The 72,089-nt window shown below is 36.8% G+C and overlaps 4 protein-coding genes and 1 pseudogene across 8 annotated transcripts; 2 read left to right on the top strand and 3 right to left on the bottom strand.

Annotated features, from left to right (window-relative positions):
- Positions 1–8,542: 8,542 nt before the first annotated feature.
- On the bottom strand, positions 8,543–12,934 carry LOC109004007 (annotated as a pseudogene).
- Positions 12,935–26,382: 13,448 nt separating this feature from the next.
- On the bottom strand, positions 26,383–30,694 carry LOC109004009 (probable polygalacturonase At1g80170). The gene is made up of 9 exons (XM_018982380.2): positions 30,319–30,694; positions 29,880–30,008; positions 29,588–29,758; positions 29,456–29,476; positions 29,137–29,344; positions 28,465–28,546; positions 28,176–28,284; positions 27,244–27,360; positions 26,383–26,914 (listed from the first exon to the last, which is right to left on the bottom strand). Exons 1-9 carry the CDS (start codon positions 30,565–30,567, stop codon positions 26,594–26,596), a joined length of 1,407 nt encoding a protein of 468 aa, XP_018837925.1. The 5' UTR covers positions 30,568–30,694; the 3' UTR covers positions 26,383–26,593.
- A 13,411-nt stretch (positions 30,695–44,105) lies between these two features.
- On the top strand, positions 44,106–58,979 carry LOC108979073 (cytochrome b-c1 complex subunit 8-like). Of its 2 annotated transcripts, XM_035684418.1 has the most exons (3): positions 44,151–44,466; positions 58,496–58,568; positions 58,796–58,979. In XM_035684418.1, the coding sequence occupies exons 1-2, from the start codon at positions 44,297–44,299 to the stop codon at positions 58,542–58,544; spliced, it is 219 nt and encodes a 72-aa protein (XP_035540311.1). In that variant the 5' UTR covers positions 44,151–44,296; the 3' UTR covers positions 58,545–58,568; positions 58,796–58,979. The 2 variants fall into 2 exon arrangements, with proteins under 2 accessions (XP_035540310.1, XP_035540311.1); XM_035684417.1 differs by having other exon boundaries at positions 44,106–44,466; positions 58,496–58,979.
- Positions 58,980–61,444: 2,465 nt separating this feature from the next.
- LOC108979102 (RNA-binding protein 48) lies at positions 61,445–64,495 on the top strand. 2 transcript variants are annotated; one of them, XM_018949697.2, is made up of 9 exons: positions 61,445–61,935; positions 62,110–62,193; positions 62,258–62,338; positions 62,512–62,651; positions 62,783–62,900; positions 63,017–63,074; positions 63,527–63,589; positions 63,703–63,912; positions 64,049–64,495. In XM_018949697.2, exons 1-8 carry the CDS (start codon positions 61,874–61,876, stop codon positions 63,772–63,774), a joined length of 678 nt encoding a protein of 225 aa, XP_018805242.1. In that variant the 5' UTR covers positions 61,445–61,873; the 3' UTR covers positions 63,775–63,912; positions 64,049–64,495. The 2 variants fall into 2 exon arrangements, with proteins under 2 accessions (XP_018805242.1, XP_018805241.1); XM_018949696.2 differs by having other exon boundaries at positions 63,703–63,919; positions 64,049–64,493.
- Positions 64,496–65,811: 1,316 nt separating this feature from the next.
- Positions 65,812–71,461, bottom strand: LOC108979096 (E3 ubiquitin-protein ligase BOI). Of its 3 annotated transcripts, none has more exons than XM_018949686.2 (5): positions 71,194–71,461; positions 71,008–71,067; positions 68,870–69,054; positions 67,013–67,374; positions 65,812–66,466 (listed from the first exon to the last, which is right to left on the bottom strand). In XM_018949686.2, exons 3-5 carry the CDS (start codon positions 68,973–68,975, stop codon positions 65,915–65,917), a joined length of 1,020 nt encoding a protein of 339 aa, XP_018805231.1. In that variant the 5' UTR covers positions 68,976–69,054; positions 71,008–71,067; positions 71,194–71,461; the 3' UTR covers positions 65,812–65,914. The 3 variants fall into 3 exon arrangements, with proteins under 3 accessions (XP_018805231.1, XP_018805232.1, XP_018805233.1); XM_018949687.2 differs by having other exon boundaries at positions 68,870–69,050; positions 71,194–71,432; XM_018949688.2 differs by lacking the exons at positions 71,008–71,067; positions 71,194–71,461 and adding an exon at positions 68,579–68,699 and having other exon boundaries at positions 68,870–68,969.
- Positions 71,462–72,089: the final 628 nt, after the last annotated feature.

Raw genomic sequence — 72,089 nt, 5'->3', positions numbered from 1 at the left:
GCCAGAAAAGTATATATTAGATCAATGAAGGAAAGACATTAAAAGGACATACAATTTTATACGAAGTACTTATGACTCAGTTGATACGAGGCCAAAAGTGAGCAGGTATTCACATATATTGAAGGTATGTTATTTTTTTATTTTCATGTATTGTGACATTCACGTATATTTTGTTGGTCGTGGTTTGTTACGTGGTGGGATTTTGACATTCTTTTTTTCTTCTGAACTTATCAAAAAAAAATATTGAAGGTATGCTATGACGTTGCCACAAATGCAGCATCATGTGATGAGCATGCTGATGATATGATAGATAAGTTACATACAATAAACATCGTCTACCGCACGAAGAAGTCGCCCCAACGACCCTTGGAACATGTTGCAGATACAACTGTCGATGCACCTACAGCTGGGAATTCAAAGAAAGTCCTGAGTCCCCTTGTAGTCAGAGGCAAAGGGAGACCGCCATGCCTCAAGAAAAAATCAATGATTGAGAGAGTCAAACCCACGACCAAGAAGGCTACTCAAAAGGGAAAACGTAAACAGGTCAACTCAGTGTTTCATTATGAATATTTGATATTTTTATCTCTTCAATATTTGTTTGTTAGACTTCATCTGGTTTTTTATTAATCTGTAGCCACATGGAAGAGATATTGACAGGGTTGACACGTGCAGAAATTTATTTGGACAAACAATTGTTGGGACTCAAGAGAGTGTTGTCTTTGAGGTAGTTCATTATTCTTACTTTTTTTCAATGTTCTCAAGTTCACAATATGATTCTAACTTTTTTACTTTTTTTATCTATTTTTACCCTCCTCAAAACACTACCGAAGTGTTGGACTTTGGTGAAACCCAACTTGGGGATGGCACATATGAAGCTCTAGATGGGACTGAAGATCATAGACACGTGCAAGAATGAAGATGTTGAAATACTTTCATATGTTTCTAATTTTGTGTTGGGACTTGTTTATGTTATGACTCAGTTGGTGTAATTATGGGAGGTTGGGATTTTGAGTTGTAAGTGTTAATTAATACTTGTGAAGTAGGTGGTTGGAACTTGTTTATGTTATGACTCGGTTGGTGTAATTATGGGAGGTTGGGAATTTGAGTTGTAAGTGTTAAGTCATACTTGTGAAGTAGGGAGTATGCTACAGGTATATGCAATAGAATCTTGTATATAATAAAATTATATTTTGTTAAGTGAAATCAAGGACACCAATGAAGTTATATTTTGTTAAAATGAAATCAAAGACTTGAAGTTATGTTACTGAGTTGTAGAATTTTCCATGTAATTTGTGGATGGTTTCTTTTTGCCAACCAATTTTCCATGATCTGTTTACCTGTTTAAAGTATTTTCATGAGGACAAATAATGCCAAGTTTCATTATTATTGAGTTTCTATATTTGCCATGGTTTCTATATTCTCGAGTTTCATTATTTTCCATGTCAAAATAATCAATTATGACACCCATGACCAAGGTATAAATAATAAATTGTCTCATAAAGATCACATTTCCAGCTTCATACATTGAAATTATATACAAGACTATTGATGCGCATGCATCATTTACAACTCAATTTCTCAACTAGTTGCTTAAGATTATATACAACAAAAGCCACAAAAGTATATACAAATTTCCCTCAAGTAATATGGTATCATTGTTTACAGATGCAATACAATGAAATTAATATAAAAATAATCCAAGAGATTTTAAGAAGTGTGCGTTCACGCCGGATCTCTGCTTATTGCCTTTGAATATCAAGTTGGTCGTTGTGGATTCCCAACTTATACTTCACAATCTCTTCATCTCTTTTTTGAAGCTCTTCCTCATTCCTTAACAACTCAATTTCTATCTTCATAAGATTTTTTTCTCTTTCCTCACTGCGATTTGCCTATTTGAAATAGTTGCAGTGTGGTAATCCCTGATTATAAAGAAACAAACGTAAAATATTAAACTTTTGTAGAAACCAAAATGCACGTCAAAGTTCAAAAAAAAAATTACCTCTGTATTGTAGTTTGGACACCCAAAAAATGATCGGCCTGAATTTCTTGACGTATTTGATGTTCTAAGTTTTGCGGGTTTCCCTCAGGTGCACATTGGGTTGTTCGCTGAAGTTCATGAAGAAGCGAACGATGACATCCTAAGGAAGAAGCGGGCTTCCACAAACATGTTCCCAACAAACTTTGAATATTACTTCGCATATTACCAAAACGTTGAAAATAACAAAAACTTTACAAAACGTTAAATATTAGCTCAGTTCTATATTACAAAAACTTTGCAAATTATCAAAACTTTGCAACAAAGCAAAAATAGCTTAGTTCTATATACATCCAATGATGAGGTCTCCAAACAGCCTCTTAATGTGCGATGGGGATGGTTGTGAACCAGCTGACCCAATGATGAGGTCTCCAAACAGCCTCTTAATGAGTCTAATTAAAATGGTAAAAATCCCAGAATTCATCCACTCACCGTCCACAGTCTGGATGGTACTTCAACTGAAGAAAGTCAGCCTAATAGGAAGCGACCTGCTCTGGCTAGGTATTACTTGTCTCTTTCTCAAAACTTGAAAATATTCAATTTTACATCACACTTTGCTAAGTTGCCTCCCTTTCAACTGAAACACTGAGTTAGTTTGGAGTTATTAGTTTATTTTTATTTCTTTAGTTTAGCTTTTGAGTATTTATTGTTTCTCTGATTCTAATTGAACAAGATGTTCGAAGTTGTTCGTAGAAACTGAACTGAGAAAACTTTATCAAGTTCCTTTGGATTCTCTGAGGAGTTCTAGCAAAACTTAAGTTAGCTCAGTGTTTGTTTCATACTAAGTTACCAAAACTTAGTTGGTAGTGTGAACTAAGAAAATCCTTGTATGTTTCAAACTCATACAAGGATTTGTCTCAAACGCCCATAAATCTTGAGATCTAAACTATAATTGCTGGCACTTTAGACACAAAAGCCATTGTCTCAAAGTTATTGGGAATCTTAATAAATACACAATATTGCTTCGTATTTCTTTTCTTCCTTTCTTTTTTTTTTTTTTTTAGAAAAGGATTATTTATCCACAACCACCCTACGCTTGATGGGTTTTAAACTCATCCGCTCGTCTCCAAGTCACCTTTTTTTATGATAAATATGTCATGATTTCTCTAATTTCGCCACCAATCCAACATATAATCAGTTTAAATTCAATGACAATTGCAGTCATGACAAATTTACTTAATTTAATCTCATCTAAACCACATTGACAGACAGGACAGGACAAAATATTGGGATGTCACCACTCTACTCAAATACTGAAATCCCCGCTTGCTCAACTTGATAAACAAAATGAACCTATATACTTTAAATGATCTAGATATTCAGACAAAAATGCATTATTTATAGGATGCATAAGCATATAGGTATCCATCGGTACTGGACATATTCAATGGCCTCGAACAAGATCAAGTTTCTATTCTATATTTCCCGCTGACATAAATGTACATCTAACAACCTTCAATGTATAACACGCACCTTGGATGCAAATGGCCATGTTTCAAACCTAAATTCAAAACCTAAATTCAAAATCTAACTTCAAAACTTAACTTTCAAAAAACCACAAAATCAAAATATATACTCAACACAAAATTAATCAACTGCATTTATTTGTTACAGAGAGAGAGAGAGAACCGGTCGCCGTAGCTGTGTTCGCAAGGAAGAGGCACAACGAAGGCACACCGACAAGATTAGGGCTCATACCAAAATTTGGGGGTTAAACTAGAGAAGAGATTAGGCAAGAGAAATGGGAGCTTTCGACGGCTTGAAGAGAAGCAGACTACGTGTGATTCGGAGCAAGAGACATAGAAGAGAGAAGCGGGCTCCAACCAGAGGAGAGAAGCATCGCTGGGGCAAAACCAGAGAAGAAGAGGGGCTCGTCTCCTTCGGTTGTTTCAAAACTGTGCGTTTTGAACAATTGTTTTGATTTAACTTCAAATCCCGCCCAAATGAAGTCAGCCGTGAAACTTGTATGAGTCCCAAACGGTTCGTTTCATTAAAACTATTCCATGTCAGCACTTTGGTGCACATCAGTGCGCATAACTGCTTGCCTTCAGACTTTTCCTTCCTCTTTGGAGACTTTGTTTACGTCGGGTAGTCAAAAGACTAGGCCCACACTCTATTGGGGAGAGGTCGAAATGCCTCAAGTCAAACCCACCCCTTTGGTTCCCTAAGGAGGTAATTTCTTTGGACGATTGTGGGGCCGACCCGCTCTTTCACCACGATAGAAGTCAGGGTAAGCATTCAGGTAGCCTAGGGTTGACTCGCACTTTACCGCGGGAGGGACAAGGCAACCCTTTGGCTACCTTTCCCTTTGGTATCCTGCAGGGGAGGCAATTTAGTCGAACAGTGATGTGGCTGATCCGCTCTTCGTTGAGATGGGTGTCGGGGTAAGTTATTCGGGCTACTAGGGGGCAAGACATGCTCTCTATCATGGGAGGGACAAAGCGGCCTTTGGCCTAGCCCGTCCCTTTGACCCCGCTGGAGGTATATTATTCGGGAAATTTGGGATTAACCTCGCTCCTACCCATTGACATCGTAGGAAAGGTAATCATTATTCTGTTGACATCTTTGTTGTGCAGATTTCATTAATCATAGATTGTCTTGTCGGTTTTTGTTGTTAATACGAAAGTTCGAAGTAGGCATGTTGCGGTGTTCTGGAAAATCACATTTTTCATTAAATAACAAGAATTTACAAATTTGAAATGACATACTACAAAATAAGGGGAAACAGAGTTTTTAGCCGGGAGCTTTCATTCGTTCTGCCTTTTGGGGCCATGCACCCTTTCACTCCCCCTTGAGCTCAGTAGGGCGAGTCACAGCCAAAGGCCTGCCAGGGCTCTCCAAGCTGTACATAGCCTATTCTTTCCCAGAGGTGACGTCTAAGGTAAACCCACCATCCTTCTACTTCAGCTCTTGGACGTAGTATTCTCTTGCCAAGACCTGTTCACCCCAGATTTTGCCCACCACTTGAGAAGTTGGGAACTTTATCTTGAGTAGGTTGATGTGTCGGCCCGCAAGTTGTTAAGGGTGAGCATTCCAATGATGGCATTCTAAGACAACAGGGTCCTCACCACCAAGAAGTCGACTATGACAGGGATCGTGCAGGGGTTGCTACCTGCGATGACTGACGTTCCCACAGGCTGAACCATACTCTAGGAGAAGCATTTCAATGGCATGGGGGCTAGGTGCAGCCGAGCAGCATCTATTCCCATTCTAGTGAAGACCTCCCAAAATAGGATGTCCTCAGAACTCCCATTGTCAATGAGGATTCTGCGGGTGGTGAAGTTGGCGACCAGTATGGTCACTACTAGCGCATCGTCGTGGGGGTACAGGACCCCCTCCTCGTCAGCCTCCATGAAGGAGATGATAGGAGTTGGCTCACCCCTTGCTGGGAGAAGCAATCCTTAGTGTTATGCGAGGTGGACTTGTGGTGTGTGCAGTAGCGGTGTGCTATACCCCAATCATCCTCTCCTCGGGAGATGGAAGTGTCAGCCTCGTTGATGGTGAATGTAGGCCGGTCGAACTGAGGTCTCGGTCCCCTTGTTAGAACTTCCTCTCTCCTTTTGTCTAGGGAACTCTTTCTCCGGCTTTTCGTGGGCCTTAGCCTTAGCAGGGGCCTTCGCCTTCTTCTATGCTCACTCTAACTCCTTTCTTCTTGGCTCCGTCAGGGTTCGAAGAGTGTCATCTGCGTTGATGAAGTTGTCAACCAGATCCATGAACTCCCATAACATCACGGGAGTCCTCCTTGCCAATTCTGCCATAAATTGGGATCTCAGCCAGACCCCTCATAGGAGCGCCGCCAAGGTTATCTTCTCGCCTTGGTCGTCGGTGGTCATGTGCTCCTTGTTGAACTAGGCTAGATAAGACTTTAGGTTTTCGTCCTCCCCTTGTTTGATGGTGAGGAGGTATGTCGTTGGGTGCTGCCTCCTCCAACTTGACACGTACTGAGTCAGAAACAATCTGGCTAGCTCGGCAAAACTGTCCACAGATCTAGACGCCAGAGACTTGAACCAGACGCGTGCTGACCCCTAAGGGTCAGCAGGAATGCCCTGCATGCCATCTCACCCAGGAAGCCATGTAGCATCATATGAGCCTTGAAAGTTTCTAGGTGCTCTAGAGGGTCCCTTCCTCCGTCATACATATGTATGGCTGGAACCCTAAACTTTGGTGGTAAGGGCACAACCATCACCTCCTCCATGTAGGGTAGACCAATGCCTGTGAGCAGTTGGTCCACTAATGACGACGTACCCACCTTCCTTGCTATCTCCTCGTATTTTCCTTTAGAACTACGGAGCTTGTCTTCCATATTCTTCAGCTCCTCCTCCTTATTTGGTCCAGCCCATGTGTTTCGGAACCCCATATGCTCACTATCACTGGCTTCTACTTCCTCCTCCTGCACCACCTGTTGAAGTTTTTTTGAGTTCCTTGTTTTCTTTACGAAGTGTTTGCACCTCCTCGTTTAAATTCTGTGAAATACACGTAAGTTCTACAAGGATTCCACAGACGACGCCACTGTTAATGTCGCATTTCGCACGTCTTTGAGCCAGGTTTTGACAACTCAATTATTCAAAAATGGGCCTGCAAAAGATAGGGAATAAGGCAACTAAGAGAGGGCGGCCTTGGGGCCAGGGAGTGTCCGATGCCAAAGTTAATAAATATTTTTGGATGTTTGTAAATAAGTGAAAGAGTTTAGGGATTAGAGAGATTTTCTCATACCTAGGACTTGCCATTTATATGATAAGTCTATGGGGACAGATCGTGTCTATGATAGGTCCCAATTACAGAAGATACGGATACTAAAGAAAAATACTCTCTTCGGGTGAGAATGAACCACATATTTGAATAAACTTGCATAATATTCCATTAATAATTCTTGGATGCTTAAATAGCAGAGCCACGTACACTTCAAACCAAAATAAAAGGGAAACTCATTAACTAATAACCAGACTTCAACGCACGTAAAACAGAGCATAAAACAGAGCATGCAATTACGTAAAATAGAACAAAACTAACGGAAATAAAATAATGTAAAACTCGCAATTGCAAGCGACCCAGTCCATTCAGCGTTCTCTCTCGTTCTTCACGTGCTTAATGGCCCAATCCACGGGTTTTTCACGTCCACTCTTCCAACGTCGTCGACCGATATCAATCTATCCCCATGGAGTCCATGTCTTTCATACTGTTCCCTTTGTCACAATTTTTTAATGCGGCGTGACTCTACGACGGCATCATTAATGTGGAGTGTAGCTCAAATAGTGGTGTCATTAATGCGGCGTAATTTTCCGATTTCCCTCTCCAGCTAGTATGCTTGGTGGTCTGTTGATGCCCCTCCTGTCAGAGGATCGAGGGTTTCCCATACATCACGCCCACTACTCGGGCGAGCACTCGAGAGTTAGACACTACTCAAGAGGTTTTCAAATCAATGAGTCTCATCCCCTGCAGCACACTCCCTCATACGAGTTGAGGAGCCTATCTATGAGTTAGGTTGGAGACTTTGTTTGCTCTAGGCTAGGCCTTTGTTCCTAGTTCCCTTAGTTGTTATTGTCGGGTCTGCTGGGTCTTAATCGATCAATTAGAGAGAGAGTTCTGGGTGGGATTTCAATTTGTGTTTGGCATTGGAGGAAACCGTGGCGTGGCAATTAGACCCGATTTGCAACGTTAGGGGGTGTGCGGTGTGCTATTGGGAACCGTCTCCGTCGAGATTTATTTATAATAAATAAGAGAAATAAACCCATTCATTGTGGATGAAAAACGCTGATATGACAAAGACACGAATCGTTGCGCTTCCAGAAGTCCCAGGCAAAATGGGATTACTGGCACTGAGAAGCCGAGCTGAAGCATCGGTCGGGGAAGTGAAAACAGAGTAAAAATGTCACATAATCTTCTTCTCGATTCACATGTTCGATACTTCAAATCACTTGTTTAATTCATTTTAGTTACTTTAACCGGTAAACCACTGCTTTGATACTTTCTCTGAGGTTTAAATGGTTACTTAAACTAAACGTTGCTCCTAGTTTGTGTGCTTTGATTACCATTCTTGATTCCAGAGTCCCTGATAACTTGCTAGAGCTATAATGCCGGAGATTCCCATTTGTTTATGAGCTCTATGTTAGGTTCTGTTCATGTTTGATGTTGTTTGTTGATGCTATTCAGTCGGTAACCAAAATTTGCTTGCTTTGCGTTCTATGCATGATTCATGGAAGTTGCTTCGGCATTACATTTTCTCATTCATAATTCATTGTCCCACAGATCTGCGTATGCCCTCCTATGCTCTTTATTGGTTGTAATACATAGATTCTGGATATGTATAGAAGATATTCTTTTATATCGCATTTGTATGCCCTCTCATAATCGGGAAATCTGCTGACAATCAAGCTTGCCTTATACAATCCTAAGGCACTCTAAATAAAAGCAATGCATGTGTACTCTCTCAAAAACGGAATGGATATAATGCTGGTAGAGAATAATTGCTATAAAGTAGGACTATCATAATATGGATGCTTTACCTAATGGTGTGAAAGGGGTCCGACTGTCATGCCGACCACACAACTGTCTATACCATTGAATTACAATTGTCAGGATCAACAGATATCATGATCTGATTGAACCCCGTTGCTCGATGGCTTGCCAATTTGTAAACAATCTATTGGCGGTATAGTGGGAGGTCCTCAACTCTCCAAAAGTCTGCCAGCAGAAGGGATCATACATGTGATACTTCTCTTGCTGTGGCTTTAGCTGTATTGCAGTTAGTGTTACATCTATACATGGAAGACCGTCACTGCAAGCAAAGTGCACAGGCTTGACCGTGTATGTCCCCCTTATCCTCTCATAGTTGATTCCTGATAGAGCCACAGCTGATGTTTGGTTTTTGCATGTCCTTTTGTCACAATAGTATTGGTCAATCACAATTGGAATTTGAACTTCAGAAACTTGAATGTTTGAAAAGAGTACCCCCTGCACAGAGCCTGATCCTCCCTGCAGATTTAGTATTTGAATTCATTAGCAACAACATGCATTGTGATATAATTTGTCAGATTGGGTTCTTTAGGTTTCAAATTTTGATTTGATTTCTTTTAGTATTTTGGTTAACATCAAAACTTCTTTTCAAGGTTTCCAAATTCCTTAGAAACTTTTGAAATCCTAGAAACCATATTTTGAACTGGGTCAAATTCACAAAAATGTGAGTATTTTTTTAAAATTAGTTTCTAGACAATACAACTGGTTGACACTCTTTTGGAATTCAAAATAGACATGTTGAATTATATTGAAGGAAGAAAACCATTGGCTGGGCAAAGTTAGTAACAACCAAAGGATGAAGTGCTTAGATATCAATGTTTGCCTGACTCTATTGAAGTTTATCTGCCTTCCGGTCAAAGGATAATTTCATCCCCATAAATATGGGGGGATAGTGGATGAGATCAGGTTTAAGCATCCCAAGTGCTTGAATGCCTTGCAATTAGAAATAAAAACTTGATCTTCCTTCACAATATTCCAGATTTTGTTACTTTTAACTTGTTGATTTTTTCAATCATATAATCAGAAATGGTATCAATACCTGCCATGTCTTGATTCTGACACCATTCATAGTGTTCTGCATAGTGACGTCTCGGACGGTAATGTTAGAGACACAGGCTTTGGTGCTATCCTTTCCTAGACTTCCAATGCTGATTCCATGTCCTGGCCCACAGTTCACATTGTGTATGTATATGTTTGAACATCCAGTTTGTATAGAAACACAGTCATCTCCTGCACATGCCGTGAGAAATTCAAGTCTTTTTTTTTAATTGTAGCCAGCTTATCACATTTTATTTCAAGGTTAGTGCTCCCTGCTCGCTTTTCACGTTGTTTATGTATAAGATCTGAGCTTTTAGTTTTTATATAAATGCAGTCATTTCCTGTTCCAAGGATCTGGTATTTAGAACTAAATTTAGCTTATACTAAATGTATGGGACCTGTTTAAAGTTCATGCTATATTAGCTACATCAGCCTTATATAAGTACTAATAAACAAAGGGGAGAAGGATTGGGAAGAAGATGTTCTAGTTGCTGATGAAGACAAAGAAACTACAGGAAGAAAAAAAAAAAAACAAAGTGTTATTGTTATCTACGGGGTTATGACCTAATCCTCCAATGGATGTGCCACTAGTGATTCCAGAGATGACGCGCGTCATATAATTGCTAGAGCCTTGTGTCAGACTGTAAATGGCCAGAGATTGTTGCTCTGAGGAATAAGGCTTTGGCAGGATAAGATTGTGTCTGTGTTTTCATTACCCTAACTCAGTTATCTCAATTAAGGAATCTTTCCTCTCTGTTATTTCTATATTCATTCAAGTAATGTAATTTTGATCTATGACACTATAGGTTGTGTTCTTGATTCTTGCTCAGTTTGTGACCACTTAGTGTCTGATCAATTGTCAAATGAAAAATTGTAGAAGTAATTAATTACCACAGGCAAGATTGCTGCTGTGAATTAGAACGTCTTTGGAGTTCTGTAGATGGATTCCATCTGTATTGGGACTGTCACCAGGAGATGAAACACTTAAATCATGGACCAACACTCCCATGCAGTTGTCAAACTTCAGGTGGCACTGGGGACTACTTTGAATTGTTATGCCTGTGACTGTCACATTAAAACTCCCGTAAAACCTGAGTGCCTGTGCAAGGAGAATGCAGCAATTCTGTTAGAGGATGGCTTGGCCATGATGTATGCAGCCAATTTCAAGTCTTGAAGTGGTCCTTACAGTTGGCTTGATGCTTGGCATTATCCTCCCTAGCTGGCTTCTTATCTGCCACCCAGTTGTTGGAGAAGCAAGATTATGATCAGTTTCAGATAAATGAGAATGTAAATGCAGGGGAAAATACAAGTTGAGGTGAATTGTTACCGGTGCTGACAGGTTCTTTTCAACAGTGCTATTTAATGGGACAATGAGTTCTATTTCATCATCAACAACAGGATCATCGAAAGGGGCATCTTGCCACCAGACTGAGCCTCTTCCATCAATGACACCTTTTCCCTGGATGGTAATTCCTCTTAGCTTTGTGAACTCAAGCCATTGTAGCAGACCTTTGCCCCAAACTTTGGAGTTCGTTGGAGCAATGATTGTGCCATCCAACTGAGAAAAAGCATCATCACTTCAGTATTTAAGTTAAAATTACCAGTCTTTGTTATTTACTATTGGATAGTAAGAGAGGAGGAGAGCCATGATCAAAGGTGAAAGCATTGTTTAGAGTAGACATGGCTGGATTATACTCATTCATCTAAGCAAATTGGTTGTTTCCAGAACAACTTTGGATTGTAAAATTCCATTAACAGTTTCAATTCTAACTTTGTTATTTGTATATAAATGGTCACAACTTAATACCTGAAATACAATGTTTGGTTGACAGTATGGACCAGAGAACGAAATGGGTCCCACAAGGAATACATAATTTGATGGAATGATCATCACTGATGCCTCCACTTTACACGCAGCAGCCCATGCAGCTTGGAATGCCTGCGATTCACTGTAAAATTAATCTTATTGTAATAACACATTTACATTAATTAATTAATTACAGATTAAACTATAAAATAATAATTATAAGCGCATCGTTACCTGTGCAAGAGCAACTGTATTTCGTAATAAAAAAAAAAGGTTAGTGTTGGCTTGTGCTGAACTGTACACAATAATTGTTGGAATCGTGGCTCAACTGCCGTAACGGGAATCAATTTTTTTTTTTTTTTTTTGTTTAATTGGTGCGGATGTCACCAGCTGTTTTGGCTAGTTCTTTCTTTTTCTTTTGTCTTCTACCTTTTTTTGTATAGCTAATTATTTGATGTATTCCGTACTAAATGTGTCCCTTTTTTAAGGCATGGTCGGTCGGTCAGTCTCATTTGTTACTACAAACTAAACGTTTTAATTTGTGATTGTGTAACCCTATGATCCTTAAAATGTCCTGAAAAACTTGCATTGCTTTCTAGATGACACATCTATATTCATATATAGTACCCGAATGGACACAAATGTTGCTATATATGATCAGGTTCAAATTTCTAGTTGAAGAAATTCATGGGTTTAAATCATCTCATAAAACCGATTCATTAAAAGAGGATTACTCATTTTTTATAAACATACTTAAGACCTTATCAACAAGCAACGTGAGATTATTCCTTTGTTTTTTTTTTTTTTTTTTTTGGAAAAGAAAAACAGAATATTTATTATGAATTGACTCAACAACGCTGCTAAGAATTATCTACATTTTTTTTTTCCAGTTGTAATTCTTGCATTCGCCGAATTTTCGAGGGAAAAAAATGAACTTTCTGTAATTATCTGAATAATTTTGAATCTTTGCATGCAAACCATATAATGATGCCAAGCAACAAAAGACATTTTCCCTTGCACGTTTTTTTTTTCTTCAATTAGTCACAGAATTGGAGAATAACCTGTGTGTCATCGGTGCTTCCATCACCCTTGGCTTCAAAATCTAGCACGTTGAAGGTTGCGGAGTGCCCACCACCATTGTGGCCTTTCTCTGGTGGCGGTGGCCGCGGCAGTGGCGGGCTTGACGGTGTGCCCTTTTTTGGTGCAGGAGATGGAGGTGAGGGAGCTTTGTGAGATGGAGGTGAGAGAGCTTTGTGAGATGGAGGCTTCGGTTTTGATCCTCCACTACTATGGTGGTGGTTGCCATTGCTGTGACTCTTTCCTTTCTTCTTAAACAGAGAGCCTGAGGAAACTCTACTTTTCCTCCAATGCTTCCCTCTTCTCGCATTGCAAGTCTCGAATTTTGATGACCAAAGAAGTAGAGCAATGAGAAGCATAAATGTGAGGCTTCTGTAGCTCAACCCACTCATGCTTGCAATTGTTGTACCGGAGAGAGAGAGAGAGAGAGAGAGAGAGAGAGAGAGAGAGCTACTTAAAAGATGGCCAAAATGAGTGATGGTTGGGTTTATATAGGAAGAGAAGTACTACTCCAAGGCTGCAGAAGACTCTGCAGACATAAGCACAGATATATTATTTTGGTAGGCTTTTTGCGTTTCATTCATTCTTCCTTCATTTTCTGTGTTCCTTGTCATTTATTAATTATCTTGTTTTCTTTTATGTGAATTTTGGTTGGAATTTGCTTTACTTAGCAGATAGGTCCCATTGTGCATTCCTCGTTGCATGTGACTCACAGTCCAGTCTTGCTTGTCCAAAAACGTCCTTAATCAATTATCAAAATATGCCAAACTTTGCCATCCTTTGCTATCTGATTTTCTTTTTCCTTTCTATAAAATAACATATATAGATAAAACAATCTTTCTTTAAATTAAGGAATTTCATGGAGAATAAAATAAAGATGAAAATTGGTGTACTGGTTTACCATTTATGAAAAATAATCATGTAAGACTACATCTTACAAGTTTTGCTATTTTTTTTTTTTATATATATACATTTGGAGAGAGGGCGGTTTCGAACTCAAGACCTCCATTTTGGAGGCTGTGGATTTATGTCAATCGAGCTACAGGTTTTGGCAAGTTTTGCTACTTGTAAGTTGTAATATGCTCTCTTTCCTGATTTATTTGGCTTTCCAGCTCCGAGGTCTCATAGCTGCATAACATATTTAACTAGTGCTAATAGAATAATCCAAAATTTAGTGTAAAAGCCAAAAAAAGAGACACGTGAGTGGGTCTATAAGGTGTCAAGGGCCGGCACTGATTATAACAGCTCTATACGGTCACATGCATGCAAGCAAGCCTTCACGGGCTGGGACTTTTTGTGCTTTGTCTTCTTAACCCGCGCACCCATATGGCTTTCAACAAACTTGAGGCTGTCTCTTGTCATGCTTTGCTTCTCTTTCTCCTTTCCTTTTCTTCCACCAAAAATTCCTGTTTCCCAATGATGGAAGAGAGAGAAATATGAGTAAAAAGCAACTGAAACTAACTGTCTTCCAACAGAACAAATGGCCATGAGGGTTTTAAATTTTTTCTTCTTTCTTTTTCCTTTTCTTGCACTTGTACTTGAAGAAAACAATTTGAAAGAAACCTCCATGCGCCCATAGTTATACATCTGTAGAGTAGTAATAATTAATGAAAGACTCAAGTGTGCTTGTGTCCAGCTTAAATTGCCATTTAATTCACAAAAGAAGCTTGGGAAAATGGGTTTCTTTCAGATCACATGTTTAATTCCTGTACGTGGAGACTACAATGACCCTTTGACAAAGAAACAAAGGATATAAGGACAAACAGAAAACATTGTGATGCAGCATTCAAAAAAAAATTGCACTTTTTCACTTTATGAAAACAGAGATACGGCAAAAGAAGGGAAACCCCATCAGCTTTGAAGGTTGGGATTTGCTTAAAATAATTGTTCACCAAAGAACCTGTGAAGTGTTTGTGTTAAATTCCCACAATCCCAAGAACTACATGCAGTAAGTGAGTTGGAGTACTTCCTAACTTCAGTCTAAACTGAAGATCAAACAAGGAATTTTCACAGCCTAAAAGCCAATTTTACCATTGATTGATTGATTTATTTATTTTGTTTGTTGGGTAAGAAATATAAGAAAATCCACAAGGCAAAAGTACTCACTAATGAGTGTGATCAATAAGACAAATCATGTTGTTCTTGATCTTTCCCTTAAATTTTGTTATCTTTAGTCACACCACCACCAAGTGTGACTGAAAATGACAAGCTTTGGAATAAAGACTAGTATTGTTCTTTACCAGCCACTTCTCGGAAAGGCTCTAATTACACCAGGACATTCAAACTTAATTGAGATAATATAGAGATCAAAGCTCCCCTTGTACGTATAGTACCTTGTTATATGATAGAAACAGATCAAATGATGATCACAATGATTTTCTTTGATTGGTGAGTGCTTGTCTATATAAGTTGTTTCATGTTTCTTCAAGAATAAGATGAAAATCCGACCCCAAAAGAATAGAATTGTGATGAGTATGACATAAATGCTCAGGCAAAATCCAAGAAAACGACGAGAATGCTATATGCAAACATGATCATTAATTTCTGTCAAGTTTCCGTTTCGTTCATTCAAATTATTTCCATGACCAACCAAGGTTTATCTTTCTAGTCTTTAGACCCCCCATCCATTCCACCCGTCCCTTTCCCTCAAGATTTCCCATCGAACGTGCACGATTCTCCTTTCAGTACTACTCTCTGTGTCTGCGCATGTACGTACTTTGTCATCCCCAAGTTTTGATTCCTGGGAGCTTCCAAATAACCTTATCATCACGAAAATTGATACCATAATTATAAGAATTAAGATTCATGAAGCAAGTTTTATAATATAATATATGTATGTATGTATATATATATATATTGTCTATTTTCTGCCCTGATATATATATATATATATGTACGTGATATTAATTAATTATAATTGTCACACCTGTTGACTGCCCCAGCGTGCAAAATTAATAATTAAGCATAAACCGTTAGAAATGAAGTATGAAAAACTGTGTAATAACATCTCGTTGGTTCGTTGGTGACATGAATATAAATTATAAATATTCAGCGTACTTGAAATTATCATAGAAATTATCATGGGCCACGTTATACGTACGTACCTCGATCACATATTTTTTATTAATTTATGCATTTTATATATATTTTTAATTTAAATAAAAAATTATCATGGGAAGATTAATGACTTTTGGAGTAGTACGACCTTCGTAGCCGTCTTTTTGTGCTTATTATATGCTCGTGAACTTTGGAGTATGTACTCTCGTGAACTTCATGCGTACATGACATGATTAGGGTTTCTTGTGCTCCATTATTGAAGTGTGAAAATGTTTCGGTAACCATCATCCAAGTCATGAAAACCTTCAAGCACCTTTTATATCACTCTTCATCATGATATTGACTATATTATATTTTGCAGCTATTTTATAAATTTTATATACATTCTGCCTGCTAATAAAAAAGGAAAATGATTTGTGTACTTTTAAACTGGTATATAAGTCTCGTATATTTTTTTTTTAAATTAAATAAATTTGAGACTCACATAAAAAAATTTATTTTTTAATAATAATTTATTTATTTTGTTAATAAAAATACATGAAAATTATATATTTTAAAATTATATCTAATATTAATTATAAAGAAAGCTAGGACAGGTTGGCGTTTTTTATTCACAGGTTAGGTGCTCCCTGCATCATGAGATCAGTATTCAGTTGCATGCCGTATGGACATTAATATTCCAAACGTACACTCCTCACACTCGCACCTAAATTTGGTTCCCCTTTTTTCTAAATTAATTCATGAGATGGATTCGTCAGATATTGTAAAAATGTGTTTCGGTTGGATTAATTAATGTTGTCTTATTCAATGTCATTGTCTTTTGGGAATAAATTAAGCAACAAAATTGTGTAATTTATTAACCATGAAGGAACTTTTTAAATTAAGTTTGTAAGATTAAATGAAAAATATATAATTATCAAGTTGAAGTCGATGGATCAGGCACATGATATAGCTATATATACAACAAAAAGCACCCATATCATATATTATAATGTATGAGTACTGGCCGCAGCTTACAACATGTGGCCGGGCATACTAAATTCCAGGTTGTATATCCAAGTATTAATGTTTTTTTCTTTTTCAAAAAAGAGTCAAGGTCACATGTCTAATAGTGACCCCTTGCCAACTTTTATTAAAGAACTCTCGCTTACAGAGGAGGAATACCGTGAAAACAATATAACTCATCAACGTGCTTACAAGAAAAACCACAAAAACAAACTCAATAACTACATTGGACTACATGTAGGACAGTGAAAAATGAAAAACTCCATGCAGAACCAACCAACGACTACAATAGACTTGTGCCCCCTCTAATTGCCGGCAACCCCACTCTATCTAGTCTAACAATGCCCCACAAACGTCTTGGTAGTGGATCATCCACACCATACGCACCCACCTGGCCCGCTTCCCCACTTTTCGCAAGGAAATTTGCAGCTTGATTTTCTTCCCGAAATTGATGAACTACTTCGTAGGATAAGCCCTCAAGCTCTTGAAGTAGCTCATCTCAAAAATCCCAAAGATACCCTAAATTGCAACGCCAAGCACTAAGCCAATCCACTATTACCTTCAAGTCGCATTCCAAAATAACACTGCAATCACCTAGTTGTTTGCAAAGTTTCACCCCCTGAATTAATGCACGAAGCTCTGCCTCAGTGTTGGTGCCAAAACCAAACTGCTCTGAAAAAGCACCAATAAATATGCCTTGATGATCCCACACTATTCCACCACCGCCACAATTACCCGAGTTCCCCCTACAACTGCCATCCACATTCAATTTCCACCACTCTGCAGGAGTTTTTTTCCAAGCAATTAGTTGGACTCACTGGCCAGGATGCCAACGAATGGGAATAGCCATCTCACGTAAAAACTGCTCATTTACGGGCCTTATAACTTCATTATCTTCATTCACAATTGCCCCCAGCAATATATGGACCTCTCACCAAACTCCCACCACAGACTCCTGAAGACATTCCATTCGCACTTTGCACCTCCTTCTCCATAAACACCAAGTTAGAATACTTGGTAGCAGCCCAAATGAGTATACCTTTCTTGGACGATTTCTTGGCACAAGAAAGCCACACAAACACACAACTCCACCATGTCCCCATTTGCATACACGTTACACCTAGAGTTACCGCATCCAAATTCCACACTTGTTGAGCCACCTCACCAATTGCAAGAACATGGTCCAATGACTCCATCTGTGGCACATTGCAACAATCACATTTCGAGGCCGAAGAGACCCCACAGGACTATATGCGATCGTCAGCTGACAGACACCGAAACCGCTCCCTCCACATGCACACCGATATCTTGCCTAGTAATTTTGAATGTCAGATCCAATCCATCCATGCACCACGCTCTCCCTTCACCCGAATTAACTCCCACGCACTTGTTGTTGAAAACAGGCCATTTGGACTCGGTCTCCAGACCAAGATGTCCTTACCCTCTCTACCAGCATGGATCTTCCTACCCACCTCAGAGGCAAGTTCTTCACCTACCAACTGCTCGAGACGTTTGAAGTCCCATTGCGAAACAAGCCAGACATCACTGATCTTCAAAGTAGGCTGCTCAACCGTGGGAACCATCTTGCACAGCTGTCCATCCGTGAACCACCTATCAAACCAAAATGACGACTTATCCTCCCTCAACTTTATTTTTGAATATTCACACACCTTTGGGATAGCAACTACTACCGATTGCCATAGTCTATAAGTAAAGGCCCTAGATTCCAACAATGATAGGTGGTTGCCCCTCCCATATTTGAATCGCCAAAAATGAGCCCATAATGAATTCGTCGACAATAACCACCATGCAAACTTCATATGCATTGCGCACTGTATCTCCGAAAACTACCTCAACCCCAACCCACCTTCATTTGTAGGCTTGCTAATACGAGACCAAGCACACCATTTACTCTTGGCTTTCCCCCCTTGTTCTCCCCAGAAGAAGGTTGATAAAATAGAATTAAGCTTGGAGAGCACACCTTTCAGCACATCCATGACAGCTAGAAGGTGAGAAGCCATGCACGTGGGTACATGCTTTAGTAAGTTAGCCTCCCACCTTGTAATAGCAACCTAGCCTTCCAGCCTGCTACTTTGGCTCTTATCTTGTCAACCAGCGGCTCCACATGACATGCTTTCAGCCGACCATCAACCAGCGGAACCCCTAATAGATCACGAGAAATTGACCTTACATGAAGTCAAAAATTCACCGTAAGCCATGATGTCTTGTGGTACTTAATAAGGAGCTATGAAAAAAGCGGATTTAGCTTTACTAATCCATTGCCCATACCATTTCTCATACATATCAAGCGTGTTTAAAAGTCCGCACATCGATCTCTTTGAGCCATTCAAAAATTTCAAAATATCATCCGCGTATAATAGGTGTAAGATCAGGGGAGCCCCCCTCGGATGATAAAATTTTTCAATGCGACCATTCTCAAACTGTTGTTTAAGAAGACATGAAAAAACCTCCTGCATCAAAAATAAACAAATATAGCGATAGCGGGTCACCCTGTCTCAGTCCTCTACTTGACTTAAAAAACCCTTTATATGTGGCATTCATCATCACTGAGTAATAAGGCAAAGTCACACATGTTCTAACCAGCTTGCAAAGTCACACATGTTCTAAATAAATGTCACCAATGTCCTTTTATGCTCCATCGTAAACCACCCGGTCACCATCTGGTTGGAGACACCAACTGCTTCAAACTCATACAGTTGTTTCCATAAAATCTAGATTTTTCCTCCCACTTCCTCAGTACAATAGTACCCATCAAAACCCAAGTCATAAGAGAGGCTACACAATTTATCCTTCCTTGCAAAAGGTTCAAAAAGAACGACAATGGTACCATTAACCTTCCTAATCAACTATCTTAAATCTCTTCTAGACAGACCCAACCCCCTAATGTTCCATACAATGATGGATTCCGTCATAAATTCAATTTTGCAGTGCGAGTAGATACCCACTGTGATTGACGCATAGGTAAGTTTCTAACCTTGGAGCTACTGGCAGACCCGAGTACATGATCAAAGTCATATCCCTTTTGCTTTGCTATATTTTGGCCCTTTGCAGCCTCTTCTACATTCGATGCATACAGATCATCTGCACTAGGTTCAACCATGGGGTCAGACTGTACCATAGTATGACATTTCATTTCAAGCACTTCCATCACCACCGACACATTACCACAATTTTCCCCAGGCGACATATGCAACTCTACAGTAAGAACATCCTGCTCTGCATCCACAATAACACTTTGAAGTTCCTAAATTGTAACCTCTCCCTGCACACTAGCATCGCCTGTTTGGATTGAAGGCAACTCATCCCAGACTGCTCACTTCCTGGTTCTTCCACTATCGACAAAGTCCGCACACAGCAAGCAACGAGACCTCCCATTTCACAGGTTGCGCCATTAGCATTTTCCTCACTACAATCAACAGGCACTTCCTCAATATTCACCAACTCCACCACAGTAGATGCCGAATCTCAAATTTTTGAACCTGCACTTCTTGTGACGACTCCACATTCGTATCTTCCACAGTCACCAAATTCTGGACCTGCAAGTCTTGTGCTGCGACCGACGCAACAGTCGTATATTTCGCAATCACCGCATTCTGCACTTGAGGAACGCGCTGGGCCTCCTGAACAACTAGAGCTTCACCCTGTTTTTGTTTCCCCTGCCAAACCCTCTTGGCCCCCCCTGAACCCTCTTCCTTGGTTTTCTTTGACACACTTGCCCCAGCCCTACAAACCACTGACATATGGCCTTGCCTACAACATTTTACACCACAGAACCATTTTCTTTCATACCTTGCCTCTTGCCACAATTTTTTTTAGCGCCCACCACAATGGGGAAACCCTGAACAACCTCATCCGTGAGGTCCACCTCCATGCACAAACGTGCGCCTGAAGCCTTGGTTCTATGAAAAGTGGCGTTGTCCGTACCTAGAAACCGGCCAAAACAAGTTGGAAAAATTTGTAAGCAATTCGTTCGATACAAGTGCAATGACAGACCTGGGAGGAAAATCCACTACGGGGCTAGTGTGGACTCCTAACGTAAATCGAACTCCTTCGTCCAGCGGAAGAGACGGAAGACTTAGCCTACCAACAGTCTTCCCTCGCGAGCCCATCCATGAATAAAGTCTCTCTCAAACTGCATTTTCAACAAGATGTAATGGTCATCCATCACACTAACCGTTGGAGCATCCAGCAAACCCCAGGACGTGATTATGCCTCTACGAATATCATCAATAGTTGGCCGTGTACGTACAAACTTCAATACTAGTGCAAAACAAAAATCCTTAGCCGCCTTCGACATCTCTAGTTCAGTGAAGATGAACCCTAGTTATCAACAGGGTAACACATCTGCATCTTGAAGGTAGGCGGCGACACCGATTTGGAAACCATCTGAGCAAAAGACACGGATCCACTATCCCCCGCAGTATACCCTGGGGGCGAGGGGCACCGCCATGGGCTAACGCTAGCGCTGCAACCCACACAACTCTGAATATGGAAGTTATGTAAAATACGGAGCAAAAAAACTCTAGACTCCTATACGTAAAATATTGTTAATGTTGCTAATTAACAACCAAAATTACTCATAATTTTAATTAATTGGAGTGCCACGCATGTTGCTAACAACTAACAATATTTTCATAATTAATACAGATTATGTTAAGCAAATGAGTGCAAGAAGAAATTAAAAATGGTCGATTTATAATAATTATAATTATTTAGACCTACTAATTAAATAAATTTAATTTCATACTTGTCCCAATTTATAATCTTTAACTTTTGGGTTTTTGCAGATAAATTAAGGCAATTTGTTAACCTATCTTAAGATTAACGCATAGTTTGGATACTGAGAATATATCACTACTATTCATTATTTTGTTATTACTTTTCACATACTATTTACTATTATTCAATATTCTATCATTACTTTTTCACTATCATTCACAGAATACTTAAAAATACCTCATTATCCAAACACAACGTCCTAATTCTCTTGTACTGGGTATCATAGGAATATATATATATATATATATATATATATATATATATATATATGGTAAGTATTTCTTCCTGCTGATCATCATCAGAAGAAACCGTGCATGACCATACAAATTCAATTCCCAAATTAATCACCATCCAAATAATTAACTGGAATGAAGTCTGAAGTGGTCCTAGCTACCATTGAATATATATCACTCCGATCCAATATAAAATAATTAATTTGCGGTAAAATGGCCACGGATAATTCTAAAATCTGAAGCTATGAAACATGATATCATGATCATATATATATATATATAAATGCTTCCCCATTGGGAGTTTGTCGTTGTTGCTTGCTGCTGATGTTAACCGTTGTGGGACATAATAATATTGTTCATATGCATAAGAATTTTGATCAGTTGGAAAGGTGACCTTTTTGCTGATGTGCATGATCCCAATAGATTCGTCCATTTTGAAAAAGAGATGTGAATTAATTTAATTGTCCCCACCACTTTGTCTGCATCGTTACACAAGCTAGAGTACACTCAAATCATGGCCAACAAAAGTCCTTCCAAGCTACAGCGCCTAGCCGGCCATATCACGGATCACTAATTTGAGCATGACATAAACTAAGTTTGCCTTATTTGTTTTTAGATCGAGAATATATTAATTAGATCTCTCTGAGGGACTTCTTCTTCTTCTGCAAGTACATAGCAGCAGCTATCTAGCTAGCGCAACGTTTTTCCTCTAGATCTTCCTTTGTTTGATCTCTTTTGCCAGACGTGACCTGCAATCCGAGGGGCTGATCTGGGCATAAGCAATTTTGGTTTATGATCATGTGTTACTATATATGTTGACTGTGCATGCACATGATGATGCTACTTAATTAATTAAGCAATTAGTAGCAGTTTTTCTTCTTGACGATCAGATCAATGGTTGTCCTTTCAAGTACCATCGATCTGTACAAAATGATAGGCTGCAATAATAATAATAATAATAATTAATAATAAGCTTGTTTCATTTCCAAGTAATAGATACAATCGATCGCTGTTATTACATTTATAATATGCATGTATATATGTATTTGTATGTTCGAATCTACCGTAGAGAATCGGCCAAACATAAAACGAGGCTTCTTTCCTTTTCTTAAAAAGATACAATTGTTATATATGTACATTAGCTGTATGTGCTTCTTTGTCTAAGCCCAGATCATACTTTGAAAATCAAATATACCGGTATATATATATATATATATATATATATATATATACACACACTTTTAAATGGAAAGTTGTTTAAAATGTATTATATCAATCTATGTGAATCATTAAATAAGACTAATAAATACCTAAAAATATTGATTTAGCTATTCTGCAGAAAAATATTAGGAGGCTACGACGTATCCTGATAAGATGAAAAATAAGAATGATGTTTCCCTCGATGAGTTAAAAAAAAACTATTTATTTGTTACTAGTTATTTTATATAAAAATAATTATTTTCTGTCAAAATAAGTATATTATCGTCATAAATAATCATTTTTGTTACAAATAACTCGTCATAAATATTCATTTTTCTTGTAGTGCACTCCAAAGAGTACCAAACCAATGATTATGCATGAGAATAGGGTTGGCAATCAGCTTTAACACAAGGCATGCACGAATTCGACAATAATTAGATCATATGAAATTCTTGAGAGGTCTAGTACGTACGTAGTCTAATAAACTAAATACGTTGGGATAAGGTTGACTCATATATGACCTTAACTCAATTAATTTACACCACTCAAACTCAATATGAGACATTCAAAGCTGACAATTTTTGTCACAACTTGTGAATTGGGCACGAACCCAATTTGAGTATAGCATGCATTAATAATGGAGAGAATTAACTTGTTTAATTAAACATCTTAGGTTAGAGTTAACTCATATATATATGATACAAATTTGACGTACTGATCCAATCTTGACATGGAAACATGAATTAGTAGCTAGCTAACCCTATGCGTGAGATCAATGTGTACATGATGATCAGGTTGTTGCATATTCACTATATGCACTAAGCCCCATTGAGAGTTGCTATTATGTCAAGTGTTGCCATCTAGTCTTTTTTATACACTAATTGGGTATACCTTTCAGCTAAATCCTATAATTTTCAATATGCAAAAGTGCCTCGTACATATTCTATGAGGCATGAAGCTGCCATTAAAGTTATCATCTACATTCACAGTGCATGGCATTAATACACCTACATGATGGGCTCGTTTGACTTTATCTTGTGAATAGTGGACTCTTGCCTTGAACAGTTGTTTTACTGTTGAAATGGTTTGGCACATTTCATCAGACAAAGCCTAGCTAGGTACGTACGCAGGAGTACTAGCTAGATGGCTATATATTATGCATGGGTACCACCACCATATAATATATCTGTATATTCCTTCTTGTTTTGTGTTTGTTTGTGTTAAAAAAAAATAGTATTTTTTCTATGGTCCTAAATCATATTGCACATATGAAAAACTAGTAAAAAGGAAAAGAAATTATGTGGAAATTATATTCTTCTTATATATAAATATTATAAATGAAAAACAATGGTGGCCGGAAAAAATATTTAGTTTTCATTTGATCAAATATATAATAGGTCATCATGTCAGCCACATTCATGTATGGTCTATTTTATCCACATGCATGCAATTCAAATAGTGATTCTGTATTCGAACCATATATATCAACCATATTATATGTAAGAATCGAGGTAGCTAGCTAGCCAGCCCATCCATCTGCATGAATTTCCTCTGGAAAAGAGCCTTATAAATTGCCCGGCCTTACTCAGGACTAGGTGTCCTTTGCATGCAGTCTCGTGCCTGATGTTTATATATATAAGGAGTCAAGGACTAGTGACTGACCTAGTTACAGGTTGGGGCATGCAGTCCCAAATGAACGATAAAAATTCAGATTAAGATACAACCACTAGATAATACAAAACGGTGATCATGATCTGGCTTCGCCCCCCCGCCCCCACCTTGGCATGCATCGATCTCTTGTCTGGGACTTTTGTCTTTGTCTTTCTCAGTCCTTGGCAATTGGCATGCAATTCAAGGCCGGAGGGAGATCAATTTGACCCAACCTGCTGGCCTTTTCTAATTGTCATTAATTAGTTAGATCCTTATAAATTATCGTTTTATCCTACTTATATGGCGATGCATATATGCTTGAGCTGATCAGCACATCAAATTCAGATATCTTTTGATTGTATTTCATTTTAAATTATTAGTATAAAACAAACAAAAGCAAAAGAAAATTAAACAATGATGTTTATTAATTAATATATATAGTATTTTATATATATAGAACATGTTCCAGTAGTACTACTACTGGACCACGTACATGAATTTCTTATAATATTATATTAAAAGCTGTATATATATACGTCTAATTTGCAAATTAAATTCAAGCTTTTGTCACTATGGAAAGAGACTATATATACTAATGGTTGCTTGTATCTCTCTCATGCATGACGTTCTTCTCCTAGTACTCCAAACGTAGCTTTTAAGTAGAATTTGTTCGTCTTTGGATCGACTAAATAATGTACCAATTTATCGCTTACTATGGACTGGACTCAAAATGTCTCAGTGGTCCATGATTGTCTTATATCTATGTGTCTTCATTTAAATTTACCAATTTAAAAAAAAAAAAAACAGCTTTATTGCTTGTTATTTTCTACCAACTTTGAAGACGTAAAAGATAGGGATCGAAATTGTATAGGCAATGCTGCCAAAACAACATTAATTCGTTCCTTTTTGTGAGAATTATTGAGGAGAATATCTCCCTGGCTTTAAGAGAATAACTAGTAGTACTAGAGTGTTGATAGCGTTTTAATTATTGACTAGTTATTTTGGAGTATAAGCTCAGATATAGCTAGACCCTTCCATGGGACATTACAAATAGTATCAAAGTCTATTTTAACTAAAAACATGGGACTTGAGTCATACTATCTATATGATGGTCTAACCCGATGAAATTGTCGGGAATTTAAGGGAAGAGATTGTGACGTTGGCAGTATTGAGTATTGATTGATGTATGTAGGTGGTGTATGAGATCTCACGTTACTTGAGAGTGAGGCTCTAATTATACTATTGACTAATCATTTTAGAATGTAGGCCCAGGTGTGGCTAGGACCTCTGCGGTGTTACAATCTTAATTTCTCTTTATTTGAATACTACTAATATGTTGGAGTAGGTTAGATAAATTAAGAGGCTCTTCTTTATTGGATGGTGTACTAATTAAGGTAATTTCACCCATCAAGAGACTTAACTTTGAAGCTCTTTAAAGTTTAACCACCTTTAATAATCTTTTATGATTCATTGGTTACAAAAGTTAAAACGCATGAGTTTAGAAAAACAAAAGGCATACATTAGAAAATTAAAAGGATTGTTAAAACCGTATATGGTTTAAGGTTGGGCTGGGCCTTGATTTTGGATTTGTAGCGGAAACCTGAGCCTGGCTCAGTGTTGCCCAACTATTTCTCTTATTATTACCATGTTCAATTTTCCTTGGGCCTGCAGGCTTTACAGAATTTTTTCTTTCCCAAGTTTGTGAGATTCTCTGTTTGGATCAGTAACCCCTAAACCTTGGAGATCAGCATATAAAAGTCCAACTTGATTTTTCTTTTCATTTATTTATTTATTTACTGAGAAATACTAATACCCACTGTGATGATTAATTAGATTTATCATTTATATTTGTCTTAATACTCTCTTTATGTGTAGGCCAAACTCTTCCTCAATAAGTGGGCCCAACACATATGAAATTGTTATAGTTTCTCTCATATTATATAAAATCGGCACTAGTCTCAAAAACATGAACAGGTAAAAAGATATAGATTTAATCATTTATATTTATCTTAACGGGCAGTAAACACCCGGACGTAACAAAATACATAACTCAACATTCTTAAAATTGACAATGTCTGTATTTTGAGTATAAACTGCATAAAACAAATGCTTTCTATTTTTTCTGAATTAGTTTCACTCCAATTGTCATTATTTAAGTTCTATATAATTTACAAGTGATCAGAGCTCAGTGTGAACGATATCCTCTGAAGATCTGCTGGTTTCCACAACTTGAGCATCTTCTTGCTGATTGATAAAGACATATTCCTTGTCACGGGAAGATAGGCAGTCAGCCGAGGGTTGTACAACTCCGTACCCAAAGCCTTCGGCAGAGTTGCAGTAGGTCTCTGCTGTGCCATCTTTCTTCTCTAAGTTGATGTTGCTAAGGACTATGTTTCTGCATGGAACTGTGTCACTGCAAGCAAATTTCATGGCATTTGGACTCTTTGTAGTCCCTCTAATGTTCCGGTAGACAATCTGGCTTATATTTATGGCGGACGTCTGACATTAAATCATCGAAAAATTATTTGTTTGTAAATGAGACATTATGAGTGATAGGATGATAATTAAAAAGAGAAATTATAGTTGTAGTCGTGAATATGCAAATGCCGTACAATTATTTTGAAAAAAATAAATATATACAAGACCCACATGAAAAAAAAATTAATTTTTTAATAATAAATTTAATTCTTTTTTAAAGCGACTGCACGATACTTGCATACTCCACGATTGCTCGTAATATTACTCAATTACTTCATCACATGCAAGAGATCGATCACAACAGGAGATTTCAGATCATGCGATGAAAGGAGATTGATGACTGTTATAACCTGGTTTTGACAAGCGGTTGGAGAATCGCAGTAGAACTGATCAATAATGATGGGATTTGATACATCTTCCATCCTCACATTTTGGAAACGAACTCCGCGAACATAACCAGAACCTCCCTATTCCAAAGCACCACAGTCATGAAAGGAATTTAAGGTCATTCCGATCCCATGAGGATTCGGAAAAAAGCTATACTTTTACCATGATAAGGAGTATAGTATCAATAAATTTCATATGACCACTAGCTTTAATAATCATTCTCATCACAGATATTCATTTTTCTTATTCACAAAGATAACCAATATTGTTAAGATATAAAATAAATAATAAAATCTACTTATTTTTATCAACTTAAATTTTTTAGACAAATGGTGATTATATATGGTATCAAAGCAGAAGCCTTGAATTTGAACCCTCACTCTACACTCGATTTCATTTAATTAAATATTCTATGTGTTGGGCTTACTCATTGAGAAGAAGTCTGGCCCACAAGTGAGGGAGAGTATTAAGATATAAAATAAATAATAAAATCTACCTCTTTCCATCAACTTAAACTTTTAGAATAAGTAGTAATTACATAAATATATAATCCTTCCTATGAATCTGTTAAGAATTAGAACTTGGGTCTCTGAAATCTGTTAAAAATCAAAATCAGCCCAGTTCGGTGCAACCACAGGTCCTACGCATGATTAGTGAACTACTTCGTAACGCTATGGTCAACTGAGAGTTTCAAGAACGAAAAATTTAGCTCGACCGAAGGTCTTTGACTTCTAATAAACTCGCTACAATTTTGGGTCTAGCGAAGTCTCAAGTACTTTTGCATATCTGTTCCAATATAAACTTAGCCTATATTCACTATATTTATAACTAAATTAGACCAAGTCTTATCATTGAATATGCCAACAGGATAATTTTAACTTAAAACCAGCTTTACCTGCCAAGTTTTAATCCTAAGGCCATTGCTAGTCTCCTGAAGGAATGCTGTATCCAAGACGACCTTCGAGACTAAACCGGTAGAGTTGTCTTTCCCAAGGCTTCCAATGCTGAGAAGAACAATTTTGCAGCAATATAAGTATCGTTAAAAAAAACTTCAGTTACAGTTCTCTATTCTATACTTTGAAGTGTGATCATATATAATCTGCCAATTTTTGCTAATTAGTTACTCCTTCTGAGGTAATGGGACTGGAAAATTCAAGGAGAGTAATGCCAACTTAAGATGGTACCTGATTCCATGTCCTGGTCCACAGTAGATCCTCTTCATCTTGATTCCAGAGCTAGCATTCACAATTGAGATGCAGTCATCCCCTGGATATTACATGCAGAATCACCATCATGGAACAGAAATTGTTAGTATGTTTCCCTAGCTTGGAGGCTAGAAAATCAACGTAAAGTCTCTAAAGGCTAATCAAATCTACTATTCGGCTTCAACTTCTATTCCTGCTACAAAAGATGGGGACGAGGAAAGATATGGACTCCAATATGGACAGAAAAAAAAACTATTTGCAAGCCTTTTTGTTTATGCACCTAACATAGCACTTAAGTAGGTTCCATAATAATGAAAATGTATTAGGCCTCGTTTGGTTACGCAGTTCAGATGAGATAAAATGAAATGTTTTGTTGAAAGTTAAATAAAATATTGTTATAATATAATTTTTTAATATAATTTTTGTATTGAGATTTGAAAAAGTTGAATTGTTTATTATATTTTGTGTAGAAGTTTGAGAAAATTGTAATGATTATATGAAATAAGATGAAATGAGATAGTTTGATTTTGTGTAACTAAATCGGTGTTAAATCTTTTATCATTATAATAAGTCCCACAATAAGTGGTGTATTGATATACTAAGCAGCTTGCTAGGAACAGAACTCGTATCGGTCTTGGATAAGGTTTGAACCTGTTCCAATTTTGCAGTCTTGGAGAGCAACATTAGTTGATGCAGTGATATGGATTCCATCGGTGTTTGGACTGTCTCCTGGAGACGAGACTAGGACTCCCGAAACTCGTATGGAATCAGACCGAGAAATAACAAAATGCATCTGTTGGCTGTTCTGGATAGTAAGGCCCTTTACCTGTACAGCTGAGCTTGAATCTATACTTAGTGCCTGCAATAAAACTCGCAAGTTAAAATTCTATTTGGCAATCCTAGTCCCACATGCATGTTCAGCATGAATTCTCTTGCATGTAGAAATGGTAACAAGGAGATAGATTCTTACTGTTGGTGCGCTTCTGCATGGCTGTAAAATGGGGAACACGCAAAAAGAAAAACAGGGGTAACTGTTATATGATGAAGTGATTTTCTTAGACATAAACCAAAACTATATACAGAGTAAATGTTAATAGATTACGTTTGATTTGTTCTTTTTGCAAGATGATGCCCACCATTTGCTACCTGAGCCATCAATAACTCCACCTCCTTGGAAAAGAACTCCATTTAGTTGGTTAAAATCAAGCCATGTTCGTGAGAACTTTGGATCCCAGTTTTTTGGCTCAGCTGGTGCTCTTATTGTTCCATCAATCTGCCCCCAAAATAAATCACGGTATAATTATGACCATGATGATATATAGAAACAACTAAGATGTGCAATTTAGAAAGCTAATGTTGATATGTGATCGAGTGAAAGTAGGCATATTAATTACCTGAATAACTAATCTGTCTGAGCATGGCCCTTGAAATCTTGTCGCATTAACTAGATATGTTCGTCCTTGGGGCACCAAAAATACTGATCTTGGCGTAGAGCATGCAATGTCCCACGCTTTTATGAATGCCTGATTGTACAATAGGATTAGATAACAATCAACGTACATCGATCATAACAATATATACTTTCATTAAATAGTAATGGTTGAACATGTTCAAGTTGGGGAGATCGGAATCGGTACTCAAATGATCACATCGATCTATAACATATATAATTTTCGAAGCTAAGAACCTTATTTCTATTGAGCCATATGATCATGAGTTGAAACTTGAGATTTAATTGAAAGACTTGGTGAAAAATAATGTTCATTCACTAAATTAATGCATCTGAATCCAATGCATGAATGTTTCTTAATTAAAGGAACACGAGAGATTTACCTGGGTGTCATCAGAAACTCCATCTCCATCCGCACCAAAGCTATCCACATTCACAAGAACCTTGGAACCTCGTTCACTGGTCCATGAAGATATTGGGGAAGATCCCATCTCATTCTCTTCTTCCATTTCCCAGCTTTGATCTAGTTCTTCAAGCATGCCAATGTCGTCATACACCACATTTCCTGCAACTCCATGATGAACTACTAACAGCATACCAAGAAAGGAGAACAATAAGAATTTGTCGTCCATGTTTTGGATATATTTTTGCAAGACTGATTTATTTGTATAAATTCAATGAACAGATTGGATTATACTTTATATGCACAGATTAGTTAAGAAAATGAAAGGTTTTGTGGGATATGGCTTGGCTTGAAAGTAGATGAAGGTGTTGCATTTTTATACATGCCCACACTTTAAGTTCAAGGAACTTTTTTTTTTTTTCCCACTAGTTCTTTGCTTTACTCTTCAACCAGTGTACAAGCAGCCTCTCCCAAGGAAAACAAAATAAAGAAAGGTTCGATCGGTTAGACCAAACAACAAGCACTCCGAATACAAAGCCTGCTGTGCATTTCATGCACTCCGAATTCTTTAAGCAAAAAAAAAAAGAACTATTCCTGGGTCAATTCCAGCTTATAAGAAGAGTCAGATTCACATATAGGTTCAGCTTCTTAATTGATAGGAAATGCCAGCCCAAACAACATTGACCATGCTCTGTTTTTTATATTTTGCACTAGATTTCAAGTTGGTTCACTCGGTTCCGTGATATTATATATTAGCCTATTGGACTAGTTTATATGCATTATTCTTACTTAGTATTCACGTCCATTGTAATTAAAAAGTAATATGGTATAATTATTATATATATTATAAGAAAAAAGTATATTTGTATTTATAATTTTGTATAATTGATTGCGTTATGTATTTCGAATAATTAATAGCATGCATTTTGTTACCTTTATTTTTTAAAAACTTTATTTTAATTTAAAAAAAAATTAAAAATGGAAAAAGAATAGAGTCGAGTCAAGTATTCAATAGATCAATTTCAGTCTAGTCCGGTGTAACACCCCGCCTAAAAAGCTCCTTAGGCCTTGACCTTAGTAACCTTAATCCTAGTTAATTAGGAGTTGAGCTATTCTAGAATAAGAATAATTTTGAATATTTGAATTGGCAAGAGGATCTTATACTTCGAGTTTAGAATAATTATTAGAAGATTCTAGCAATAGTGATTTTTGAGGAAAAAGAAGAAAATTTTGGAGCTTGATATTATTTGGAGAATTTGTAGTGCTTATTTAATTTGGAGGATCAATGCCAAGAGGCCCATAAGGGAATGACACATGGCATATTGGATAGTTGACACATTAATGGACTAAACAATTTGGATTAAATATTGAGTAATGCTAGAGAGAAGCCATTATAGCAGTGCACACTTTGCACTCGCTGCGTGGCTTCTTCTAATTGATTGTTCCCAACACTCACTTAGGGAGATGTGTGGTTTACATGATACCACATCATGTGTGCAAAATGGATGCACTCAATAGTGGCTTCTATTTATATTTATTCTTAAATATTTGATGGAATTAGAGAATGCCCAAAGAGTGATTTACTAAGGGCCTAAGTTTTTTGAGTATAAAAGCTTATGAGAGACGCTAAGGTATTAGGCTCAACTTATTAAGCATGAAAGATTAGAGAAGCAAGCTCATTAGTGAATTTAGTGAGACTTTTAGGACCTTAGAGCATTCATGGTCTAGCCCAAGAAGCCTTCAAACAAGCCCTTTGGAATTCAAGACTAGTTTTGGCCCAAGCATGAGGAAGGCATAAAGTCTTTGGGCCAAGCTTAGTATAAATTTGACCCATGGCCCAATTAGGCCAAATCAAATCTTTCCAAGCCCATCTTAGTGAATCTTGAGGTTTCTTTTTGACCCGAAAAGATTTGGTAATAGGGCCCCTCTCATTCAAGCCCAAGAGCCATTAGCCATGCACACGCATTTGACCATTTTAAGCCCACTTGGCCCAAAGTCATGTTTGAGTTTATTTTACTATTCAACTTGAAAGACCAATACATCATACCATTGGTTTCCTTAAACCCAAATCATACCCTTAGTACCCAAATTAATTTTTAAAAATTGGCTAAGGCCATTAACCATCATACTTGAATTCAGTGCACTTTAAGCCATGCTTTGAAATTTAATTGAGCTTAATCTTTTCTTAAACTTTTTTCAATTTTTCTTGAATTAATACTCCCTTAAATCATGATTAGACCATGTTAATACCCAATTTAAACCATCCCACATGTCATTAAGAAAAATGACATATCAAACCAAAACCATGCTTAAATCGATTTTGTGTATTGCCCTTTGTAATGCTTGGACTGTTTTGCCCTAATATTTTTGTGGTTTGTCCTCAAAGATAATATGGTCCTTAAACACCTCATGAGATCCTTTCAAACCTAGTTTGAGCCTTGAAAAAAAATGGTCGCACAAACCAACTCAAAACACCAAATCGATTGCACCTAGGAAGCTAGTTAGTTGCAAACTGTTTTGGTTGAGTTTCAACAACCCATTTTCCATGGTTAAAGCCATCACCCCATGCCACATCCTTCACCACCTAATCCCCAAGGGGCCCCATGACTATCATGAGAGTTTTAACTCAGATTTTTCCACCCAAACTATCCAAAACCGAAAAGCAACAAAACTCTGTTAAATTGAAGCTATGTGAACTCACCGGTTGTAAGGGAGGATTGCATAACCTTTTTGTCAACCAAACCATGCCCCATGACCTGACCACCACTTTAGGACCACTATAGCCACATTAGGGAGGAAATCATGGTGGTTTCAGGTCACTATTCCCCTTGCTCAAGAGGACACAAACTAATGATGACAATCTGAAAATTTCAGCGAACCCCTTCATTGCATTACCTTATTTCGGGCTGCACCTTCATAATCACTTGGCAGCCAACTCTCCACCTTCTACCACCAGAAAAAGTCTTCAAGAAGTGACCTTGCTCCTGCACAAATCAGTCATAATGATGATTCAAAAGAATAAAGTCAAGACAATGAGCAAAATTGTCCAAAGAAACTCACTTTGAACCATTTAGCCCCATGAATGGTTTTGTGTATTTTTCTTCTATTTCTTCTGCACCGCGACCTAACCAGCCCCCATAGGAGTAATGTAGCAACTATAGAAGTAAAATCATGATGGTTTAGGGCATTGTTTTGACCTGCACAAGATGACACAAGTGATGGAGTGCAAATCTAGAAAATTCAGATTCATACACCATCTTCCATCAATCCCCTTGGACCAAGGCCAACGTCCCCTCTCCTTTGACTGCCTATAAAAGGCCCCCTCACCCCCTCATTTTCTCCACACCTCAGCTCCAAGCTTCCTCTTGAGCTTTCAAGAGCACTTCTCCCTCTTAGAAATCAAAAGAGTGAAACCGAGTGAGTTCTTAAGTGTTCTTGCGTAAGGCTGTCTTGGGTGCTTGGAAGGTCATGAAATTTATAAGTTTTCTTTCTTTAGATCTTAGTTAGCATGTCAAGTTTTGTTTCCAAGTGTTGGTACGAAATTTGGTTGAGTTTTGAGAAGGTATCAAGTTTAATTCAAAATCGGGTCAATTAAGATATAGTTTGAATGATTGAATAATGTTAATTGGAAATTTAGCTATGGCATATCCTAAGCATGATTTGATACGATTTATCATTGTCCTAACATGATTATGGAAGGTTTAAATTGTGGTTAGAAGCATGACATGCTAGGTTTTGAATCTATCTTGTTTTGATCATCAAGTATGAATTGGTTTTGAATGAAGTAGAGATCAAGGATATATTAGCCATGATTTTAAGTGTTGGGAAGAACTCTATTATCCAAGAATTAGCCTTTATTATGTCATTAAATATGTTAGTGATCATTTTTTATTAAATAAAATCTAATATGCATGCATTCATAGGGATCAATAGTTGAAAACACCTTAGGCATCAACTAGAATGCATGCCACGAGTTTGGGCTGTTTGGGCAAGTTTTACTTTATTTTTTGAAAATACAAGGGCATAGATGGTTTTAGAAAGCCAAAAATATGAAGTCCATGAATTTTGGTTAAATTTGGAATCCGTTTGAAATTAGTGAAAATTTAGGGCCTTAACGGCAGTTTTTGAAAATCTAGGGGTATTTTTGTACATACCTATTTTTGAAACCTTTGATTTAGAATCTCAATCATAGAAGTATTAGTCCTAACTTAGTACGCACTTGATTTCAACTGCTACAACATTTTTCGATTACTCAGAAAGTTTGTAAGTTGGCCTCTAACTTACACATTGATAGATTATTTATGAATTATTGATAAATGTCTCATTCATGTTTCAATTATTACTTTGAGCATAAAATATCATGTTATATGATACATTGAGTGTATATTTACATGACAAGTGATATTGTTACCATTTTAACATAATACACCTATAAATGTCATTTTTACTTGAAAAGCTTGCTATATATACATACGTCATGAAACACATTTTTCAAGTATAACATGAAAATGAATCTTTTCACGACCCCAAAGGCTAGGATGAGGAATTATCCTAATAGAACTCATCTGTCCACTCTGGAGTGAGTAAAAATGGAGTGGTAACACCTAGGTTGACGAAAAACAGTCAACGGGTTTCAAATAGATTCTTTTTAAAGAATGCCGGAGCGAAATCATATGTTATGACACCTAATGCTAGTGGGTGTATATGTTATAATGTTATGTTATATTACCAATGCATTGAGAATGATGTTTGCAGACAATGGCATAGTGCTAACATGAGTTGTGCTATGGTCATCGGCAGGTGCCCGTGGTGCATATGGGGAACCATGTTGCTACCAAACGTATGTTAATGATGACTTTAATAAACGATGAAATATTATGATTTTTTAAAACAATGAAATATGATATGTTCTCTTTCGAAATGTCATGTTTTTGGAATGAGAAAGCAAAAGTGCATCAAGGTTTTTCTAAAAATGTTGAGGAATCTGGATGTGAGACACATGCACATTTGTCTGCATTTTTGGAAGAGCTTGCATACAGCTTTAGGCACTAAGTTGAAGTTTAATACTGCATATCACCCTCAAACAGACGGTCAATCAGAGCGTACTATTCAGACTCTAGAGGATATGTTGCGGTCTTGTGTCATGGAATTTCAAGGAAGTTGGGAGAATCATCTGCCGCTTATCGAGTTCTCTTATAATAACAGTTTTCATTCCTCCATTCAGATGGCCCCGTATGAAGCTTTGTATGGAAGGAAGTGTAGATCGCCCTTGTGTTGGGATGAAGTCGGCGAGAGCAAATTGTTTGGGCTTGAGATAATTCAAGAAATGAAGGATCGAGTTCAGTTTATAAGGACTAAAATGGCAGAAGCGCAAAGTCGCCAGAAGAGTTATGCTGATACAAGAAGAAGAGACTCATCCTTTGAAGTAGGTGATTGGGTTTATCTTAAAGTCTCTCCTATGAAAGGCATTAAGCGCTTTAGTAAGAAAGGAAAGCTTAGTCCAAGATATGTTGGCCATTTTCAGATCGTAGAGAAAGTTGGGCTTGTTGCTTATAGAGTTGCCTTGCCGGATTATTTTGGGGATGTTCATGATGTGTTTCATGTGTCTTCGTTGAAGAAGAGTTTTGGACAGCAAGAGCCACGTTTTGTTGACCCTGAACGCATTCAACTTCAGCCTAACCTTACTTATGAAGTTGCCCCGACGCAGATTGTAGATTGGAAAGAGCAAAGATTAAGGTCCAAGACAATACCTTTGGTGAAAGTGTCATGGGGTGATCCGTTGGCTCAAGATTTCTCTTGGGAGAGAGAAGCCGACATGAGGGAGCAATATCCATACTTGTTTGTTTGATTTTGGTGGTATGTTCTTAAGTATGCTCTCAGTTGAATCTTGATCCTGTCATAGTTTAATGTTTGACCTTGCTAATTTCGAGGACGAAATTTTATTTAAGGGGTGGAGGATGTAACACCCCGTATTTTAGTGTATTTTTATTGAAAGATTATTTTTATTTTATTCAAAATTTATTCTCTTATTTTAAAATTATTGGATTTTTAATTGGGTTATTTTTAGGATTTTTAATTTGGTAAAAAATTAATTTTTATGTGCTTTCTTAATATTTATTTATTGTTGTGTATTTAAATTATTTTTTATATTTAATTAATTACTGTGGGATTTAATTATTTCAATTTGACTTTACCATTACGTTTAAATTATTTTATTTAACTTGTGGTTTTGAAATCGTTTCCGTTGGATCATTTTTGTGACCCAAGTTATGAGGAATGGACCTCATTTCTTTTCCCTCTATTCTTCTTTTCCTCCTTTTATTTTCTCTTTCTTTTCTTTTTCCCCCTTATTTCTCCTTCGGCCATCTCCCGCACGACCCAGCCCGCTCTCCCTCTCTCCCGTGCGTCTGTCGCCCATACTCAACCTGCTGCCGTCGCACCGCCGTGACCGTCACCGCCCACCCCATTTGGTTCCCCAGCCGCCGACGACCTTACCCCACCAACCTCACCTCCATTCGCGCCGCCGTTAACCACCAGTAGCCCTTCAAAGCCGCGGCGTCACTTTCGCTCCAGCGCCACCGTCGCACCACCATTGACCACCATCTTCACACCACTTCATCCCCGACCTCTTGGCAACCCATTGGACCCAACCCCACCTCCGATCCGCCACCGGTGAAGCTCCACCAACCACATTTCCGATTTGGGTATTTTGGTCTTCTACCACCCCTTGTGCCGCCACCCACGGCCAACCTTCACCACCACTAGCTTCACCGACCTCCCTAAGCCTTACCCTATCATTTTTGGGTCTTCGTTTATCTCCGTTGAAAAGTGGGTATCTGTGACCCACGGCCACAGTGTATTTTACATTGTTCTGTAGTTGTTCTTCCACTTCTTGCAGCTTCGTGATCCTCCGAAAATTTATATATAGCGCTGTAAGTATTTCTCCAAAGAATTCTTGTGAATTTAATATATTTTTACACTAACACATTTTACTGTATTTGAACTGTTGATTGGTTTTGCCGGACTGAGTCTGAGGAGTACGAGAGTCGGATGGATTGGTAATTGGAGTTATTTGGTTGGATTTGTTTGGGTTGGTTATTGATGGTTGTGGATTAGAGTTAGTACATGTACATTTTATAATTTAATGCATGATCATGTTTGTAAAGGAAACTGGGTTTTCGTGTATTGCATTCATGTTCATGTGTTTATTGAAAACTAGATTTTCATGTGAAATGATTTATTGGGTGCGTGTGTATCACGAACCCCAAGCCGAGATGGGGTATTATCTCGGTGGAGCTCCTCTGGTTACTCGGGAGCGTAATATACTGAGTAACGTCCCCTGGATTGTCGCTGGGCGACAATGGGATCGGACGAGAGATTGGTACCGACTCCGTGGTCCTTCTGCTGGCGGGGACTAGAGGATGCTTGGCTACGTACGCTCTGGGCACGGAACTGGGCATCGCTCGTTGTGTAGTGGATGTTTTCCCACGTACGTGTTGGGCGCGGAAGTGGGCATCGCTACGAAGCCAGGGTGTGCGGATGACCCATAGGGGAGATCATGGTGCATACATTAAAAATGAACTGTTTTCTGGGAAAATAGCGTGTGTTGGATTTTGTGTAAACCATTTTCTGAGAAAATGTTTTACGGATTATTTTTGGGCCAATTGGGATTTTGGCGTGTGTTGGAAAATAATCATTTTCGGGAAAAATGATGTTTTGAGGAAAAATGCATATTTCTTCATATGCATACATGTTGGTTGCATTAATGCATTTTTTTCCTGATGATTATTTGGGTTATACTTAACTGCGGTACCATTTTGTGGTAACGCAGATTTTGATGCAGATGAGGAGAATGAGGGCGAGCCTGAGGAGACGGCTCCGCCCGAGGAGTGATCTGGGATCACTAGCTTTGTTATTTTATTTTACTTATTTGTATTTTGGGACATGTGTTAAACTTTATTTTAGGATGACTGTATAACTTTTCAAATCATTTTACTGATGTTTAGATTGTGTTTAAATTCTGGTACTTAGTAGACTTAATTATCCGCTGCGTTGTTATTGTACACTGTCGCATGTACACACACTTTGGCACTTTCGTTGGGATGTGTGACCGTGTTGTCATCATCCCAGCGTCTCAATTCCCGTGTTTTCCTTACATGGGGGTCAGGGGCGCCACATTATATACCCATGTTAATACTGTTGATGTGTTTGAGATTTGGATATCTTAAAGTTGATTTATCTGACTTATATAGAGCTTACAATATGATAAAGATATACAGATAAAGTAAGTCTCACAATATTTATTGAGTATTTAGTGCTGCTCAAGAAATTCACACAGACGGTTATAAATATTGCCGGATCTATTTTATGTATCTATCTTTTAATCATTAAAGGCGTAAGAGTTTAGACATGAATTCTAAAAAATCTAAATATGTGTATTTGTAACAGAAACACATTCTATATTCTCTTTGGCATGTTTCATTGTGCGAGAACATAAAAGTCAAATGGTAATGGATAACACAAGATGGATACTATTAGTTAACAAGAGGAAAATACACTTTGGACTCTATAATTAATAGTTGTTTTACATTGTGTACTTCAAACTATTGACACACTAGATTATTAAGAAATTACAATATAATTCATCTATTAGAAAATGACATTTAAGATTATGTTATGTCACCTATTTTTCATTCATCTTACCATTTAAAATTAAAAGAAAATGAGATTTATCATCTTTTTAATTAGTAGTTCGGTTGTACAATTGATCAGTGATAATCTATAATGGTGCGCATCCAAGTTTCAACTAATTTATTACAAGTACACTTCATGTCGATATGGAAAACAACTCAACCCAATCCCCCAAGTTTCATCCCTGCATTTCACCTCAAGAACCTTTACGTTCTCATTCTTATCTCTCTCTCTCCACTCTAATCCCAATATGTATAGTGGCTCTATCTCTTCACTTGGAACAATAGGGGGTATTTTGACTAGATAATTTTCTCTCAGAAAGAAAAATTCTAATAGAATCATCTTCATTTTGCTCCTTTTTACTATTTATTACAGTAAATGTAGAAATATTATTATGAGACTTCCATCATGAAAAAATATAAAATATAAATATTTCTTTATATTAATTAATGTGATAAAGAGTAATATTTTTCTTCATTCTAATCTTTTACATCCTTAATCATATTATGTGACACATTTTAAGACTTGGTTTGGTTACAAAGACCAAACAATCTCATATCATCTTATCTCATATAATCATTACAATTTTTTTAAATTTCCACACAAAATATAATAAACAATTCAATTTTTTCAAATCTCAAAACAAAAGTTATATTAAAAATTTTATTGTAACAAAATTTTATTTAATTTTTAATTTTTATCTCATCTCATTCATCTATGTAATCAAACGAAACTACAATTCCAATTTAAATGGTTGGTAACAGAAAGTACATATGTGATCATGGATGATAACGTTTAGGATAAGAAAAACAAGTACAATTGGCCCTATGCAGGCGCCACACACTATCCAACGTTGGATTAATGAAACCAGTTTTTTTTTTTTTTTTTTGTCTATAGTGTCTTTCCCAGAAAAATAATGTGAGACTTGAGTATACGGTGTCTTTCCTAGCCGCCATGAAATTGAATGCAATGTCTTTTAGATATCTGTTGGATCTACTATAATCATATGTTTGTACCACTTCTCACTCTTTTGCTTCTTCTTCTTATTCTACCATGCAAACTGTTAGTAAATCAAAGTCCTCATCCTCAACTTGCTGCATTTGGGGTGTACTGCATCTCAAAAACTCTCATTTCTTTGATGAAATGTGTTGGTACAAGAAACAATCCAAGATCTATGTGGCTCTTCTCAACTTATTCTCTTCTCCTATGTTAAACCATTTCTGCAACTTCCAAATGCTTTCCAGCACAATATGCTAGTAAAATATGGACTCCTCTACTTCGCCAAATTTCATTTTGTAATCAAGTTTTGATAATTCAACAGAAATGCACTTTGGATCAAAACCCATCACCAAAGGGCAGGTATTATCGAAAGTGAACCTTTGAAAAACATCTTGCAAATCAACCATAGTTTCTAGTCTGGACACATAATTAAGAACAATGAACATGCATTTCAATACCTTTTATAAATCTCTCATGAAACAACTAGAACTTCCTGTGTTTAATGAGCACATGAATCAACTTTCTGTAGGATTTCCACAACTCAGAATCAGAGTTGAGAAGTACCCCATCTACAAAAAGCTCAAAAAGATTCTTGAACTCAGGTACCTTGTGGTAGTTGGTGATGTTTTTTGTCAATATATAATGCATGTTTTTGGGATCACAAGTGACCAAAAAGTCCATGTTAGCAAACCATGTCCCACCATTTTGTTTAAGAACCTGGGTTGCATATTCATGGATGAATAATTATAGGGACAGTCCCAATGGAAGGATTGCCCAGGCACGAATTGAAATGAATCGTTTCTTTTAGATAAAATGATTCGTTTCATCCCCAAACTTTCCCCTTCCCCCTCTCCCCTTCCCCTTTCCTTTGAAATCCTAGAGACTTTTTCTTGGGAATCTCTCTCTCTTTCTCTCTCTCTCTCTCTCTGGCTGCGATCTCTTTCTCACGTTTCACTTCTCAAGTATTCTCTTTTCTCTTTGGAATTGGACAAAGAATTGTTAAATTGAAACACTAACTGCATGTACTTCCTGGCATCACCTCACTTGTAAAAAGGTTCGAAAAAACAATGTCGTCGTTTCGTTTATTTCTATGAATCTTCTTGCTCTTATGATTTTTTCCTATGTTTTTTCTTTTGCGATTTTAAGCTACTTATTTTGTTTGTTTATGCAATTTATATTCTGCAATACGTTGCATTCGGCTGGTTGGTGAATTTACATGAATTAATTTGCTCTTAATTTTCATTTTATTTTACTTGGAGATAATATAGAATTTCTATAAATTTTTAAGCTTCAAAACTAGTTGGTATTTTGTGACTTTATGAGTTTAGTTTTTTAGGCATTCTGCTTTGGTTTATGTGATTTTGGAAATTTATAGTTGGTTTTTACATAATGATTGCAATGTAAATGGCAATGTTCCTTGAAGGGATACTACCCTTATGGCCAAAGACAAATGCACCTTTAATGAGAAATAATCAGTTGGATTAAGAAGAGTAAAAACATTTCTATGCATGCACATGCACCTGTGAAATGTGGTGATAAGAAAACAAGGTAGGGGTGGGAGGACGGAAACACATAAATGCATAGAGATGTAACAATGGAATTAAGGATGGACTTCCACCTGGAACCATAAGTTGAGGCTGATGTGGTGTTCTTGCAGCTTTTTAAACCAATTCGGGTCTATATATGACTACTTCTTTTTCTTCGATAGAGGGAGGGAGAACTCCAGCAAAGAGAGGAAAAACACTAGTGAAGAGAGGAAAAATTCTAAAAGATAGAGGAAAAACTCCAACATGCAAAGGAAGAAATCCATAAAAGAGAAGAAGACATCCAAAAGAAAGTGTTTGGTTATTCTTAATGTTGTTATGTTGTGTTGGGACTTAGCTCATTTGCCAAGTTTGTAAAGCTGTAAAGTGTTGTAAGCGTTGTCAAGTTAGACTGGTCACTTGTAAAGTTGTTGTAAGCGTCTAATGCTCAAGAGTTTTCCAGACTTGTAATACATTGTACTAGACTTGTGATGTTACAATAAATAATTGGAGTTTTCCATAAATTTTCTACTTTTGTGGTTTTATTTATATAGAAGTATATTGTTCAACAGTCATACTTTATAAGCAAATTCTTTGTACGTTGCCTTGCAAGAAAATTGAAAAAAACATATTTAAATGTATAATGCTCAGGATAAGATCAGTTTCTAAGCATACTTAAACGTATGATTATATATAACAGCTTCTATATATACTTAAATGCTTAGGATAATGATTTTAGAAGGATAAGATCAGCTTTTATAATGATCGGGAATGATCCTGACGTGTAGTTTCAGATTTAACTAGTTTCCAAACTCAATCGCTCAAGCTTCAAAATCTCAGTCTTCAATTAATCCAGACATAGTAAAAATTGCATTTCATTCATTAAAAACTTGAAATCAATATAGAGTAGCAACTCTAAGAATACATCATAAAAAACTCGAAACAAACATAGAGTAGCATATATGATAATACATCATAAAAAACTCAAAATACAAAACTATACAATGGATGAACTGATCTGAGAATACATTAATCAAAAACTCAAAATCCAAAACATCAATTCAGATTTAGTTCATCAATTGAGCACGCTGGTCATGATGTTGAGGATCCATCTGTAACACTTCATCCATCTGTAAAAATCACAACTTAAATTCACAACCACGAATACAAAACTCGAAATACTTTTAAAAAAACATGAATATCCAGTAACTTGGGAAGAAGCCCAGGCAACACTCCAACAACAGGCCAGTTTATGACTGGAGTTATTCTCTTCCAACTAAATACCAAGTAGAGAGGGAGAAAACAAAGAAATAGGTGGAGCGACTGGTCGACCTGAGGCCAAATTCACCAAATGAGGCGGAGGAGAGAGAGAGGAGAAAATGACGAACTTTTGATAAAAGAGGGGAACGAGAATGGAGCTGGTGCCTATGGCGCTTGCACCAACACGACTATATGTAGACAAATTGTTAGAACTGTTAGAATAAAGTATAGTACGTACTACCAAAAAGTTAAGCAATACTACTCGACAAGCCAGATTCGGGTTTGGCTCGATTAAACTTGCATTCAGTTTGATTCATTTATTAAATAAATCGTGAGGAATACAAAAATTTTATGATCAATTAATAAATAATATAATTTATAAAAAGAATAATTTTTTTATCAGTTACTCACTGCACACATCCCACACCTGATTGTCAGGTGTGGGGTGTGTGCAATAAATAGTAACTGATGCATAATAAAATTCTATTATATCTATATTTATAATGAGAATATTTTAAAAGAATTAAAATATTAAAGAAAATAATATTCATAATGCTAAACATGTTACCTGAGGCCTCGTGAATCTAATAATGGATATATGTATACATAAATTTTATAAAAATATTAGAAAAAATTAAAAATTTATTTGTCAAATTTTGTAATAAATTTATAATTGCAATTTTAATAATATATTTTATTTAAATGAAGCAATTGATGCATAAGTTTCAACTCGTTCCAATATTAAATGAGATATTCATAAATATAAAATTTAAAAAAAATATTTTAACTATAAAAAAATTACATAAAACAAAATTTATAAACTCACGTAACTTGATTAAGTACGTCAAATTGTAAAGTTACTTTTTATATAAAATAAATTTAATACATCACATGAAATCATATTAGTTTATAAATTTACTTTTATGTAATCTCTTTATGATTGTAATAATTTTCTAAAATTTAACTTGATGAAAATCTCGAGTTTGACTCATAGTGAAATAAAAGTTAAATGAATAAGGCTTGACCACCAGACTTATCACCCATTACTCACTCAAACTATTCAGTCAAAAGCAAAATTTGGGTTCTTGTAGAGAAATTTGAAAAAAAAAAAATATTTATAATTTTAAAATATGTAAATTTTGTGTATTTAATTTTAAAAAATAGATGAATTTAATATTTACATAAAAAAATTATTTTTTAATAATAAATTTTTTTTTAGAGGAAGTGTCTGAAACTTTCACATTCTAAAATTCTATCTAATATTATTTAAAAAAAAAAAAAAAAAATGGAACATACGTTTGCGCTGGCACGTGCGAAAAGAAATCTCCGTGCTCGGTCACAGATCGAGCATCGGATTGACTAAAATCGGGTTCTTCTGAAAGGAGCCCCCAAATTCCCAATCTCTCCTGACCTAATAACTCCCAGAAGGCAGACCCAGAAGAATACCATCGTCTCGTTCGATCAAACAGTTTTGTTGAGAAAACAATGGGGAAGCAGCCAGTAAGGATGAAGGCTGTTGTGTACGCTTTGTCCCCTTTCCAGCAGAAGGTAATGCCTGGGCTCTGGAAGGACCTGCCCGGCAAGATCCACCATAAAGTCTCCGAGAACTGGTTCAGTGCCGTCCTCCTCCTCTCTCCCCTCATCGGCACCTACACGTAATCCTTGCTCACCTCTCCTCTCTGTCTCGTTCTCTAATTTTCGAGATCAACGTTAGAGTTTCTCTTTTTTCTATTTTAGATTCGTTTTATTTTTCTATACAAGGTTTTTCTATCTGTGACTTCTATTAGACTGTGGTATTAGATATATGATTCGGAGATTTTCTCTGGTTGTGAAAACTGTGATTCGAACTTTATACGAGGGATTGGTATTGGATTGAAATATAATATTGGGAGAATTTTTATTTGGGAAGACTTATTAAAAAAAATTGTTCTTTGGGAATACAGAATTTTCACGGGTAGATTCGAGATTTTTATGGCGTTTTACGTTCCGTTTGGATGTAAGACTTAGCTGAGATCAAATCTGTTCAGTCTAATTTTAAGTTGAGTCTAACATTCAAACATCAAACTCTCAAATTACTAAACTTAATCACAACTCAAAATCTCCTTGCACGTGAGACCCATAATCTTTTTCAACTCAACATATATTTACACGTGGGACTCACAAATTTTTATAAATAGTACTAAATTTATCTTAGTATTCAAACACATCTAAACTCATTTTAGATGGCTCCACATAACTCACTCCACCTACTCAACTCACTACTATTCATAAAGAGTTCAGCTCAATATCCAAACACACCTTAGTTTCTTTTTCATTTAGATAGACTAAGGAGAAGACTATTAAACATATAACTAAACATGCTTAGAACTTGAACCTACATATTGGGGGAGTATAAGTAGTGGATGGGATCTTACATTGCTTGAGAATGAGAAGTTATTGCCCTCCATCATGAATTTCAAGGAGCTCCAATTGTACTGCTAAGTAGTCTTTTAGGCTGCGTTTGGTTGCAAAACTCAGCTGAGCTCAACTAAGCTCAGTTTAAGCTCAGTCTAATTTTAAGCTGAGTCTAACATCCAAACACTCAACTCTCAAATTACTAAATTCATCTCAACTCAAAACCTCCTTACACGTGAGACCCACAACCTATTTCAACTTAACACATTTTTATACGTGAGACTCACAACTTTTTTCAATTTCTCATAAAAAGTATTCAACTCATCTTAACATCCAAATACACTTTAAACTCAGTTTAGATGGACCTCACATAACTCCCTTCACTACTCAACTCACTACTATTCATAAAAAACTGAGATCAGCTCAACATCCAAAAGTAGCCTTAGAGTATTGACCCAAATGTGCATGAGCCTCCCTTGAGGCATTAGGACGTCAGGAACTCAAGGGCAAAGATTGTGATACCCCATATTGAGTGAGTATAGATGGTGAATGAGATTCCACGTTTCATGGAAGGAAAAAGTCCTTGCTCTTTACAATAATTCCAAGGGCCTACAATTACCATTGACTAGAGTTATGATCTAGAAAGTGATTGGCCCCAATCCTTTTAGAGTTCCATCAGCAAAGCAGAGAAAGCAGCACAGCTTAAGTAGATCCCATCTCTCTAAGTTAAAGAGATCTGGTGAAGGATAAGGACCCAGACAGATAGGGACTTCTAGCGGTTGATTTTTTTTTATAGTTAATAAGAGATTTTATTCCAAGTAAATAGGCATAGCCCAAGTACACAAGATGTATACATGTGAGTACACCTAAATACAAGCTAAAGCAAAACAGTACTAAAATAAAACATTATCCCATCCCTTACAAGATTCTTCACCCAAAAACTTAAAAGTGCTAAAGAAAAAATCTCTAAACTCCCCCATGGAGTGTTCACAATCTTCAAAACACCTCCCATTTCTTTCTAGCCATAAGCACCAAAACAAACATAAGGAAATCATCGTCAACACTGCTGCACTGCCTCTACATCCCACTGAGCCTTGCCAGCAAGCCAAAAAAATCCACCACATGCATAGGCATCACCCAAGCAATGCCTACCCTTGCTAAAATCTCATTCCACAATATTGTCGCCACCTCACAGTGAAGAAAAAGATGGTGAACAGATTCACCATTCTTCTTACACATAAAACACCAATCAATCACAAATAAACCTCTCTTCCTCAAATTATCCATGGTTAATATTTTCCCAAGAGACACCAACCAATAGAAAAAAGCAACCTTTGCTAGGCACCTTTGCCCTCCAAATACATTTCCAGGGATGGTCTTTAACTCCCTGACTAATTAATGCCTTATAAAAAGATTTTACAGTAAATCTGGAGTTATTTGTTTGCAACCACAGCAGGCTGTCCTCTCTATTCTGATCAATTTTCATATCAGCCCAAGAACATTTTGAAGGCAAAGTTGGGTCAGAAAAGAGAGTTTGTTCCTTTTTTTGACAAAGAACAATCCTACTAGACTAATTTGAGATTGGAATGACTAAACTTATTGTTCTAGGAAGCAAGCTAAGGAAACCAAAGATCAAGAACATCTTTGTTTAACAGATTTCAGTCAAAAAATCTCCTTTCTCCTTTATCCATCATACCATGATTGCTAGATGGCATTTCAAGAACCTTATTCTGGCATGATCCAGCAATTGAGCCTTCCATGTCAAGTGAACTGTAGCCCCAAGGTTACTCATATCTAGGACAAAAGGGAAGCACAAGAAATAGTTAGTATGAATAGGAAAGGATAGTTAGTATGGGGACTCCTACGGCATAGTGTGATAGATTGAAGTGGAGGTCTAATAATCACAAGAAATGTACAGTTAAGGCGTACTTTAAAATTTTGTCAACACAGGATCATACTCCGTTTCCTTGGAAGAATATTTGGAGGTCTCGTGTGCCTTCTAAAGTAGCCTTTTTTTGTATGGAATGCCGCTCTTGGGAAGATCTTGACCACGGACAATTTGAAGAAGAGGAGATGTGTAGTGATGGATTGGTATTATATGTGTAAAAGGAATAGAGAATCTGTGGATCATCTCTTACTACATTGTGAGGTAACAAGGGTGGTGTGGGATAAGATCTTTCAAATGGTTGATGTTGCTTGGGTTATGTCTTTGAGGGTGGTGGATTTGTTGGGTTGTTGGAGGAAGATTGTGATACCCCATATGATATGGACAATGATAGATGGTGTATGGGATCCCACATTACTTGGGAAGGAGAAATTCTTGCTCTTTATAAGGTTCCAATGAGACTCTAATTGTATCATTGACTAGTCCTTTTGGAGTATAGGCCATGTGATTTGGGTCTTCCATTGGAACGTTACAAATGGTATCAGAGCCTATCCCAACCAGAAATGTGGGACTTGAGCCGTGCCACCTACAATGGACAGGCCCGATGAGGACGTCGGGAATTTAAGGGGGGTAGATTGTGATACCCCATATGATATGGACAAGGATAGATGGTGTATGGGATCCCACATTGCTCGGGAAGGAGAAGTTCTTGCTCTTTATAAGGTTCCAATGGGACTCTAATTGTATCATTGACTAGTCCTTTTGGAGTATAGGCCATGTGATTTGGGTCTTCCATTGGAACGTTACAAAGATGCAAGGTTGTCATCAAGTGGCAGCAGTGTGGAAGATGATCTCGTTGTGTAACACCCCCATCCCGTAGGATAGAGATATTACCAACATTTAAAACATAATGCCCGGTAAAGAGATTCATATCCTGAATTACCTCATTTATTGAAATTCATCAAAACGCGAAACTGAATTGAACATGATTGTTTTTGGAAACTGAACGAAATATAAAGAAACATAAACTAATCCTATGCATGACATAAAAGAAATCTAACTCTGGTGATAAAATCACTTATTCATTCCTAAGTCTTGGTACTAGATCTATTCCTGGCCATCCAGCTCTTCATCATCATAGACATGATCTGCGAGAATCAGACATGGAAGAAAACAAGAAACACACAAACATAATGAGTTGAATACTCAGTAAGTAGTACATCGTATCGTAAAATATAGTCCTTGCCTAACATACAATTCATTTCTAGGATACCCTTCAGAACGCACATACAACTTCATGAATTACAATCAAATACGTAACATGATCTTCTGAAAGACTTTTCATACATATATCATCACAGATTTACATGGCACACATTTTCATTATTAACATAAGCGGAAGCATATATAAACAAAACATGTCATCGTGAATGCATAGCATCTTGGTTATCTTGTATTAACATGGAGTGAAACACGCTTGAGTCCGTGTTTCACTTAACTTGCATAACATGGAGTGAAACACGCTTGAATCCGTGTTCCACTTAACTTGCATAACATGGAGTGAAACACGCTTGAGTCCGTGTTCCACTTAACTTGCATAACATGGAGTGAAACACGCTTGAGTCCGTGTTTCACTAAACTTGCATATCATAAAATGAAACACGCTTGAGTCCGCGTTTCATTTAACTTGTGGCTAACCACGCTTGAGTCCGTGGTACCGTTACATTTCTTTTCTTTCTTAATGCATGAGATTTGATTAGGCTTCATGAACATCTCTAACATTGCATAATCTTGTACATGGTAATATGACATGGCTTGGCATATTCTCGTACATGACATATTCTTGTATGATTTAACATGGCATATCTTTGTACATGGCATATTCTTGTATGATTTAGCATGGCATAGTATATCGTGATATTACATAACATGCTATGAATGTTTTATGACGTTCCAAGGCATACATGATCCAGGTACTACTTGAACATGGCATACATGGTTTAAGTATTACACAAACATGGCATATATAACCTAAGCATTTCATGAACATGGCTTGCGTAATCTGACTATTACATGGCATACTTGACTTTGAACTACTACTTCAACATTTCATGACTTTCATGTGAATTTAGTAACATTAAATCAATCAACAATAAATTCATTCACTCACGCATAATCTCATATTTCATCAAGATCGAAAAGTAAACTAACCTTGACTTGCCTCTTAGTGTAGCGTAGTTAACAATCATAAGCACATCACCTTTTTATACATAATAATAATATTCACCATACGCATTTATTAATATGATCATACTATTTACCTCTTAGCGCTGCTTCCTGATTTCCAACTTGTAGCGCGTTACCTATACAAGGTACTAATCGTCACTAACTTTTCAAAAAAAAACGTGTCATAGCATTCTAAATACTTAAAATCATATATCGTCATATTATTCAAAACTCATAACATGTTCCTTAACTTCTATTTAAATTATAACTTAATAATTTTATAAAATCTTAATTAAAAGTCAATTGGAATATTAACTAAATAATAGACTCAAAATATACTTACAAAATATACTTTAAAATTTATGCTTTAAAATCCTTTAAATACTTATCTATAAAAATAATAGAATTATAGAGAGATTTATGTTTAAGGATCTGTTAGCAATATTAGGGGCTAATATCTAGGAGATCTACAGCTAACAGATCAGTTTTTCTTATCCCATGATTTTAGGAGATTTGGTAGTCTGTTACCAAATCTGTAGATATAAGTTTCCTGTTTTATAGCTTTCAGTTTTAGGTAGTTCTGATTTCCTTTCTAGATTAGCTGTAAATATCCCTAAAATAGATGAGCATTATCATCTATATAAAGAGGGGCCTGTAACCTTATTTTTGGAATAATGGAATCTTACTCTTTCCTTCCACAAACAAGATGGTATCAGAGCAATCTCTGAACCCTAATTCCCTCATATGACCAAATACGGGAAACGTGATTCAAGAGCTACCGTTTTCCAAATCACCTCCAATCAGGAAGCCATGGCTTCTAACAATGATAGTAACCTCATGCCCATTACAGGACACAAACTGAATGGGAACAACTATCTCCAATGGTCCCATTCCGTAATGATGTTCATATGCGGAAAGGGCAAAGATGATTATCTCACCGGAGATGCTGCCAAACCAAACAAGACGGATGAAAAGTTCAAAGTCTGGAATGCCGAGAATAATATGGTCATGTCATGGCTCATTAATTCCATGACAAATGACATTGGAGAAAACTTTCTTCTCTATGGAACAACAAAGGAGATTTGGGATGCTGCCAAGGAAATATATTCTAACAATGAGAATACATCGGAATTATTCGAGGTGGAAAGTGTTCTTCATGACTTCCGCCAAGGAGAATTAACAGTGACTCAATACTTCAACACTCTCAATCGGTATTGGCAGCAGCTAGACTTATTCGAGGAGCACAATTGGAGCTGTCCGAATGATGGAATCAGGTATAGACAAATAATTGAACGGAAAAGAATATACAAATTTTTGATTGGATTAAATAAGAACCTTGATGAAGTACGAGGAAGAATTTTAGGATCCAAACCACTACCAAATATCCGAGAAGCTTTTTCAGAAGTTCGGAGAGAGGAAAGTCGAAAGAAGATCATGATGGGATCTCAAGATTCTGTGACAAATCCTGAGAGTTCAGCACTTGTGGTGAGAGGGAATCCATCCAACAACTACAGCGATCACAGACCAAAGAAAGGGCGACCATGGTGTGATCATTGTCGACGTCCTGGTCACACCAAGGACAACTGCTGGAAGATTCATGGCAAACCAGCAGATTGGAGGCCTTCCCGGTTTGCCAATGACAAAGAAGGACGAGGCAACCTTGCTTCCATGGATGAACAACCTCCACCCGAACCAACTCCCTTCAGCAAAGAACAGATAGAGATCTTGCAGAAAATGTTCAGCCAATCCTTGCCTGCACCAGCTCCCATTGTAGTTGGTACCGGATCCCTGGCACAAAAAGGTAATTTTTTAAGTGCTCTAAATGCTAACAAGGAGAGGCTCAATCCATGGATTATAGACTCAGGAGCTTCTGATCATATGACTAGAGATGAGAAGCTATTTTCAACTTACACCCCATGCTATAAAAATTTAACTGTGCGAATAGCTGATGGTTCACTCTCAAAGGTGGCTGGTACAGGCTCGGTTCAAATTTCAGAGAACATCACTCTTGATTCCGTTCTACTTGTACCAAAATTAAATTGCAATTTACTGTCCATTAGTAAACTCACTCGGGATCTCAACTGTGTTACTAAATTTGGCTCAAATCTGTGTGTATTTCAGGTCTTGGACTCGGGGAAGACGATTGGCAGTGCTAAGATGTGTTCGGGGCTCTATCTTCTAGAGGTTAATGATCCTCCTCAAGGAGCAATTCATCAATCAGATTGTTCAGTGTCCAGTAGTCCTGTTTCTTTGTCTGTGAGTCAGTCTAATAATGATAGTGCAATTATGTTATGGCACTATAGGTTAGGTCATCCAAATTTCTTGTATCTTGAGAAGTTGTTTCCTTCATTATTCCATAGTAAAAATCCAAATGAATTTCAATGTGAGATCTGTCAATTCTCTAAACATATTCGCAATTCTTATCCTAACAGATCCTACAAAGCATCTCAACCTTTTTCCATGATTCATAGTGATATATGGGGCCCTTCTAGGATAAAAAATGTTACTGGTTCTCGCTGGTTCATTTCATTTATTGATGATCACACTAGACTCACATGGGTATTCCTCATGAAAGAAAAATCTGAGGCAAACCAGATCTTCAAAACCTTCAATACCATGATCCAAACACAATTCCAAGCAAAAATTCAAATTCTGAAAACTGACAATGCCAAAGAGTATTTCAATTCCAGCCTTAATGATTATCTCATGAGTCATGGTATTGTTCACCAAAGTTCCTGTGTTAACACTCCTCAGCAAAATGGTATTGCCGAAAGAAAAAACCGGCATCTTCTTGATGTGGCTCGGTCTCTTATGTTCTCTACCCATGTACCAAAATATTTCTGGGGTGAAGCCATCCTTACTGCTGCATACCTCATAAATAGGATGCCATCTCGGATTCTTAACTTCCAGACTCCCTGTCAAATTCTCCTTCAGTCCTTTCCCACTACTCGTCTCATCTCCACCATCCCATTCAAAGTTTTCGGGTGTTCAGCTTTTGTTCATGTCCATCAACAACACCGGGACAAACTTGATCCTAGAGCTCATAAATGTATTTTCCTTGGGTACTCTCCAACTCAAAAAGGATATAAATGCTACTCACCGGTCACTAAACAATTCTATCACTCCATGGATGTCACATTCTTTGAGCAACAACCTTATTTCCCCAAATCTGATATTCAGGGGGAGACTAATTTTATCCTAGAATATCAGCTTTGGGATATTGAAGAATCACCTCATGTCTCTCATAATTCTGACCAAACTTGCCCATCACTAAATCATGAATCACTTCCTCCTCAAAATCTCTCCCTTGAGTCTTCTTACTTCCTAGAACCTCCTACTCAAGATCAAGCCAACAATCCACCTCAAAATCTGGACACACCTCAAAATCTGGACACTATTCAATCAACAAAGAGTGATGAATTGATTACCTACTCAAGGAGGAGAAAGAACCAAAAGGAGATGGAACAACAAGCATCTCTTGAGCAAACCCAAGAGTCTGACTCAAGTCCTAGACCAAGTGAAGATCCACCAGGTAACACTAATCCTGAAACTAATGATGACAGTGGCCTTCCTATTGCTGTGAGAAAAGGGGTAAGATCATGCACAAAACATCCGATATACACATTTGTGTCATATGAAGGATTGTCACCGAAGTTCAAAGCTTTTGTTGCCAACCTCGACAACATCCAAGTTCCTAATAATATACAAGAAGCTCTCGGCTCACCAGAATGGAAATCAGCAGTGTATGAAGAAATTCATGCACTAGAGAAAAATGGAACTTGGGAAATCTCTGACTTACCAACCGGGAAACGCCCAGTAGGCTGCAAATGGATCTTCACAGTAAAATATAATGAAGATGGGAGTGTTAATCGGTTCAAGGCACGGCTGGTTGCAAAGGGATTCACCCAATCATATGGAATCGATTATGAGGAGACATTTGCTCCTGTAGCCAAGTTAAACACAGTTCGGGTTTTATTATCTTTGGCTGCAAACCTTGACTGGCCTCTCCACCAACTAGATGTCAAGAATGCCTTTCTAAATGGGGACCTAACTGAAGAAGTGTACATGGAAATTCCCCCCGGATTTGAGACACAAACTACATGCAACAAGGTTTGTAAACTTAGGAGATCTCTATATGGGCTCAAGCAATCTCCAAGAGCTTGGTTTGAAAGATTCACAAAGGTAGTGAAGAAGCATGGCTACTCTCAATGTCAGACGGACCATACACTATTTGTTAAACACTCTTCTGCAGGAAAACTTGCTGTCCTCATAGTGTATGTGGATGACATAATCCTAACAGGAGACTATGAAGAGGAAATCTGCACCATCAAAAGTTTACTAGCTGCAGAATTTGAAATCAAGGACCTTGGGAATCTTAAATATTTCCTAGGTATGGAGATTGCAAGGTCAAGAAAGGGAATCTCTGTCTCACAGAGAAAATATGTCCTAGATCTCTTAAAAGAGACTGGAATGCTCGGGTGTAAGCCGGTAGATACTCCTATGGATCCAACTATCAAACTAGGAGCTAAGGAAAATTGTGCACCCGTGGACAAAGGAAGATACCAAAGATTAGTAGGTAAACTAATATACCTATCTCACACACGACCAGACATTGGATTTGCTGTTAGCATGGTAAGTCAGTTCATGAACAATCCAAATGAAGAACACATGGAAGCTGTGTATAGAATCCTGAGATACCTGAAACTAACACCAGGTAGAGGATTATTTTTTGAGAAGAACCAAAGAAGAGATATTGAAGTGTTCAGCGATGCAGATTGGGCAGGATCAGTACAAGACCGAAGATCAACTTCAGGATATTGCACTTTTGTGTGGGGAAATTTGGTCACTTGGAGAAGTAAGAAGCAGTCAGTGGTGTCAAGAAGCAGTGCAGAAGCTGAATTCCGGGCAATGGCACACGGTATTTGTGAGGGAATTTGGTTAAAAAGGGTGCTAAAGGAATTAAAAATTTCAGATGAAGAACCTATGAAAATGTTCTGTGATAATCAATCAGCAATCAGCATCAGCATTGCCAAAAATCCAGTTCATCATGATAGAACAAAACATGTGGAAATTGATCGACATTTTATAAAGGAGAAGATAGAGGAAGGAATAATCAAGATGTTGTACGTGCCTACATGTCTTCAGACAGCAGACATTCTTACCAAGGCTCTATCGAGAAAGGTGTTTGATGATCTGAGTTCCAAGCTGGGGTTAATTAATATTTACCGCCCAGCTTGAGGGGGAGTGTAGAATTATAGAGAGATTTATGTTTAAGGATCTGTTAGCAATATTAGGGGCTAATATCTAGGAGATCTACAGCTAACAGATCAGTTTTTCTTATCCCATGATTTTAGGAGATTTGGTAGTCTGTTACCAAATCTGTAGATATAAGTTTCCTGTTTTATAGCTTTCAGTTTTAGGTAGTTCTAATTTCCTTTCTAGATTAGCTGTAAATATCCCTAAAATAGATGAGCATTATCATCTATATAAAGAGGGGCCTGTAACCTTATTTTTGGAATAATGGAATCTTACTCTTTCCTTCCACAAACAAGAATAAGCATATGACTAATATATTTATTCAATTAAAAGCTTCGGCCTACATAATAATCAGCCCAATTTAAACCTTAGGCTCGCATGAAAACAACCCACTTAACCCAAAACTATAGTTTCTGAAATAACTCAAGTCCAACCAGATTTATAAACCAGTCAAGATACAACTAAGTCCAGTCCCAATAAAACTCAGCCTAGAAGAAAGGGTATTTTGGGAAAAACTGAAGCAAAAGGATTAAAAAGGAAACAGGCTTACGGGAGAGAGAGCTGCGCGATGCTCACCGAGGGAGAGCAGTGTGCGACGGCGGCTCTGGGGCTGGGAGTGACCGGCAACGTGACTGGGGGGATCCCTATGGTGGTGCGACACCGAGAGAGAGAGAACAAGTGAGAGTTTAGAGAGAGATGGGTTTGAAACTCAAATAACCGAAATGGAGGAAGGTGGCGCGCGGCAGCAGGGGCTTACCTGAGGGGGTGGGTTCAACGGGGTTGAGATGGCCGGCGTTTTCTGGCGCCGAGGGTAGGGCTCCGACGTCCGAAGGTGGTCGGTGATGACTGGGCAGCAAAGGCTCAAGCGGAAAAAGTAAGTTGTTTCTCTGGTATTTTGAGGTGAGCAACACAGAGGTTTAGTGAGTTTCTTATAGGCGACGGGAGAAGACGACGTGAACTCTTAGGAGATTGGCTGAAATTTGAAATTGCCTAAACTTTAGGAACCGACTCTTTCGTGGATACAGTTTCTGAGAGGGTTTGAAGAGTTTGAATTGGAGTTGATCACATACTCTGGAAACCGAAACTAGCACGGGGACTAAGTGGATAGAATATTTGAAGTTTTAAAAGGAAATGAATCACTAAAACGATCTGTTTGTTATCACAAAAATCTAAAATAAAACATAAATATAAAGAAAATAAAATACCAATAAATAAATAAATATAATACTAGTTTTAAACCCTAAATTTAGACCCGTATGTTACACGTTGTGTATCATGTGGTGTATTTGGTCGGAAAGAAATGTGTGTTGCTTTGAAGATAAGGAACGCACAATGGCTGAGCTGAAGAATTTTTTTCTCCACACTTTACTGCTTTGGTTTTCCGCTATTGTACTAAATGGGGACAATATTCATGATTTCTTGTCTTTAATTTATCGTTCTTAGAATGTATTTAGGTGTTCTTTTGTATACTTCTTGTGTACATAGGCTATGCCTATTTCCTTCATATCAATAATGTTTATCTCTTACTTGTAAAAAAAAAATTAATAGGAAAGGAAGTCAGCTGGTAAGTAGCTCCTATGGTCTACACTCATCTTTATATCTCTGGTCATCATTGTTGATAAGGAATGGGGTTCTACCTTGAGAAGCTCTGACTTCTTTGCATAAATAACCCCACCAAACATTTCCATCTGAAGTTAATAAAAACAGTTAATGAGTTAAAAGGGAAGGACCAGATGCCATTAACGGGCACTCGAACATATCATTGTGATAGGGTCTGTCCTAACTAGTGATTTAATTATATATCAGGTGTAGGAAATAATTAGTTCAAAATCAATGCAGCTATTGCAGTGATTCCTCTGATATGCTACTACTTATATCTAGTATACTTTGTTTACCTGAAATTGAGGGAGTATGTCTCATTGTGGTTGGTACTGCTTGGGAGTTGGTTATACAGGGTTTTCAATGAGCATCTTCAGAATCTACCATTTTCTAATGCGGGTTTTTCCACTTTAGCATCTTTAGAATCTGCCTTTTTCCAAATATTATGGGTGTATGCAAACCAATATAGCCATATGTCTCTGGACATCTAATGAAATCCTTGTATGAATCTTTTCAATGGATTGGGGTTGTTTGGATGTTGAGATGGTTTCATCCCATCCCATCTCAACATCTAAACACTACTCAAATATACACTTTTCAATTTTAAATTTTCAACTTTTTCATCTAATCATAAGGGAGAAAGTCGACAAGTCCCCTACATCATTAGATGAGGGACACGCTTCACCACTGACCTAAATATGTTACAGGCTTAAGAAGGGATGGAGCTAACAAGAGGTTTGCAGGCCCGAGTGATGGACGCTAAGGTAGTCAGCATCTAGGCCGGTCGGTAGAACAACCCTCGACCTAATGATTACAACTTTCCTAAACTTCCAAACAAAATATAAAAAATAATTCAACTTTTTCAAATATCAAAACAAAAATAATATTAAAAAAATTATATTTTAATAATATTTTAACTTTCTAATTTTTTTATTCAACTTTTTCTCTCTTCTGTCCTAGAACCCCATAAGACATCATAATTCAAATCATTTCACTATTCATAAATCATTTCACTACTATCACAGATTTTTCATCTCATCTCATCTCATTCCTCAATCATCCCTTAAATGTCCGTGATTTTCTACTTTCGGTTGTAAACCCTAGTTAGGTACTTCTCTTGTATACTTCATGTGTACTTGGGCTATGCCTTTTTCTTTTATGAATAAAACTTCTTGATTACCTATAAAAAAAAAAAAAAAAAACTTGTATGAATCTTGCTTGTTGGAGAGAACCTCATTTCCTTATCAATAAGGTGAACTGGTGTTTAAATGTGGGGTTTTTTGTATCGATTTTTTTTGCTTTGTTCAGATTGTTGTTTGGGATTGGAGGGTATGAGTTGTTTGCACGCTGAAATTGTCTCGTATGCTTGTGTGTGCATGTGTGTTGTGTGTGCTTGTATTTTTGTAATCATCCTCCTGCATGAGCTGTTGGGTAGTGGTTACAATGGCACATGTTCACAGTATCAGCCTTGAAGTTTTGAAGGTAATAGAAAATGTTGTTTGACATTCAAGGGTGCAAGGTAGACATTTTTCAAGTTAGTTGTTCGTAATGAGAGAAACATTTCGGAGACGTTTGGATTCGCAAGTCATCTCAGCTCATCTCAACTCATCTCACTACTATTCATTACTATTCAGCAACTTTAACTCACAAATCTCACTACTATTCACAACTCATCTCATTACTATTCACAATCCATCTCAACTCATTTCAACTCATCTCAAGTCATCTTCGAATCCAAACGTCTCCCCTGCAGTACTTTGAAACTGAATGTGAATTAGTGCTATTTGGTATGATATATATTTTGTGATTGTGTTATTGATTGTAAAATGAGTACTCAAATTTGTATGTTGTTACCCTAGCAGATGTTGATGGTAAGGAACTTGTAGGTGTGAGACAAATTTCTTTGAGATGGAATTGGACAGAAGTTTATCATGATGTTGTTCATGAAAGATAGTTGATCAATGAACTGTCTGGAAGCATTAAACATATTTTGCACCATTTTAGTGGCTCATGCACGAACTTACTGCTTTTCTTCAGTCATGCTTAATTGTACCATATGATACAATGCTCAGAAACAGGGAAATGAATACGGACGGTGTCTTTTTAAGTTCAGCTGTTGTTGCGATCTGTAATTGCCTTAACATTTTTTTTTTAATAATATACGTGGAAGTTGATTTAGCAGTGGATTTTGCTTGGAAAATGGACAAACTAATATGCTTCCTGTTAATTAAATATCTTTTGATAGTAAATTGTGCCCATTAGCTTCCATCCGGTATACATTGCAATCGGACTATTTTTCCTGAGTTTAATTCGATTGGATGCAGATATGTCCAACATTACCAGGAAAAGGAGAAGTTGGAGCACCGCTTTTGAAGTGCATAGATGTCCACTTTCACAGTAAAGCTCCTCCTCGTTTTGCTACAACTTTGATGAAGTTGTGTCAAGAGATTTGAGTTATTGGGAATTTTTCGGACAATATATGTTTGCCTACTTTTGCTTGTTAAAATAAATTGGTTGATTCGGTCATCAAGTGCACGAGTCTGATGTAAAATGTGGAACTGCATAATTATTGAGAGTGCATCTTCTTTAATAATTTCTAATCAAGTCACTCATCTAATCTTCAGGTCAATACTTTATATATCATGCAGCCGGAAAAGTGGGATTCATTAAATGTGTTTGCTATAAACGCCGGCCGGCCCCAATGGATAATGGAACTTCTCCGGTAGATTTGCTACTTTGTGTTTGTTTTTCTACACGTAGATGTGTTACTTATTTATACTATAACTAAGCATGGGATCTTTGATATCATTTTCATCTCGTTCCTTGAAAACAAATCAAAAAATCTAAAATAGCTGGACTTTTGAGAAGTGACAAACCCAACTTATCAAGAACGTATGTCTAATATCATCAATGGCTTTTTTTCCTTCTTTTTTTATTTTTGGAGAGTCTCATTTTGCAGCATTGTTTGTTATATGAGATGAGATGAGATGAATTAATATTAAAATTAAAAGTTAAATGAAATGGTATTAAAATATATTTTTTTAATATTATTTTTATTTTAGAATTTGAAAAAGTTGAATTGTTTATTTTATTTTATGTGAAAATTTAAAAAAATTGTAATAATTAGATGAGGTGAGATGAATTCAGAAGAATTATGAAAACAGACGAGAAATCTACGGCTCATCTTAAATTTGCCCTTAGACCATCTTGACGATTAAAATAACTCAATTTCTAGATGAGATTTACAAGATGTAATAGCACTTGTATGGTTTTCAAACTCTGATACTTTGTTTCTAGTTTGATGCCTGGTCTCGTTTAGTAAACGGATCATTATAACTTGGTTGATCCAAAATGTAACAGAAGTCGAGCTTGACACATGCTCGTGAGAATGTAGGAAGGAACTCATGCTCAACATACGACTCTGTGCTAGGGTTAAATTGATTTGGTAGTTCCTGCGTGACATGATTAAATCCCTAGCCTAATTATAAACACTTATCATACAAGATTAGATTTTGAGGGTTTAGAGAGAAGCCATAAAAGAAATTCTTACTGCATTCATGGAATAAAAATCATTGAGCATTGAGCAAAGCTGTAGTTTCTCTCTTTATGCATACACCATCACCTTTATGATCTTTTAACCATTGTGTTCTTGGGAATTGACGGTGATATGAGCATTTTTTTGCTGGGAACTCTTCTTGTAAAGTCATTCAAAAGAGAAACGAAATTGAGTCTTTGTTTTTAAAGGCGCGTACATGTACAGCTTTCCTTAAAATAATTTTTCAATTGGCATGTACTATGTTAAGCAAAATTGTATCTAGGATACAATGAAGTTCATAAGAATTATGTTGTTTGATTGCGTTATGCACTTAACGATTAGAACACCAAAAGTTTTGTGATTCTGTCAAAATCTAATGATCATTAACTCTTGAGTAAATTGGAAGAGACAAACACTTAAAAAGGAAAAAAAAACCTGTTTTTATCTTTGATTAGGCTTGTCTTTATATAGACATTAATGATCGTTAAAAGGCAGTCAATAATCGTTAGAAGGCATTTTATTGTTAGTTGAGTAGTTTTCGGCAGTTAAAAATAGTTTATGAAGGTTAACCCTGAGGGATAGTTCAGTTGATCCGGCCTTTCGTTTACTCTCTAATGGTCATCAATTCGAGTCCTTATATGACCATTGGAAATTTACTTGATCATTAACTTCTAGGTCTCATAGAATTAATCGAGGTGCATACAAACTGTCCTGAACACACGATTATAAAAAAAATATATATATATAAATTTTTTTTTTTTTTTTTAATCTCAACCTTTGAATCACACTAGAAATAAATGTCATTCAAAATTGACTGTTAGATCTGGCTTATTTTTCGGTTGTACTTGTACCGCGCAACCTTCATTGCTCATCCAGATTTATGTTGTGTTTGGATGTTGAAGTGAGTTGAGTTGAGATGATAAAATATTATTAGAATATTATTTTTTAATATTATTATTATTTTAGGATTTGAAAAAGTTGAATTGTTTATTATATTTTGTATTGGGATTTGAAAAAGTTGTAATGATGAGTTGTGATGAATTGAGATGAGTTGAGTAACCAAACTCACCCTTATTCTACATGCTAGAGCCGAGTTATGTGCCCGAGGACAAGTTTGGAGAGTTAGATAAAAATTTTGTGTTTTGTTTTAATTTTTAAAATATTCTATTTTAGTATTATTATTATATTAAAATTTGAAAAAGTTAAATTGAAATTTGAAAAAATTGAATTGTTTATTATATTTTATATATGGATTTAAAAAATGTATAATGATAAAATGAGATGAGATGAGAATTTTATGTTTCATCTTACCTCCAAACCTGCCTATATGTCCGATATTTCTTCTCGTAATTATATTCACTTTGCTTTATTTATTTCCATGTGAATTTTTTTAAAAAATAGATTAAAAACACTATTAAATACCGCTATTCAATTAAATAAAATCACACATTTGTATTCACATATTTATATGTCAATATAATAATTTTGAGAATTCTAACATTTTTCAGTTGTCGTATTCCTTTTATTTTCATCTGTCTACATTTACATTTCAATTTAAATTGAGTGATTTTTTATTTTTGATACATTAGGGAAGGGAATCTCCATTTCGAAAACGTGGGTCTTATGCCATTAGGCCACGTGCCCTTGGCAAATCGAGTGATTCATTTCATGTTCAAATTGGAGGAATTTGAAATTTGGCCTACAGGCAAACAAACCAAGGAAAATTATAATCCTAGGCCTGGTTTTTAACACACTGGTCACACCTCCAAACTGGTAGTATGTGAAATGACCAAAAAGGCCATAAATTGTAATGCTGCATCTTCTCGTCCCCGTGACCCGGCCTTCCTCGACAAACAACTTCATTTCTCAAAACAGATCCCTGCTCTCACCCTCCGTTCGTCGGCGAGGTTTACACGACGGCGACTCCTTCAGCTTGCCGCAACCCATCACTTGACGTCGTATTCGACGGCTTTCTTTCTTCAAACCAAAAAAACCATCACTCCAAGGCTAGGTCACTCGACGGCGATTTCCTCAAACCGCACCAACCCATCACTCGACGGAAGAAGGACTGCGCGATACTCATCAGCTTCTGTATTCGACGATTAGATCTATACAGAAACGGCTCCGCAGTTCGGAATTCGGGAACCAAAGGAAGGAAGTAAATAAGATGCCTCGTTACAAAGACGAGCCTCCGGCTGTTCGCGTCTACACCGTATGCGACGAATCCAGGTCGGGCTTTTCTTTCGAATATTCTCTTTTTTATTGTTTCTGTGTTCCCTAAACCTCTCTCTCCGAGAGAGAGAAAAAAAAAACACTGGGGAATAAACGAGTTTAGGGAGTGAGCGAACCCTACACATAATTTTTTAGTTACATAAAATTTCTGTTGTTTTGGGATTAAAATAGGTACCTGATTGTGAGGAACATTCCGGCCTTAGGATGTGGTGACGAGTTGCTCAAATTGTTCGCTTCATATGGAGAAGTTGAAGAGTACGTAAAATTTTCTCTCCCCCCCCTAATGCCTTGATTTACTAGTTTTAATCTGTTTATTCAGGTGTAAACCAATGGATGAAGAAGAATGTGAGCAATTCACTGATGTTTACTGGATCAAATTCCGTCTGGTCAGCAACGCCAGGTGATAGATCGTATAGTTTCTGTGATGCTCTCATTTTAATGAGTAAAACCCAGTTTAGGAAGATCACTAGAGAATTTTTTAGATTTTGTTAGCGTGCACAATAAGTTTAGAATGGCATTTGTTGATTAGGTGTTGAACCACTTTTTTTTTCTTGGTATTTTTGGGGTTCATAGGTTTGCGAAAAGAAAATTGGACGAGTTTGTTTTCCTCGGAAATCGGCTGCAGGTTTCTTATGCTCCACAGTATGAGAGTCTTTCCGACACAAAGGATAAGCTAGAAGGCAGGACAAGGGAAATTTTGACTCGATTAAATTGTATGTGTTCATGCCATATTAGGAACATAACTGTTTATGTGCTGCATACTATAGGGACATCTTCATCTTTCAGAAATGAATCCCTTGTTGTACAATTTTGTTTCTTTTTTGTGTCGTCGTTCTGTTCTCAGCCGGGAGATCAAAAGGGCCCAAGGTTTTGGACCGCAGTGCTGCTTCCACTGAGAATTCGTTGATTGTAACTCCCTCACAAATGAACTGCCTCCCCCAAGTGGGACACTCTAACCAAAGGTAATTTCATATTTCCCAATTCAAAAACCTTATGCAGGTGTTTCTGTTGCAGTACTGATGATTTTTCTTACTTGTAAAAAAAAAAGTACTGATGATTTTTCTTTTCTTTTTCATAGGGACTCTGGAAATTCTGTTAATAATTCTTCTCCACTCACACTGGTTTCCTCTGACCAGGTTTGTTACTTTTTTTATGCATTGACTTTGTAAATATTTTCCTTACCTCTATTGACACTCTTTAATTTACATTTTTTAAGTAAGGGAAATTTTTTTTAACCACAGCAAGAAATCCTGCTTGAAATTGAATTTTTATGATCTGCACTATCGTATCCTAATAGGAACACCCATTCTCTGGTATCTCCCTCTCAGTCAGTTAGCGACTTAAAGTATTTGGCTTACTATATACTTTGTGGTCGCAGTTTATCCCTTTTGAAAGAAAATTTGTTTCCTTTTACATCTATATAGTGAGATATCACACAGAATCTTTTGTGAATCTGTATTGGATTTTATATTTGGCTCCTATATTACTAGACTGTTAAACTTGGATCCTTTCATGAAAATTTGTAAACGTTGTGTGATGTACATGCCCCAAGTCTGACATTTGATTCTGGTCGTATTTTTTACTTCAGGATTATTTTGCATCTCAATCGATGAATCACACAGTTCAGTTGGTAAGAGAGAAGCTCAATAAGGTGATAACCCAATCCATATACTCATGCCTTAAGAAACTTCTCATCAGTGTTGAGTTTTGGAATGTGATTTTTGTTTATTTGTTTAATTTTGCAATCAACTTTTTTCTGTTTAGATTCAATCAAGTAGTGAGCATCTACAACCTGCACCAAAGAAAACACGAGTAGACAACAGAAGAAGAATCTAATGGATTGTGAATGGTGGTCAGAACTGATTAGCATCCAGAAAATGTTTTTCTATTTTTTGTTTCACCTCAGCCTTTTGCCTCTCACATGTGCACGTGTTGACTGCACCTGCGAGCAACCATCCATCACATCTTGATAATGTAGATGGTACTCTTTTTTTTTTTTTTGAGTTTCTGAGGGTTTTATTACTATTATTTTGGTCTTTCGAAGTGTATTTAGATTATGTAATCCTTGTATTCTTTACGACTAACGTGGTAAAAATCTTTTTTGTTATAGGTACATAAAGATAGTTTCATATAAATGTAGTATTTTGCTTTTGGTAAGTCAAAGGAGATCATGTATTGTCTACAAGTTATTCTATACGGAAAATGAAGAGGAGTCACCAATTCTTCAGATGTCTCACTTGCTCGAGTCCTGCCTTATGCAAGCTAGAAACTCGGGTGCCATAATCTTTGGGATGTATGCTGTAATTGATCGATGAAGTTGAATGGTATTTTCTCTGGAGCATTTGTTTTCCATTAATGCCGTCATGGTATCTGTTCTTCAGCTTTCCCAATTGGTTTTCATGATAAAGTCATGGTCTCAGGACTTTATGTTATTAATGTTAAAAGATGTATGCAGAAGTGTAGACATAAGCATAGCTGGAATGCAATTGAGACTGTTATCATGAAAATTATAAAATGTGTGAATGCAGATGCTATGATATGTTGCTTGAGTGTGGCCTTACAAAAATGGCTGCTAGACTCGAATGATATGAGCGACAAGAGTTGTTTAACTTCAACTTTAACTGATTAAAAAAAAAAAAAAAATCCTTACATATGAACTCATAAATACCACAAGAATCCACGACATAGGCTATGTTTCCCTTTATCTCCTGTCACACGAACACTGTATTCTCTGATAAAAAGCACCAAACCCATGCACTTCTCTCTTTCTTCCTTCCCCTGATGTTCCGCTTTTACTAATTGGCATACCGAACATTTAGCTACGAATTCCGCTACATCCTTCTTGATTCCTTCCCACCAAATAACAAATCCTGCCATCAAAAGACTATCTTCCTTCGTTGACAATCTATCTTAGCATAATGCTTCAATAGCCAATTCATCTTGAAATTTCTTAGCTTACATCTTTTCTGTTCCAATCAAGTGAGGGGCAAGCCTTCCCAACTCCATGAATTGGGCTGAATACTGCTCTCGACTGTCGTATTGGCTTGTTACCAAGTTGGCAAATTCCAAGGCGTTCTGTTGCTTGGCCATCTCGGGAAAGAAACGACTATCAAATTCTCCTTCTCTCTTTTTTCCCTTTTTGCTCATATTCTAGGAGGTTAGATCTACCACTTTTTGTCTTCCTCACAGCTCTCACACACAATTACAATGGATTGATTCCTCACTCTCCATCCATGACACCCTCGTCTCACGGCATCTATGCATCTTTCAACCTATTTTGGAGAATCAACCCTCGCCCATGGGACTAGATTTCTCTTTTGCTAGGAACTGTCATTGGATTATACTTATCTAAGGACGGAGAAAAGAGATATCTTCCTAACTGCCTCGTCACAATCAATAATATTTTGCATCTTCTTCTTGTGGAATTCAACTACAACAAACATCTCAATAATCCATCCGTTGGATTGCTTTAGAAACAGCATTCAAGATAGCTTTCTTAACACTTGATCATGGTATAATTTTCAATATTTGTTTTTCTACAATGTAATAATTTTGCCAGGGGATTGTTGGGATCCCTTGTCTTCTCTTGCACTTTTAGTTTTGAATAATATAATCTTGCTCATAACAAAAGAAAAAGGGAAAACATGAAACACGCCATTCAAGAAATCTGCTGTCGAAGTTGTCTCTATGTTCGAAATAGAAGAAATTACTTTGTCATTCCTGTCGTCTTGGTGGTCATGATATCATGACCAACTTTTTTCTAGTTGGTTTCATTCCAAGTTCCATGGGATGTCCAAGCACTCCGAGCTTGACCATTACCATACGCACGCGCACAAACATGAAAGAGAGAGAGAGCTCCAACACAACCGAGTCTACATAAATCACACGGTTTCCCTTTCATGATTAATAATTTTGAGATATACATGTAACAAGAGTAAATGATTTTTCATTTTGTATAGAAATATGCTTTCATAAATTAGGATAGAAACACTTGGACACTACCAGTTTTCATCAACTGGCATACAGGACAAACACTAACCAACCCCTCACAGTCCTTGCATAAACACAGGTGCCGACAAGGCATCAACAACATGGAGACCTCCTTTGCCTTGCATGCTCTACAAGCAACGTGCTCTTTCAACCCTAGGTTATTCCTGGGAAATGATTTTGCAGGTCCACCTGGAATGCTCAGCAAGTTGTTTGGGTCGATATACGAGGCAGTGTCATCGACTTCACTGTCTCCGAATCCTTCCTTCCCTTGTTCAGCACCCTGTGAAATTGCCTGCTGGAGGTTGCTCTTCAAGACATTAACAATTGATTCATTGTACTTTGCTCTATAGTGCCAATTCTGGGCTTCCATTGCTACCTGCTTTATTCTCTCGACCAGTTCCCTGTTCTTACGGTTCATGTTCTCTATCTCAATGTCTTTCTCCCGTAGCTTTTTGCTTACACCTTTCTCTATAGCAGCAAGGAAAGAAGCAATGTGTTTCTGCTTCATGTCCCTCACCCCCTTTGCCAACTGTTCCTCCTGATTCAAGAGTGATCAAGAAATTATTCCACAGGTGCTAGGAACAGCATAAAATGATCAACTAAATTTATATGGAATTAGCTCGAATACTGTTTTTAGCCGAGTATGAACTTCATACCCTTGAAAACTACCACACATAATTCCCCCGCTAGGTCTCCATGACACAGCATCAAAAAACAGTGCTCCCAAGTATACATTAGCTATAAAACTACCAACTAATAGTCAAAGGCCACACTTCGTTTGAAATGCTACGGTCATATTCTTGATAATCATATTAAAATGGAAGGATTAAGATGACGTAATGAAGTCATTTTCTTCTTTTGAGTTATAAAAACAAGCATGGGTGTAATTTGTAAATAAACTGGAACTAATGAATTGTAGCAAAACATCCCCCCCCTCACGGCACCCCAGCAAAAACAAAGCCCCCCAAAAAGAGGAAGAGAATCTTGCCCCTGTAGTTCATTTGAGCTGGCTAGCAGAAAACTGAACTATCTACTGAATAAATTTTTGATCGGGAATATCTACTGAATAAATTGGAAGGAATACCTGAATTTTGATAAAATGGTCAAACTCTTCTTTCTGCCTATCAAACTCAGTCCTAATATTTTCACCAAGGGACAAGATGATTGAAGGTGTAGCCGTCATACTTCCACTAGCAGAAGTAACTGATGAGTTACGCTCATCATCATCATATGATAGCCTTAGCCCTGTTGATACCGGGTATGGGTTCGGAATGCTTGCTGAACGATCAGCTTCATCTTGACAGGGATTATAATTCAAGGATATCTGAAGTTTTTGCTGCCTTGAGATATCCTCCATTTCCCTGCCTCGTTTGCTTGGCCGAATAATAGGAGTAATATGCTCATTTCCAAAATAATTTACTGGATCAGCATTACATCCAGCTGGCACTGCAACAAAAGTCGCATACATGCTCAGAAACCAGATTGAGTACAGAAATTTAAGAAGATACAGAAAAGGAAAAGAGAATATAAATTCATACAAAGCAAGCGCCCCTAATCACTACAAATTTCCTCTTATCATATTCTCTGTTATGTTGAATAATGGTTTTCATCCCAGCTCAGCTTTATTCAAACATTAGCCATGCTATGCTTCTAGCTGTTCAGATTTAGGCACTGGATAATGACAATGAAATATATAACTAGAATTCTTGTGGTAACCATACAAGATAGTACCCAGATTTATTCCTGTTAAGAAACTTGCATAATGTCTTGCTAATTCTTGATGTCCCACTAATTAGTACATAGTATTCATTTATTTCCACATGATTGAAATTCTCTAGAATACCTCTAAAAAGAGGCCTCTCCAAATACTGGTATACTGGTTTCGACGTACCCATGATCAATAATTCATAACCATATTCAAGCAACCACAAGATGACAACAATTATACAACTGGAATTACGTGCAATGAAAAAGATAAATTATTCGCCTTAAAGCCTTAAAGACTGAGAAGGAGAGGAGCAGTTATTATGAAATTAAGATCTTTGTTAATAGTTGGTCCATTAAGAACTCTCTTTTCTTTGTACAATTCCATATATCCAAACTAGACTGAATTCTGACTAAGCTGCAAAGGGTTGTGAAGTTAGACCAGGTATGAAGAATTAATCTAGATCTGTATGTGTTGCTGGCCGATGGCCACTCACGTGTTCAAGCACTATACAGTGGTGGCTGGTTCCAATTCATCAAGGGTGGTGTTATTACGCATTCGTCTGAAGTTGACTGATCTTGATTTTTAAATCTCTAAGATCATTTCTCGCCATTATTAATCTCATATCCTTACCTCAGAAGTTAATAAATCTTGACCACTTGTTACACATCATATGCAATTATGACAAAGTGATTGTGACAATGATAAGGACTTATTTAACAAAACAACAAGAATGACCACAAAAATAAATAAATATCTAATAGATCTGAACAATGTTTTGTTTTTTAAGAGACACATAAAAGACTTGGGGAAAAAGGTTATTAGCAATAAGAGAAACCATATCATAATGTATCAATAAGAGAAAACCTAGATAATTAGCATAAGATATGCAACAGAACAAACAGACATGAAAACACTCGGAATATATATATATATATATATTACCCAATATGCTGCAACTAAAAGCTAATATAAGAAAATTCATCTTCTCCTTGATATCCTCAAATGAAATATTTTCTGAATTTGCCCCACATCAAATATGCTCAAGCCGGACAGCGAAATATACCTCACAAAAGCAGAGGGGCTCAGTGAACAAACATAACACTATGAGCAACACAATCAACAAATAATAATAAGAATAAATAAAATAAAAAATAAAAAGACAGTGAAAAGAGTCGTGATGTTAAAAAAAAATTCTAAAAATTAATGTGCTAAGACAGGCAGAAGAGAACTCACGAGTGCCAAATAACTGCAGCTGATTTGATGCATTAGCCTGATACGGGAAACGATTCTCATCCAGGAAAGCAGGAAGCAAAGGATTACCATTGTCTCCGCCCAACATTTTCCTCAAAGAAAAATAAACTTCCTCTTTTTCTGTTGCTTCTGAAGAAATTTAGCAAAACAACCTGTGGGAATCCTACCTGCCAGAAACAATAAATAAATAAATAAATGTTGAGCAAGACAACGAGGAAGCACAACCAGATATCCGAAAAAGATATTCAAACAAAATAACTGGTCTCAGCTTGAGAAATGATACTTTAAAAAACCAAGGATTCAAATAAAATTTCTAGAGGATCAAACATGGGACTTTAAACTCCTTGCTGAGGCACTCACAAATCCATCTCATAAATAATCTCAGGCAAGTCTTTCAAGTTTATTTGGGGAGAACAAAAATATTTTCGATGAGTAAGATAAAATTTTAATAATGGTGGAAAGCGTTGTTATCCCTATATCTGCATTATCATTTTTACTTCAAGAATCTAGAATAAGTGCGATTCAGCCTTCATGGCCAACATGGAAAAAGATGTAGCTTGAACACCAATGAAAATCCTAATGTAAAAAAACCAATATTAGGATTTAGGAAAAACATAATAGAATTCAATATTTAACTTCACTGCAATCAAATGTGATGGTTTCAAAGATATAGTTCGAATGAAACACTTTTTTTTATAGGTTGTTCACATGAAACACTTAAAGGCATTGCCCAAGAATTTCAAACAATACATAAGCTTTAAAATAGAAATCAACTAACCATTGGAGGCTCGATTAATTCTAATGTTGAGAGTTCTTTTCAGCGATTGTAATTTAAACCCACCAAATGCACTGTTATATTTTATTTGAGTAGTAATACGGTGTGACTTAGCTCTCAAAGGCAGTCAATACTATGCTTATTAACACTTGGATGAATAAACTTCCAATTGCATAGCACTGTATCAACTCTAATAAGTTTAAAATAATGCAACGTGTCTACTATATATGCCTTCAAGAGAATACAAATGTCCAAAAGCATGAAGACACTTGCAAGTTTCGGAACTATAAGTTAAGAATTGAAGGCCTTTATAAGGAAAGTAGGAAATCAAGCCTTTGGCCGGCCATCATAGGTGTCGAAATCTGGCAACAATGTCTCAAAACTAAAATCACGTGGTAAATACACTCTGGATAGAATGCAATACTGTTAATAGGCTTTAATTTGTGTACAACAGCACATAACCGGGGATTCCATAAGTCCCCAAATGTTGATATGGCACACGATGCAAGTTGCACCGCTATAAAGAACAAGTTTTATGTAATGACTTCTCAGTATGAATGGAATGTACTAAACAGAACTTTTACTTTATCACTTTATCACCCGATAAAAAAAATGGAAGTTTTAATGAGTAACCATATCTAAAAGGAATTCTGAAGTTGGCCTTAGGAACACGGTAACATAATTGACACTGTTCCAAGAAAAAACATTTCACGTCTATGAGAAAATGTGAAAAAAAATTTCTATAGACACCGATCATAAATTGGCACTATCAGAACCAATAAAGAAGTTTATAGCTAACATCCCGAAAAATAAATAAATAAATAAATAAACTCGTTTAGTTTCTATGAAATCGATGAAATCCCTTGGAACAACTGTGAAAACGGCAAAAAGAAAAATATAGCCTATGCAACATTAAGCAGATCACCCATTGACGTAGAACGTAAAATAAAGTACAACAGATAAAAGCCGATGAGACTGAATAAAAAATCAATTGGGGCAAGAAAATCAGATGCATCGAAAGATAACCAAATTGCAAGATTAATGGAAAGAGAGCGATAAAAACCTCTCGTAAAAATAAAATCAAATAAAAATCAAATCATAACATTATCTGCTTTTATATTTACGTATCAAAAAAATCAGAAAAGAAAGGAGAGATAAACAAAGAAGGAAGTAGTTGACGATATATATTCTTCACAGCAAAGATGAAAAAACCTTGAAGTTAGTAAAGTAAGGTTGACCAGATTTTCAGATGATATAAACAGACACAAGAAAGGAAAGGGAAAATGCATAAGAAATCCGATCAAACAACAAAAAAAATAAAATAAAATAACAGAATCCGAGTTACCTGAATATGCTCAAACAGAGGCTCAAGAGAAACAACGGCTGCCACGGATCCACCACAACTCTAAATCCAACGAACAAACAAAAAGAAAACCGCTTTCTAAGATATATTTTCCTTAAGAAAGAAAATAGAAAAAACTAAATCAATACCCAAAAAATGTAATGTGTTGTAAAGAGAAATTAGACAGACCAATGATGGAGGTCGTTCTACCAAAACGATCGGAGAATGTAAGAACACGGGATGAGGGTTAAGGCTGATGGGGGTAGACAGAGGATGGTATGAGGAAAAGTAAAGGGAGAGAAATGGAAGATAAATAAGAGAGAGAGAGTAGGACGAGGATGATGAGGTGGGGAGGGAGAGGGTGAGGAAGAAGATGGTGGTGCGGTGGGAACTGGGAAGGAGTGGGGGAGTAGTAGTAGCAGTAGTAAACGACGAATATTGTTATTATTACTAATTTATTATTTCCAATGAAAATGAAGTTGATGACTTTATTCCTATTAGCAATGACTGTAATATTGTTTTTTTCTAATGAAAATCAAATAATATTTTTAATATAATAAATAACCAACATATATATTTTTTATATACATATGTGTGTGTCAAGTGTTATTATTTTTTTTAAGTTCTATCTTTTCTCAATAATTAATGTATATTTGCTACACTAAAAACATTACATGTGAAAGTCTTCTTGTAAGCAAGTTTGCGTATTAAACCGCACATCGATGTTGATATGTAAAGTATTTGTTTAATAAAACAGTGTAAATTGAGACTGAATTGATTTTTGTGAGATAGATAACCTTCTTTTTCTCTCAAAATTTTTCTTTTTAATAAAAAAATCATGTCAACGTCGGTACGCAGTTTAGTGCGCCAAACTACTTGTACCTAGCAAGATTCCTTTAAGTATTGCGGTATTTTTATCTTATCATAAAATGTTATTTGTATGATCACTTTCGTAAGGGTTTTGCAATACATAAATTATTATTTACCTCCACACTTTACATCTAAATGTTTTTTTTTTTTATAAAGTATGGAATATTTTTTATAAGATGTAGAATATGGGGTAGTTAATAGTGATTGATAAAAAG

The sequence above is a fragment of the Juglans regia genome, chromosome 13 (assembly GCF_001411555.2).
Source record: "Juglans regia cultivar Chandler chromosome 13, Walnut 2.0, whole genome shotgun sequence".
NCBI classification, from domain to species: domain Eukaryota; kingdom Viridiplantae; phylum Streptophyta; class Magnoliopsida; order Fagales; family Juglandaceae; genus Juglans; species Juglans regia.
Note: the sequence above shows the minus strand (reverse complement) of the source record. Positions and strands in the feature narration are given on the sequence as shown.

Excerpts from the sequence above, each read along its gene's own strand:
- LOC109004009 (XM_018982380.2), bottom strand. The coding sequence starts at position 30,567 with ATGGACGACAAATTCTTATTGTTCTCCTTTCTTGGTATGCTGTTAGTA. Across the intron at positions 29,759-29,879 it reads CAGACAGATTAGTTATTCAG|ATTGATGGAACAATAAGAGC; the intron begins GTAATTAATATG and ends TTTTGGGGGCAG. Across the intron at positions 27,361-28,175 it reads TTAGGATTAAAACTTGGCAG|GGAGGTTCTGGTTATGTTCG; the intron begins GTAAAGCTGGTT and ends GCTTTGGAATAG.
- LOC108979102 (XM_018949697.2), top strand. The coding sequence starts at position 61,874 with ATGCCTCGTTACAAAGACGAGCCTCCGGCTGTTCGCGTCTACACCGTA. Across the intron at positions 62,652-62,782 it reads AATTTTGACTCGATTAAATT|CCGGGAGATCAAAAGGGCCC; the intron begins GTATGTGTTCAT and ends TTCTGTTCTCAG. Across the intron at positions 62,901-63,016 it reads GTGGGACACTCTAACCAAAG|GGACTCTGGAAATTCTGTTA; the intron begins GTAATTTCATAT and ends TCTTTTTCATAG.
- LOC108979096 (XM_018949686.2), bottom strand. The coding sequence starts at position 68,975 with ATGTTGGGCGGAGACAATGGTAATCCTTTGCTTCCTGCTTTCCTGGAT. Across the intron at positions 67,375-68,869 it reads GCTGCAGTTATTTGGCACTC|TGCCAGCTGGATGTAATGCT; the intron begins GTGAGTTCTCTT and ends CTTTTGTTGCAG. Across the intron at positions 66,467-67,012 it reads ACCATTTTATCAAAATTCAG|GAGGAACAGTTGGCAAAGGG; the intron begins GTATTCCTTCCA and ends CTCTTGAATCAG.
- LOC108979073 (XM_035684417.1), top strand. The coding sequence starts at position 44,297 with ATGGGGAAGCAGCCAGTAAGGATGAAGGCTGTTGTGTACGCTTTGTCC. Across the intron at positions 44,467-58,495 it reads CCCCTCATCGGCACCTACAC|ATATGTCCAACATTACCAGG; the intron begins GTAATCCTTGCT and ends GATTGGATGCAG.